The sequence below is a fragment of the Halyomorpha halys genome, unplaced genomic scaffold (assembly GCF_000696795.3).
Source record: "Halyomorpha halys isolate HHAL.00 unplaced genomic scaffold, Hhal_1.1 Scaffold2031.1, whole genome shotgun sequence".
In the NCBI taxonomy this organism is placed as follows: domain Eukaryota; kingdom Metazoa; phylum Arthropoda; class Insecta; order Hemiptera; family Pentatomidae; genus Halyomorpha; species Halyomorpha halys.
The window spans coordinates 77610-130933 of record NW_027110823.1 but is presented as its reverse complement, the minus strand read 5'-3'; the positions used below and the strand labels follow the sequence as shown (position 1 = coordinate 130933).

Below are 53324 nucleotides of genomic sequence, written 5' to 3'. Positions count from 1 at the left end.
ACATTCGTTTTTACGTAAATTGTTTTTTTTTTATTAATATAGTTTTATAAAACAAATTAATTAGTACACTCACGAAAGCTTTGATGTAAGACATGTTACTGGATTGTCTGATTGTGTAGACTGTACTGTCGATGGATTTAGGGTTCCCTTATATACCAACATGCCGCACCCATTTTGACTGCATTGCCCTCGTCCGGAGCAGCTGAAGAACAAAGACCTCTAAAGGTCATGTCAGGTAAATATTAAAATATTTTATAACACTATAAAATTTCTCCTCGATAAATCTCATAAGTTGGTTGTTTTTATTATATTGAATTTTTTATAGATTTATTTGTATTATATATTTCATGCATGGAAAACAATTATTTTTTTAGATTTTTCATCCATATACTGAATCATAGAACCATACATTTCTTAGAAAACATCAACCACCACTAAATGAAACAAGAGTAAATTTACTACATTTTTGTTTTCAATACTTTTGTTCCACGGATACCGTTTAGGAGCTGGTCTGAATCTTTTGAAGCCTAACCAAGACGGAAACCTAATCTGGAAACCGATAAAATTATTTTTGAGTTTTGAAAAAAAAAATTATTCATCCTTTTTAAGGTTGCTGATTACAAAATTATTATTATTATTTATTAAATTATAGTTTTAGGGGAATTCCAAACAAACCTTATGTTAATTAATTACTAAATATATTCAATTACCATCATTTTTATTGTAACAGCTTTTCTGATTTTCTGATCTACATTAGGATCACATTATGTAGAATATATTAGAAGGTTTTCAAGTTATGAGAAAAAAAAAGTTGTATATATTTTAGTTAGGATATTTTTTTATTATATATATATGTCATAAAAAGAATGGCAGATAAGATGAAATTCTTAAAATAATAATATGTTAAAAATGAAAGAAAAAAAAAACATTCTTTAAACTCGAAAATATTCCACCGAGATTAATTCCTAGTCCCCATTTGATTAAACACAGATAATTGCTCCTAAAAAATGGACGGGAAAAAAATTACATAGTACAAATTGTAAGAAATTTACTTGTGTTTACTTTAGATCAGGTTGATGTTTATAAAGAATAGGTTTTTATGTTATGGAAGGAAAACCGATATATTTTTTTTAAGTTTCTGGAAAAAAATTCAAAGTGGAAAACCTCAAATTAGTTTTCAGTACCCATAAAAAATGAAAGTGCAAAGTACGGACATTCCCTTAAAAGTTTTGAGGTAAAAATTCCCAATACCTCCCCGCAGTTTCCCCATAATGTGTTAACTTTGGGAATTATATGGAGATTTATGGAATTATTGACAGATGTATAGTATTCAATCGGTTTAAATAATTATCGCCCAGAGATATTAAATTTATATTGTGGCAAATACAATAATTTAAACAGATACCTGAATAAAAACGTAAAATTTAACATGATTGCCCATTTACGATATGAGTCAATAAGGTATTTCTGATTGGCATGTTTTTCTCATGTGGCACTAAGATTTATAACAAATAAATAAAAAAATATTATGTACGGTCTATCGTTATACAACGATTAAGAAGGGAGCGCGGTAGCAGGGGGTAGCTACTAACTCCAAGGAACCAAGTTCGAATCCGGCTGGGCAGAAAATTGTTTTCTGTTACACTGTAGCCGTGAGTCAACTCCTGTGGGTTCTGCGGTCCACCCAGCCTCATAAAATACATCCCTTAATTGGTTAAAAATCTAGCGGTCGATCGTGATTCTGACCAAACCACCTCTTTGCACAACCGTCGGTCTAGTAACAGTACTTATTACAAATTAATGAACCCCTGACCCTTCATTGGTTGTAGCGGTAAAGATTTAATTTTTAATTTAATTATTTCGTGCTCCACTATTTCATTATGTTAGTAACACAACTTTGAACAAGTTACAATATTTATACATTGGACCCAAGACAAAAAACAAAACTGAATTTATCATGAATCGAAAAGATTTAAGCTAAATGACATATATCACTTTTCGATACTCTAAATATTAGGTGATGCACTATTAAATAGTGTGAATGTACCTTCAAGTGTAGACCTAAGATATCTTGGTAATTAGGATTTAAAAAATCAGTGGATATTTTTATACGGCTTTTTACTTTTTATAAGGTTTAAAAATTACTATAAAATTAATCTTTCCGTATTATTCCAAAGTTAGTGATTAAAAAGAATAAACACAGTAATATAAATATATATCAATATATAAATAATGAAATGATAAAATAAATACAGCTTCTAATGTTTTTATAGTGCATATCGTATAACATATTGTTTAAAACTGGATCTTAATTTTATAGTTTGAAAAAGAAGAAAAAAACTTTCTTATAATTTTTCTTATATTGTCTAATATGACTGAATGTCCATTAATGTTTTAATTCTTTCTTTTGGGTTTATTTCTTTTGATTAGTTCAAGTTGGAAGGAGAGTTTCAATCGGCTTCATAAGATGAAATGATGCTACTATGCATAATCATGTTAGTGCAGCTATCGTTTGCTGCAATATATTTCCTATGTTTTTTTCTGAAACCCAGAGGAATATATAAAAAAAAATATTTTTTTTTTTTAAAGCAGCTATTAATTGAAACGAATTTTGTCACACAAGTTGCTTTTAAGTTACTGAATGTCTTTATTCTTCCTCATTAAGTTTAGATGTTATTTAGTTCTTTAAAAGTACTTATTCAATTATTTACTGCATCATGTGCTTGAAATAAGAATGTATTATCCAAATTCAACAAGGATTAAACTGGATGGCGAATTTGTGAATTAATATGAATGTACGAGATGCACACATATATTTTATTTAGTTCAATAAATATATAAGCTATTATGTTTTTGCATAAGTAACTTTCTATATTATCGTATATATTTATTTCATTGAAGATCCTTGTTCAGGAGTTCCTTTCTTGACAAGTTAAAAGGATAAGGGGATTACCATCTAACTTTGCAGTATAAACGTAAATACTGGTCCGATTTTTTTTCTTTTAGTTAATTTGACTGTCTATGATATTTTGCTGGCCTACTTTAATAAAAAACTCATTATGTTTTTCTTAATTTTTAGTTTATAAAATATCATTTGATAGAATCAGTAATATATTTTTCTTATCCTTCAGAAAGAGATAAACCGATTGGCATATAATAATCATGAAAAAATGTATACTTTTTGAGCTACGCGCTAAAAATGCTTAAAAATTCTTTTTTACATAAAAAATAGGGCCGCCTATATTCTTCTCCGGCAATTTAAACATTTAGCAAAAAGCCCCATCATAATTGGATCAACGGTATGGCGGCGCAAACAAACAAATATTGCTGTTTATATATGAAATATATTATTAAGCATAATATTTTTTTTTTATTTTACTCTTTACATATAGGAACCAAAAAGATTCTAATTTGTTTATTTTTACCTATTTTGGTACGTGATTAAAATTACCTTTCCCATTTTCCCCCGCCATCCTCTACGAACCACACCTGACAAACTGCTGTATTTACTTCTGTATTTTCTTTAGCCTATAAAAATTTTATCTACATAGATTTCACTCCAGGTATTTATGATCTTATGTAAGTTTATTCGATATTTTTGTATTTAATTTTATATCTTGTGTTATATAATTTTAAATAAACTTTTTATTTAAATTATCATCAGATATTCCGAAAAATCATATTTACCAATAAAATTTCGTTTTTAAGAGTAGGCCAAGTATATGACTGGTATTAAAATAAATTTCAGACATTAAGATGATCCTTACAAAAGTTAAAGTATATATCAAATTACGAAAATACATTAATATACCAAATTCCTCTTTTAATTTTCAATTTTATAATGTATGAGAAATCATATGCCTTTTACTTCTTGATATTTGTATTTATTTTGCATTACATTGAATTTGCAGACATACGTGAAATACATCGCTAAGGATTATAATATTTAAATACGTGATTAAAATAATCATTATATTTCTGTAAATTAAAGGATATGTTGAAGAAAGAATTTCCACTCTCTATAGACTATAATTAAAATAATTTTTCAACATGCCATGAGAGATCTAAAATTATGTTTTAGAAGATGGAAAAAATGAATTCATAACAAATAAAGATGTCTGTAATGGGGAAAAAATAACATTTTTGTGTTTAAATATGGTATATTTACAGGTATTTATAAAATGGATTGTCCGATGTTAGGTATTGCTGAACTATGACATGAATATTCATGTCACTATTGTGCAATTATGAGCTGACTGAGAAAACGACCTGTTGCTCTATTGTTCTTGTGACTGGAAGGCACTTAGTTGATCGTGGTGTCCCGATCTGGAGGAAACATCTTAGATGAGATAGGGGTAGTGGTAAGGGGCGGCGAGGGCTGGGATTGCGCCTGGAAGAGCAGCGGGAATGGCGGCGCGAACTGCGGCTACATCAGGAAGAGCTCCAAGAACTGGAGAGAGTTCCCTGACGTCATATTTGCCTGGCCAGTAGGAGCCGTCGTCGTAGGCACCGACAAGGATCTGCTTCTTCGTCCTGGCACCTTCTTCGGCGTAGGCAGCGACCACCACGACAGCAAGGAACAGCTGAAAGTTGAAATATCATTAATTTTTTTACTTATTTCATATTCTGAGGGAGATTCAAAAATATATTTCTATCTAGTTATTGTTTGTAAAACGATGTAAACAGATGAGGGATCTATATTGCCTACTTTTTTATTTTCTGTATTAATATATACATTTTTGTTTTCTCTGAGAGCAACATCTGTTACATTATTTAAACATAAGTTTCTCGTTATTCTTTGTAAGGTTTATGGTAAGACTTACAGGGTTTAGAATGATATGTCTGAACTGTTCTATTATTTAGTACATTTGCTAGATTGAATTTGACAGTAAGTTTCTCAAAGGTGTTTTAATTCTGCACTCGCAAACAGTACCCGATAGAAACTGGATGAGTAGTATTCTAATAAAATTTCTATACTAAATTTACCGAAACTTTGTAATACTTCAAACAACTAGAAATATTATCTGACAAATTTAAGCTCATTGATTATGATTATTTAAACTGAACAACCATAATGCGTATTTAAGCTCTGTAACGGCATGTGGAGTATTTTATTTATATAATATAATTATTTATTTATTATAATTATTCTATTTTATTAATTTGATAATTATAAATTTTTTTGCTACTAAAATTAACTTCTTTTTACTGAAAATTATTTTATTTTATAATAGCCTGATAGCACAAAAAATGTAATTACGGATATAATTTATTATTAGTTATATAAGAATTAAAATGAAATAAGAGCTGAGGGGATAAATAAATTAAAGTGGGGATAAACAAATTTGAAATTCTCTTTAATAAATTTTAAACTTTAAAAATTAATCTTCGAAACACAATCCGAATAAAGTACAACAAAATTAAATTTAAATATATTCCGTCTAAGAATTTTTATATTTCTACATAAATCTTATAAATAAACCTAACATAAAGGCCCATCATAGCTCTGTGTCATTGTTATATAAAGATAAACTTTTGTTCAAAAATAAAAAAAATATGGGTGTAGTTTAGAGAACAATGAAAATAAAATATTGTTTGGTTCCTTGTCGCATATATTGGTTTTATAAAACAAGATATTAAGTACACTCACGAAAGCTTTGATGTAAGACATGTTACTGGATTGTCTGCTTGTGTAGACTGTACTGTCGATGATTTTTGGGTTCCCTTATATACCAACAGGCCACACCCAATTTTAACTGCATTGCCTTCGTCCGGAGCAGCTGAAGAACAAAGACCTCCAAAGGTCATGAAATGTAAATATTAGGATATTTTATAACACTAAAATATTTTCTTTCGATAAATCTCAAAAGCTGATTACTTTTATTATACTGAATTAGTTACTTGATTCGGTAAATTCGTGCTTGCCTAATAAAATAAAATTCAGTATGCAAAGTTGACTAACTCCACTGAATCGTACTGTTTATGGTAAGATATAAAACAAAAAATTTTAATTAAACATAATTATTTCAGGATCTCACCAAATTGGACCCGTAGAAAATAAACAGTAACCATATCATAAAAATTGTCGATAATATTTTTTTCCAAACTTTCTTACGGACAGAAATATTTTTTTATTCTTTTCCAACAGGTACTGATTAAAATTTAATAATAAGCCATAAAAAATTTAATTTTTGTAGTTCTAATTTTAAACTGAGGCGAATTAACCCTAATCGGTCGTAAGTAACCTCTCACGTGACTAGAGTGCTTTGTCGGTGCAGTTGTAGGTCTCGTGGGAGGTGGACAAGGCAAACCATGTCGAAACTTGCTACAATTTTAAGTTTATATTAAAAGTTGCTTGTTTTTATTATATTGATTCTGTTCATGCTTTGCTAAATTAGAGCTATTTTAATAAAATTTAAATGCAGTGTAGAAAGGAGACTACTGAATCATGTTAACTATGATGATAATAAGATAGTTTACCGTGGATAATATATAAGAGGAGAAGATAGTTGGGGATGCGGTCAGAGAATAGAAAAAATCAGTTAAACAACATCTCGGCCAGAATTCCTAGCCTTCATCAGGGCTAAGAACAAAAAACAAGATAACGCCTTGTGAATAAAGAATATATAGGAATATTAAAGTAAATGTGTACAAAATGAATATAAATAAAATGAAAGATATGTAAAATAAAAGTCAAAAAAAGAAACAAATAAAGTTAAGTAATAAGCTTATTTTTCTTTCGACCCTTCATTAAAATAAAATTAGTACTTCATACATGTATAACTTATTTATTTTAATGAACAATACGAAAAAAATATATAATTACTTCTTTGTCTTACTTAAGAATTAATTAGAAAATATGACAATAAGAATATATATGGTGAACAAAACTAATAACGTGGGTAAGGAAGAATAACAAAAGATTAGAGAAAGAGAATGGGAAGGGGGTAACGGAAATAATGAAGAAAGGGAACAAAGAGAACAAATTTTGACATACATATTATCTATAGTAAAGAATAACGTTATTGGTTTTGCTTATGTGATCGCTCTAATTTTGAAAACTACCAACTTATTTGAAAAATTATTTTCTATCAGATATATCATCATGGCAGCAATGATAACTGAAAAATATTTATTTCTTCTTTTTTTTTTTAATCTTAAAATTCATTCATATTTTTTATTTATCGATTGCTTAAGACTGCTTACAATGAGAGATGGCTAATTATTTCAGATGCTTAATATTAAAATTAAAGGGAGATTTTTAAAAATAATTCGAAATATGAGCACTTCCAGATTATTCCAGTTAGGACAAGGATTTTATATTATTCCAGCTAGAACCTAGCTGATGCTTTGTATATACGGCTTGGTTGTTTATATTCAGGGAACCATAAAACATATATTAGTTAACAACTCATATTCTAATTTTTTCATTTCCTAATGTCTTTTCCATACTACATATTTGATATATTGCTTTTACATCTGTATAAAGATATACTATACATTTGATATATTGGTTATACATCTGTATAAAGATATGCTACATATTTGATGTATTGGTTATACCGATGTATAAAGATATACTACATATTTGATGTATTGGTTATACCGATGTATAAAGATATACTACATATTTGATATATTGGTTATACATCTGTATAAAGATATGCTACATATTTGATGTATTGGTTATACCGATGTATAAAGATATACTACATATTTGATGTATTGGTTATACCGATGTATAAAGATATACTACATATTTGATGTATTGGTTATGCATCTGTATAAAGATATACTACATATTGCAAACATGAAACTATAAGTAGAATTGTAACAAAAAAATAGAGAGAAATATGAAAAAAGTATTGTTTTATTTTTATTTTTCTTATTTAACATAAAGAGCAAGAATTTAAAAAGAAATTAAGCAAAAGTAAATCTTTGGCAATTTTGTGATCTTTAATTTTTTTTTCGGACCCTGTATTGTTTATGAACATTCGGTCTTAGTTCAGTGGGGTCTAGTCCGATCTGGACTCTATTCCTAACTAACCTGATTTCCAGTGGAATATTTTCGAGAAGTTCTGAAGATGGTTTAATTTGATTTTTTCCCATCGAATGCTAATTATAAATTTTTATTATTCGAATAACTTTGATCATATTGAATTAAAAAAAAAGAATAAATAACAAATATTGTTCTGTCCAGACAGCTTTTGTTGTCTACATTAGACTGCACTGCATTCTATCACATAAGTTCAACAAGACTTGAAAGTATTCAAATAACAGGTGAATTTTTTGTTATCAGCGAAAAAGAAGAAAGTATTACTTTTGGTTTTAATTTTCTTTTATTTATTTTAGAATACATTAGTGCGGGTCTGTTGAAAATTCTGATCAGCATCCTAAAAATATTTGTTTTTTATAGTTGTACATTGAAAATTACAACGGTATTAAAAGTGTATACAAGTGATTTTTATGTTATTTAAACATAGCATGATACACAAATGTGGAGAATCTTCCAATTGAGAGATTGTCCGTTAACATTTCCAGAGGAGATTAGATTACAGTTTCATTCAGGGCGATCAACATCTTGGTCATTGTGGGAAAGTCTGGTTCCCCCGTGTCAGGCCCAAACCCATAAAACAAAATTATATTTCTAAAAGAGATCTCGGGGCCTTCCTCTTTTCATACGCCAGTTAAAATTATCAGCTAATGGAGGAGAAGCCCGGTTAGAAACAAGTGAGTTTAGGAGGTTGGGAAGTTTATCATGGAAAGATTTCAATTTGGTTCTGGCCAAATTGGCAACTTATGGAACATTGAGGTCCTAATGGATGAATTGATCTATGAAAAAGTAAGGAGCGTTAAGGATTTTGGATTGTCAGGAATTGATACTAGTAGAATTCGATGGTTTAGTGGAGCCCCAAAGCTCAACTCCGTTCTAAAATCATAAATAAACACCGAGATCAATTTTGGTTTCCGTTTTAATTCACCCCCTTGGATTCAGTCCATTAGAAGTCAATTCTACACGAAGCAGTAACAACAAAATGTACTCCAAAAAAAAAAAAAAAATACAAAAATGTAGAGGTTTTACTCTTGTTTTATTTAGAATTGGTTGATTTAAATTTAAACATTTTTTTCATGTTTCTCTTTTGCATTTTTTTTTTTTATATTTCTGAAAAAGAAATGCAATTATTTTCCTTTTTTTTTTTTTACATTTCAGTAATGGGTTTTCTCTGCGTTCCTCCACAATCGTCAACGCAAAAACTTTAAACTGTACTTGCCTTGCCCCTCTGATTTCTTCTGACCGTTTTAAATTCGTTCTGTGTAAGCTTTACCTTTATGACGTAATGCAATCTCATTGCACTCCTCATTCCTGTATTCGATTTTATATATTGTTTATTACAAATTTTGACATAGATTAGAAATGATTTAGAAAACTATGTAACATAAAAGAGTATTTTTATTTTTAAAAATAAGGTAAGTCTATGACAAATATTTGCATAGATTTAAGTCATATGTACGTTACATTGTGTTATATATTTTAATTGCAAGTATACTTTTTTTTTTTAACACCTCTTTTTTATTAATTTTTTTTTATTTAGTAAGAATCCATCTAATATTTGATGATTTGCGGTTTCTATTCATTTACTATTATTTGTCATCCATCAATATTGGATTTATATGGATGGTAGTCTTTAAGGATATGGATTGTATACATCACTGTTAAAATATGAGCTTAAATAAACATTATAGAGAATAATCATTAAAAAAACAAGAATAATAATCATTTTTAAATTTCTTCTACATATTACAGGATATGCTAAAAAATAATTTTCACTATCATCTATCAAAATTCTTTTCAACATATGCCTAGAGAATTAAAAACGCGACTCAGTTAAATGAAGAGATGAACAAATGAATCAATAACAAACCAAGATAAAAAAAGTGAATTGGACTGTCTTAAATATTAATTAGTTTTTTAAGGAAGAAAATAAACATATTTGTGTTTAAATATTGTATATTTACAGAGAGTTATACAGTGAAATGTCTGTATCAACATATTGCTGATTTGTGGCATAAATATTCATGCCACTGTTGTGCAATGACTGGCTGACTGTGAAAACGACCTGTAGCACTATTGTTCTTGTGAGTGGAAGGCTCTTAAGTTGATCGTGGTGTTTCGATCTAGAGGAAACATCTTAGATGAGATAGGGGTAGTGGTAGGGGGCGGCGAGGGCTGGGATTGCGGCAGGAACAGCAGCTGGAATTGTGGCGCGAACTGCGACTCCGTCTGGGAGAGCTCCAAGAACTGGAGAGAGTTCCCTGACATCATATTTGCCTGGCCAGTAGGAGCCGTCGTCGTAGGCACCAACAAGGATCTGCTTCTTCGTCCTGGCACCTTCTTCGGCGTAAGCGGCGACCACCACAACGGCGAGGAAGAGCTGAAAGTTTGAATATAGAACGTCAATTAAAAGTGTTCATCAAAATTATCAATCTTTAATTTATTTGATATTCTGAGGAAAAGTCGTAAATCTATTTTTCTCTAGGTATTGTTTACAAAACGTTATAAAAAGATAAAGACTTACTTTTCGTTGGTGTATTAATACATTTTTTTAAAATAAAAAGCAGCATCCAGAGATCTGATTTATTAGGTCTCAATATGAAAACATTAATAGATACATGATGGGAGGGCAGTAGAAACAGGGAGATTATTTCGGAAAATTTACCCTAAGTTGGTAACACATCTTACAACATTAAATAATTGAAAAAAAATAAGCTATAAATTATTTAAGCTGTGTAACGACAGTTGGTGGCACTTATTTTTTTATTAGCTGTAAAATTAGTTTCTCTTTCTTTTTTCTAAACATTATTTCATTTTAAAATAGCATAATCACACATTAAAAAACTTTATTGGACATATAGATTAATATTAGTGATATAATAATTAATTAATTGAAAAATTAGAGCATAAGGATTAAAACATTAATCATTTTATTTAAAAATTGTGCCTTGAAAATTAATTAAACAGGATATATTTTGAGGCAGCTCAAAATGAATAGTCTTTCATTTTCATAATTAAAATTGCTTGTCTCTCATTAGTTTTTCTTTGCTTCTTGGTAATAAAAAAAATACAGTTAACTATATTGATTATTGACCTTTTTTTTTTTTTAATGAACCCATATTTGTAATAAGTAATCAACCGACCATTTTATAAAATTGTGTTTAGTACGTATAGAAATAAAAATAAAAAAGACTTTTTTTATTTTTTAACATAAATCGTATAAATACACACAATATAAAGATCTTTCTTCATCTATGTCGTTGTAAGATAAAGATAGACCCTTGTTGAGAAATTTTAAAAAATACGGATATACTGCACAGAGAATACCGCAAATAAAATGTTGCATGGATACTTGTTAAACAACAGTTTTATAAAAGAAGATAATAAGCACACTCACGAAAGCTTTGATGTAAGACATGTTGTTACTGGATTGTCTGCTTGTGTAGACTGTACTGTTGATGATTTTTGGGTTCCCCTATATACCAATAGGCCACACCCAATTTTAACTGTACCGCCCTCGGCCGCAGTAGCTGAAGAACAAAGATCTCTAAAGGTCATGAAAAGTAAATAACAAAATATTTATTACACTAAACAATTTTTTTTTAAGTTAAATTTCAGGAGTTGATTATTGTTATCACATTAAGTTTCTTTACATGCTTTGATACATTTGTGCTAGTCTAATAAAATAAAAATTCAGACTGCAAAGGTGACAAACTCTTTTTTAATGAACCGTACCAGCTATGGTAAGTTATAAAACTTAATTGTTTGTTTTATTATGCTAATTTCAAGTATTATCCGACGAAATCGGACCCATAGGAAATAAACAGTAACCGTATAGTTTTTTTTTTTGCAAATATACAATAACAATGTTATTTTTGATAATATTGATATGTTGTGACTGTTCACTATTAAGACTTATACATGTGACAGTTAAACGTTTCAGTTAATCGTACTTACAGTTCACTGACATGACTTGTTCTATTAGCGATCAAACTAGACCCAGGCGACATTGCTACTTCGGCAATAACGGAAACTGTACGATACTTCACTTTCAGGGCGTATAAATGCAATAGTTAACAGGATAGTTGGTTTACTAAGATTAATGTACTATCAACTATCGTAGCAGTAGCGTCATGAATGCAATTATAGTTCAATTACAGTTACAGGAATCATTATTCCCCAGGAGGAAGTAAGATGGTATTTTTTGTCTAGTTTACTACTAGTTTAGTGTCAGTAACTGAGCAATTGACATATCCAGTTATATACCACTGACTTTTCTAAAAAAATAGTTAAAATAATTAAATAAATTTCATCTCTGTGTAAAATAAATAATTTTTAACAAAAATATTACTCGTACAATACTGAATTTATTTTGCATATTTACCGGAACCAGCTATAAACTAGTGAAAATCAAGTATAAAAATCCAGCGACTGATGAGATTTAAATGTTTGCAGCTCTTGTGCACCCTAGGTCTGAGAGGACAAACTGAAATGCATACAGCTCTCGGCTGTCTAGCAGTGTTTGTCTTAGATAAATTGGTTGTCACAAAGGGGGTGAGCGAATATTAACGCTTGAATGTATTGTATTTATTGTATATTGTGTTATTATCAATACAATTGATGAAATTCATGGCTCTCAAGGGAGGCGTAGCAGTTCGGAAAATGATGATACTGTTCTCCATGGACGATTTTGACGAAAATTAATATTGAGGATATACTGAGTGTATATAGAAAAATATTAAAAATACATTCGATTCAGTACTATTTGCACTACGTTTACCATTAATACTCTGATAAATTAAAATAAATTACCTAAATACCTACTAAATTATTTTCATATAATAGAGTACTGTTGGTGAAGCTTGACTTCTCCATCTATACACAGTCTTGGTTCACAGGGTAGTCTACCTCAACAGTGCTCTAATAATAGAACAACTAGGAAACCAATTAATACTCGTTAAAATTTGTTCCAGAACATGATTTGCTGCAGTGCTTAGGCAATAAACCGTGCATTTACGAAACCGACTTTTAGGATAAGTTCTATCTCAAAGATTTGTTTCTGATAAATTATTGTAATGTATTATAATCACGCATTTAAAAAAATATATAAAATATATTATTTTATGGTTGTTGGGGCGAGGGGTGTTTCGTTAGTGAAAAACCGACCCCTTCCCCGGAATGAAATGTTCACTGGTCCGGGTTAAATAACACTGAGGACCTGAAATTAATATCGCACACAAAAAATAATAAAACAATAAAGGAAATGAAATAATAAAAAAATAACCTTCCAAGTGATACACAAATTTAAGCCAATTAAAAAATAAACAAAAAAAATGAACTGGTATGTTGTTACAAAAAAAAATTATTAAGTTTCAAGTAAAATAAAATATATTGATATATAGGTATTTACTAACAAAAAAAACAAAACAAATCTTTTAATGCACTTCTTTTTACATCTCACTTTGTACCTATATATATTTTTATTTTATTTTGTAAACTTTCACTTCAGATTTTTAAATTATCTTATTTCACTTTATATTGTTCATGTTACTCCTGTTATTTTTACTATTACTATTATCAGTTTAGATAAATCATTATTTTCACGATATATAAAAAACAACAGTTGTTATCATGGTCTTTTATTTTTTTATTATTTTTTTCAATTTTTTAAAATGTTTTTATTATTTTTTAATATATTTTTTTAATATTCTTTATTTACTTTTACTTATGATTTATTTACATTTTTATAATTATTGTTATTATATCCATTATTGCATTAAATACCTTAACTATGTTTTCTTTAGTATACTCATATTACTAGTAACGATATGTATCATTCTGTTTTTTCTTAGTTATTCCTAAATTAGAAAATTATTATATGAGTGTAGATAAATGATTATTTTCGCGATATATAAAAACTACTTATTATTAGTTACTTCTTTTACAATCATTGTTATTATATCCTTCCTATATTGTATTAACTATATTTCCTTGAGTATATACTCGTATTACTAGTAACGTTATGTATCATTCTAATTTTACTTAGTTATTTCTAAATTTGAAAATTATTATAGTTATTATTATTATCATATTTATGTATCTTTCTCATATTATTTTTCATTTTCGTCATATTTTAATGACTAGTTCCTGTATACGCGACTATTTGAAATAGACATAACGTTAAACGACTGACCACCTCCCCTGTACTCCTCCACGCTTCCGATTTCTTGTCACCTTCTGTTCAACCTTTCGCTTTGAACAGGTAGGTGGTCCTGATTTGTTCTTTGCTCATTTATTATCATTTAATATCATCATTATTATTTTTATTTATATTTATTCTTTCACGGCATAATTTCTAAATTTTTTATTTTTACCATTGTTACTTATTTTTTTATTCTTACCATTGGTTTTTCCAGTTTATTTTATATTAATACTATTTTATGTCTTCCTTCCTTTTATTTTAATTTAATTTTCTTATCAATTAATTTTTACCTGATATTTATCCTACCTTAATTTGCCTTATTGTATCTTATTATTTTAATGTTCTTAGTTGTTTTTTGTATATTTTTTAGTCCTTATGAAGCCCTATAAATGGGGGCGAAACGTCGGACATTAAATAGTTATAAACTATTTGTTCTTTTTTGACCGAAACGCTGACCATCTTCTTATATTAAAAACATTATTTACACGAATATTATAAGTTAATTAGAACTAAACACAAAAATAAATATGAAGCTCGATGAAAGAGAAGTAAAAGAACAATAGTCACCCACAGATGGTCTCGGGGAGGGAAGGTAAATATGATTATATCAATAGTAATAAGAGTCGGAATGACTGCCAGCGAGTTGGTGAGAAACAGCGCCAGGTAACCTGACAACTCCAACAAACGTCGACTGCACAGTGGTTAGAATGTCTGCCGGCGAGTGGGTGAGAAACAGCGCCAGGTAACCTGACAACTCCAACAAACGTTGACTGCACAGTGGTTGGAATGACTGCCGGCGAATCGGTGAAAGAGTACCAAAAACACACCAGCTCCAACACAAACTTGGCTCAACAAATAATGGCAGTGGAGCGTCCGTGAATCAGTGAATCCACGTCTCACACCGCGTCAATGCCACTTAAGATCGCTCCAGTGCCTCCTAAATATTCACTGTCCTGTGCCTTATCCGCGGTTAAGCAGGCACTGGCCCACTACCTTCAGTATCGTTGTGCACTTGCTTCATCTCAGCAATGTATTTATACATATGCACCACACTAAATCTCCTTATATCCCTTATTTTTATGTGACAAATTCAAATAAAAAATTACTTATTGTTAAAAAAATTAATAAATATGAATAAACTTATAACTAACAAAATTGAAAATCACTTTGAAATTAGACAGAAAAATTAAGCTAAAAAGAAACGAAACTTTTGAGCTTTAACATTCCGCCCACCGAAAATGAAAACTTTTACAAACTCCCCTCCTCAGGAAGTAACGGTAAAAGACGAGTAACAGTTCTTACGATTTTGGTCTTTCCATTCGCAGTTTGACCACTCTTACTACTCCATCCTTGTCAGGATATGCTTCCAGCACTCGAGCAGTGGGCCTTTGCAAAGGTGAAACGTTAGGGTCTCTAAGAAGGAGTAACGAACGAACGATGGAAGTGTGGGGTTTCGTCCATTGGACCATCTGCTGAAGCCAGTTGAGATAATCAATCCGCCACCGTTTCCAGAAATCGCCCATGCAACTTAGCAAGTGTAGCCAGTGAGATAGGCGGCTTCTTCGAATATCTAACAAATCCTGTTCTGGAGGTGCAACCAAAGGTGCATATATTGAAAAAAAGAAAAGATGAAAGGAATATATGGTACTCATATAACAGAAGAAAAATAAAATTAAAAAATTCATTTTTTTCAAATTTGTCTTATGCATTTTTTAAATATTTCTACAAAATAAATTCGATTATTTAATTTGTTTTTTTTTTATATATTTCGGTAAGTATTGTTCTCTATGTTTCTACACGTATCAACGCAAAAACTGTAAACTGTACTTGGCTCTATGATTTCCTCAGACCGTTTCATATTTGTTCTGTGTAAGCTTTACTTTTATGATGTAATGCAACCTCATTGATGTATTCGATTTTATATATTGTTTAATACAAATTTTGACATAGAATTGATTTATAAAACTATGTAACATAAAAGAGAATTTTTATTTTTAAAAATAAGGTACGTCTATGACAAATATTTGCATAGATTTAAGTCATATGCAGGATTCAATCTGTTAAATATTTTAATTGCAAGTATACTTTTTTTTTAAACACCTCTGTTTAATTAATTTTTTTTTTATTTTGTAAGAATCCAACTAATATTTGATGATTTGCGGTTTCTATTCATTTACTATTATTTGTCATCCATCAATAATGGTTTTATATGGATGTTAGTCTTTAAGCATATGGATTGTATACATCATTGTTGAAATAATAAGCTTAAATAAACATTACAGAGAATAATCATAAATAAAAAAAAAAGAATAATAATAATTTTTAAATGTCTTCTATATATTACAGGATAAACTATAAAATAATTTTCACTTCAAGTGGTTTGGAGTGTCTTAAATATTAATTGGTTTTTAAGGAAGAAAATTGACATATTTGTGTTTAAATATTGTATATTTACAAAGACTCATACAGTGAAATGTCTATAGCAACTTATTGCTAATCTATGGAATAAATATTCGTGGAACTGTTGTGCAATGAATGAGAAAACGACCTGTGCTCTATTGGTCTTGTGAGTGGAAGGCACTTAAGTTGATCGTGGTGTCCCGATCTAGAGGAAACATCTTAGATGAGATAGGGGTAGTGGTAGGGGGCGGCAAGGGCTGGGATTGCGGCTGGAACAGCAGCGGGAATTGCGCCGCGAACTGCAACACCGTCTGGGAGAGCTCCAAGAACTGGTGAGAGTTCCCTGACGTCGTATTTGCCTGGCCAGTAGGAGCCGTCGTCGTAGGCACCAACAAGGATCTGCTTCTTCGTCCTGGCACCTTCTTCGGCGTAAGCGGCGACCACCACAACGGCGAGGAAGAGCTGAACGTTTGAATATGGAACGTCAATTAAAAGTGTTCATAAAAATTATCAATCGTTAATTTATTATATATTCTGAGGAAGAGTCGTAAATCTATTTTTCCGTTTCTATTTCTAGCGAGGAAAAGCTGAAAGAGTAAACGCCATAAAAAAAGTGTTCAAGCTTGTAACCATTATAAATCTGTTACTTATTTGATATTCTGAGGAAGAGTCGTAAAGCTATTTTTCTCTAGGTATTATTTATAAAACGTTATTAAAAGACCAAGACTTGACTTATATTGGTGTATTAATACATTTTTTTTTAAACGAGAGCAATATCTTACAACATTAAATAATAATTGAAAAAAGTAAGCTATAAATTATTTAAGCTGTGTAACGACAGTTGGTGGCACTTATTTTTTTATTAGCTATAAAATTAGTTTCTCTATCTTTTTTCTAAAAATTATTTCATTTTAAAATAGCATAATCACACATTAAAAAACTTTATTGCACATATAGATTAATATTAGTGATATAATAACTAATTACTTGAAAAATTATAGCATAAGGATTAAAACATTGAAATGTTATGTAAAAATTGTGCCTAGAAAATTAATTAAACAGGATATATTTTGACGCAGCTCAAAATGAATATTCTTTGATTTTCATAATTGAAATTGCTTGTCTCTCATTAGTTTTTTTTGTTTCTTTGTAATAAATAATACAGTTAACTATTTTGATTATTGACCCTTTTTTCTTTCTTTTTAATGAACCCACATTTGTAATAAGTAATCAACCGACCATTTTGTAAAATCGTGTTTAGTATGTAAACACACAGTATAAAGGACCTTTCTTCTTCTATGTCATTGTAAGATAAAGATAGACGCTTGTTGAGAAATTTAAAAAAATACGGATATACTGCACAGAGAATACTGCAAATAAAATGTTGGATGGATACTTGTTAAACAACAATTTTATAAAACAAGATAAGTGCACTCACGAAAGCTTTGATGTAAGACATGTTGTTACTGTCTGCTTGTGTAGACTGTACTGTTGATGATTTTTGGGTTCCCCTATATACCTATAGGCCACACCCAATTTTAACTGTACCGCCCTCGGCCGCAGTAGCTGAAGAACAAAGATCTCTAAAGGTCATGAAATGTAAATAACAAAATATTTTATTACACTAAACAATTTTTTAAAAGATAAATTTCAGGAGTTGATTATTGTGATCACATTATATATCTTTAACTGCTTTGATAAATTGGTGCTAGTCTAATAAAATAAAAATTCAGACTACAAAGGTGACAAACTCTTTTTTAATGAACCGTACCAGCTATAGTAAGTTATAAAACTAAATTGTTTGTTTTATTATGCTAATTTCAAGAATTATCCGACGAAATCGGACCCATAGGAAATAAACAGTAACCGTATAGTTTTTTTTCGCAAATATACAATAACAATGTTATTTTTGATAATATTGATATGTTGTGACTGTTCACTATTAAGACTTATACATGTGACAGTTAAACGTGTCAGTTAATCGGACTTATAGTTCACTGACATTTTCTATTAGCGATTAAACTAGACCGTGGCGACATTGCTACTTCGGCAATAACGGAAACTACGATACTTCACTTTCAGGGGGTATACATGCGATAGTTAACAGGATAGTTGGTTCCCTAACATTACTTGTAATATCAACTATCGCAGTGCATCCTGCAGATTGCAAAGTGCAGAGGACAAACTGAAATGCTTACAGCTCTCGGCTGTCTAGCAGTGTGTGTTTTGGATAAATTGGTTGTCACAAAATGTGTGAGCGAATATTAATGCTTGAATGTATTGTATTTGTTGTATATTATGTTATTATTAATACAATTGATGAAATTCATGGCTCTAAAGGGAGGCGCAATGGTTCGGAAAATTATGATACTGTTCTTCAAGTACGATTTTGACGAAAATTAATATGGAGGATATACTGAGTGTATAGAGAAATATTAAAAATAAAAAAATACATTCGATTCAGTACTATTTGCACTACATTTACCATTGATACTCGAATAAATTAAAATAAATTCCTAATAAATTATTTTCATATAATAGAGTATAGTTGATGAAGGATGACTTCTCCATCTATACACAGACTTGGTTCGCAGGGAAGTCTAAATTAACAGTGCTCTAATTATAGAACAATTAGGAGACCAATTAATACATATTCAAATTCGTTCCAGAACATGATTTGTCGCAGTACTTTGGCTATAAACCGTACATTTACGAAACCAACCTTAAGGATCAGTTATATCTCAAAGATTTGTTTCTAATAAGATATTTTAATGTATTATAATCATGCATTAAAAAAAATAATCATTTTATGATCTTTAATTTAATTATGACTAATATTTCTCAATGTTAAAATAGTCTGCTGAATGAAAGCATGAATTGTCCTATCTAATGCCAGTTAATAAAAGTAGTTAATATTATATATTGTGAAATATCTTAGTTCCAAAAATCATTACCTGCAGTTCATTTTCACATTTTATATTTAAAAGAATCCACTGTTGACCGTAAATAAAAACCATTGATATTCTCTTATTTGCTTCGAGCATTGATCTTTTTCATTGCCAATCTTGGTTGATGCTGATATTTTATTTTTCTCTTCTTGCTCTTTAGACTTGTTAGGCATATTATTGGCCTGGCAGAAAACTGTAAAACATTAAATAAAAGTCATCATAAAAGATCAGACAGTAATCAATTTCTAATGTTGTAAGTGTAAACATAAAGGACAACTTTATTAAACTAAACAGAATGCCTAAAAGGGATTGATAATGATGAGTTGATTGTACACTGTGGATTATTTATGAGAAGATGATCCGGGGTGTGGCCAGTGAAGAACATAAATAAATAAAAACTTATTTACATTGGAACTAACGTTTCGGCCTTCATCAGGGCTATGAACAAAAACAGGATAATGACCATAATGATTAAATGGGAGTACAGAAAAACATGAAACATGAATATAACAGATAATGTAGCTACAGAAGAAGTATTGAAGAATACTTTAAACTTACTACGCATAGTGTAATATTATCTTGAAACTGTATATAATGGTTTACATGGAAAATAGTAATATTAAAGTGAAGAATAATAGGAGAAGATAATATATATGTAAAAATCAAATAAATTAATACATTTACAAAATTAGAGATTAGATTTAACTGAAGTAATATAAAAAAAATATAGAGATGTATATGTTATAAATTAAATATGTGAGTAGAATAACAAAATTTAAGAAGTTGATATAAAGTTATATAACCTAAATGTAATAAGTAATATTAATTACAGTAATTAGATGTGATGAGCATAACTAATAAAGTGGGCGAGGAAGAAACAATATGGGAGCTGAGGAAAGATGGAAGAAAAGAATAAAAGATATTAAAAGAAATATAGGGAATGGAAGCCGGCCCAACTCCAAGTACAACTACTGCGGTGAGCCTATCATTATTTTTATTTTTTTATTTATTTAATGTAATTTACAACTGTACAAAATAATACAATAGGTAAATATGTTTTATGTTTATATATAATTGAAAATCTTGGGAAGGAACCGGCGGGTATTGGCGGTACTTCAAACATTAATTTAAATTAGAAGGTCCCATGGCCATCTTCTTTTCAGACGCCTCGGAGGATTATCAGGGATTGTTAAGGATGAAAGATTAAGAGTTAATGGGTTAGGGTGGTTAAGGAGTTTGGAATGAAAAGACGCATATCTGTTTTGGGTCAAATCTGCAACGAATGGGATGTTAAGGTCTTTGTGAATGAGTTTATTTGTGACGTAATAAGGAGCATCAAGGATTTTACGTAGGATTTTTGATTGTAACGATTGGATGCGGGAAGAATTTGATGGTTTGGTGGAGCCCCAGAGCTCAATTCCATATGTCCAAATTGGTCTGATTATGAGCCAATCATGAATTCCAAAATATGTTACCGGAAATGTTTTAAGTGACGCATGGACGGAATTAATAAGGCAACTAACTATAAACTAAACTAACTGTTAATAAGAAAAAAAGATCTAAGTGAAACTGAATATTAAAAATTAGTAGATGATAAATATATTATACGGGAATCAGAATTGAACATCGATTTGTAGAGGAGCTTGTAAAGCGATTCGATAAATTAATTTAAACGCGTTAATAGCATAATTTAAAAAAAAATACATGAGCACATTTTTATAATTAATAATCTAAGGGGCTGTAACGAAAAAAAATCATTAAAGAGATTAAATAATTTAGTACACTGTTTATTATTCGAAACATATACTGAAGGTTTTGACGTTAACTTTAAATTTAAATATGTGGGGTGTTAAAATCCTGACATCACTTTTTTTAGTTTCGAAATGAATTTTGATAGACCTTAGTTATACTTGCGGTCATGAAGTAGAATTCGTAACATCTTCCGATTCTTCTTCAACTCACTTGACTCTGAAATTTCCCAAGGTAAAAATTTTATTCAATAATGGATTCTCACATAAAATCTAAATTTAAAACATTGATTTTTGTGATGCAACGTGTTCTGAAGGCTTAATTAACCAACAAGCGCAAGGAATATTATAATATCTCTAACGATATGCCCACAAACTGATTGATGAATATACTTTCTGTGCAAAACTTTCATCAGAATTTGTATATACCAGACCACCCGAGGAGACTTAAACGAATGCCTTGATGACAGAAACTTGAAGTTCTTACAGGGAAATAAACCTTCAAAAGATTTTGTTCAATTTATAAATTTTAGTTTTCTCAAAAATCATAAAAAAAAATGTTGACGATTTAGGCTTTCATTTTTGGTCGGAAAATTCATTGATATGCGTAAAATAGTTGTATTCATTTTTTTAGAAGTTAAATTTATTGAAATATCTCTTTTCGTTGAATATATAACTCCAGATACTTCAAGAAGCCCTCTTGTTGTCTAATAGACTTCAAAAAAGTGGGTAATCTTAATTGCGGAATAACCATTCGCTTAAGCGTAACCCAGGCGGAATCTCCATGCTCAACTGTAGAGGTATTACGTCCTTACTATGTACTGATCCAAGACCCTTCATTCATGGGTTTCTAGTAGTATAAGTAAAGACTTAATACTTAGATAAACTTCGATAAACTTAGATAAAGTCTAACCATTGTGCATATGCATATCCATATTACAGGACAAACATTATTGTTCATGCTGTTTACTATAGGAATATTAAAACCAATTCATGAGATTTTTGTCAATTATAAATTTTATAACAATGAAAATAAAAATGTTGAATTCTCTAAAATCGGATTTTGTTAAGTAAATCATAAACTGGAGGATTTATTTTTAATTTTTTGGAATACCCAAAGGACAAAGGACATTACACCCTCTTGAATATTCTTCCTTGCTTCAAATATCCGGCTAGCTCCCCATTAGGCGATGATGCTAATTTCTGAAAAAAACACTAATTAAGTTTCATCAGTTTTTATCAACAAAAGAAAGAGTAAACAGATCCCCACCCAACTACCTGAAGGTCGCTTCTGAGGCAACTGTATCGTCCTTCAGCAGGTTCAAGGATGTTGGGTTTACTTCTACTTTTATTTCTCGATTTTTAGTGGTAATCAGCGATATTTAATTAATTTTAATCAATGCCAATAACAGTGAATGGCCACTGACAACATCATGATCTCAAAAACAGAGCCTTAAAAGTTACTGTTAAGAGTTAATACTTCTCGAATTATAAAAACGTAACATTTATGTATGTACAAGGGTAAATTAAGTGAGAAAAAAAATGAAAAAAAAATTGCAGAATTTCATTGAACTATAATTCAATATATTCTCATATTATTCAATAAACGACCTCTTTAATCATATGTTTATTATATCACTGTTTTATTTGCTTGGCATTAATACATATAATTGATGGAAGCCAAGGATTGCTTTTTTTTTTTTTATAAATCAATTTAAATATATATATTTTTATAATTCTAAGTTCTTTATATATAAGGCTTTAATACACAATTATTTATTCTGTTACTGTAGCCGTGAGGGAGCCCTGTGGGTTCAGGAGCCCTCCAGGCACCCAGCCTCATAAAGTGAGTACCCTTAATTGGGAGAAAATATAGCGGTCGAGTGAGATTCTGATCCAATCGCCTCCTTGCACAACATTTGCTCTATTAACAGCACGTACTTCCTGAGTACTGGCACCTATGCCCTTCATGAGTTTTAGTGGTACAGATTTATTTTTTTAAATAATTTTTAGTTCATTGTATAATATACTTTCAGGTAATTGCTAAAGGGTTTGATTGAGTCTGAGTGATTCTTCAATTATCTGTTTAAAGACAAAAACAAAAAAAATAATATAATGTCATATACAGATGATTGACAGTTTCGATATTAGAATAAAATTGTACAAGTATACAACTATTCATTTGTAACGTTTTGGCCCACAATGCAAGTCCTTATTCTTGATCACCTTGTTGGTGAAAGAATTAAGCTTATTTTTAAGGTTAACTTTTCACTACGAAAAGTTTTAATTTTCTTTTGTTTATTCGACCCTTACATCTGCACCAATCACAACAGCTCTAATTAAAACACGCTGTGTAGATCGAAACGTTGGCTATTAATAACTAGTAAAAAATTTATTAATTAATTTTATTTCTCCACGCTCAACATATTAATAAAGCGCTAATATATGTGATTCCTCAGACTTCTCCTATCTCCCTTAAAATACCTTCTAGTAACACAAGGGTAATTGTATATTAATTATTTATTAGGAACAAAAACTTAATTTGCTATGTGATTACACTATTTAATCAGATTTAGATGTACACTTTTCTACATTCTTTTGGGAATTACTATTTAATTATTTATATAGGTTTAGGAATAACTATCTAATTATTTATATAGTATTAGTAATAACTATTCAATTATTTAGTAGAAATTTAATTCTATTTGTCATTAAATTATTAAATCACATTAAGATATACACTTATCTATATTGTTTTAGGTTTTAGAAATAATTATAAAATTATTTATTAGGAAAAAAAAATAATTCGTTGTATTATTAAATTATATTAAGATGTGCCAAAATCCATGGCTAAAAGATGTATATATTAGCAATAAACTATCTGTCTATCTATATTAGCTAATAAAATAAATATATAAGAGGGTACCCAAAAAAAAAATTGTTTTGTTGACTACGACCCATTCTAGTTTAAGATAATATTTTACAACTTGCATTAGATTCAATAAATAAATAAAAATTATTATTATTTATTTACCTGGAAAAAAATCTGGATGTCTAATTAGGCATTTCTTATTGGAACTGTAGTTTATAATAACAAAGTACGTGAGAGTTATATAGTGGATACCGGCCACTCCCTTTACTAACCTTCGCCAGGTGAACAGAGGAATATACCGTTGCAATAGATTATCTGTGGGTTGATTCTAGCAAGTTAATGTTTCTTTGACGCATTCTGAATAAGACGTTAACCTTCTCTTTCGGTTCTTTCCCTTATGCAATCAACTCCATTCTTGTTAAATCGTTATTTGGTGTACATAAAGAACTGTTTTCTAACAAAAAGTTTATATTTTATTTATTGTTTATATAAATTGTAATAAATTATTTCTTAACCATTTTACGATGTCATGTTGATATCACTACTTTGGGTTGCTGTCGAAAATCTTATGCTATCAACCTCTGAAAAATTGTTATATTTCTTTTCCGAAGAAAATAGTCTATGGAAGGACATTAGGAATAATCTGATGCTGCGAGGTTTGGACTTTATAGTGGATGTGGTACCTCTAGAATCTCACTATTTTCCACACTCTTAGTGGATTGCTGCAGCGCAATAGGAAACTGCCATTTTTGTGCGAAAGATATAACTACCATCATTCAGAGAAGTATAAAGATTAAAATAAATAATTGACTAACAAATTAGGTAATATACAAAACATTGAATTGAAAATAAAAAATAGTTGATTAATAACCATGGAATTAGACAGCAGTAGATTGATAATAATATGAGATGAAATATAATATTAAATAGGTTAGAATATATATATGTATATATAAGATAGGGTATGTAAATAGTAAAATACAATCTGAATCAGCATATTGAACTACATGAAAGAATTACAATAAATAACAAAATAACAAGAATAATTTTTGGTTTATTTGTGTTTTTTGCTGACTGCATCCCCTCCCCTCCCCCCTCAGACCATCTTCTGTACTTTAAATATTTCTCATTTTTTTAAAATAAACTTTACCACCTTGACCTATTTTAATCTGGTTTCTTGTTAAAATAGATAATAATTTATCACCTTTGTATAAAATGATAAGAATATAGTCCTTTATATAAGTAACAAATATTTGTTTGTCGAGGAGAGAAGGAAAAGAAGTACTGATTTGGGTCAAAAATGTTTGTCATATTGATATAGGATTGGCAATTTATAGTTCCATATCATTATTTAAACATGTTTAATTTTATTTTTACTAGCTCATACGTATATTTCTCAGATTTTATATAATCAGTGTTAAAGATAATTAAGGTGATTATGCTATATCATCAACTCTTTTTAAATTCATTATTGGAACATTTTACACAAATAATTCTTAGATTTTCCATATTCATCCACCACTAATTCCGCAGAACCTGATTGTCTCAATCAGTGTCAAACAGAATTGGTCAGGCTGCCAATACGTTGGGTTTAACTGCTTATTATATTATTCATACTTACTGGGAAAAAGGATTTCGACAACTTTGGAGTCACTGAATGAGCAAAGTTCACGTTTTTATTCAGATTATTTTTTTTTAATTTAGTTTTTTATTTTTATTTTTGTACAATCGCTGAACTGCATTTAACAATCGTCTATCTAAATAAAATCAATTTGTAATTTTCACAGAATTATGAGCTATTCTATATTCAATACATTAATTATGTAGATATTTTTATTGGAAATATTTTTAATTAAAAATAAGATTTTTTAAAAATCTAGAATTTGATTTAGCAGATTAACCTGAATGTATAGAGTACAATAATCAGTAAAGATGACGCCTTTGGAAACTTTATCCAATTTTAATCACCATAATTTAATTTAGTAGTCTTTTGATTAGCGTAACTAAATAATACATTTTCATAGATCTGAAATCTCTTTATATATACAGCAAATAAATAGATAAAAAGGTCATTTACTTAACTTGTTCTGGTGTGTTAAAGGATAAAGGAGTTGATATTCTGGCAAAGTTAAGCTGGAAAAATGAAGCCATCATTAGCTCTAGCCAATCTCTAGTAGCCTTCTGTTTCAGTTTATATTACAATAGTGTAACGTCCTTTTAACCTTAAATTAAATCCAAGCTCCTTTTTGGCTTCACTTTTGCATTGAAAAAGAGCAGGGTGATGCCACCCCTGATATAAATTGGTAAAACTCAGGAGGAGGTTATAGTGAGATTTTAGGTGCTTTTTACAAATCGTTCTACAACACTGTAAGCGTATTCATTTTTATTTATTTATTTTTTTGTTGTGTATATGAAATGAAATCGAACCAGTTCACAAATTCATAAAATTTGTTAAAGAAAATGAATGACCTTGCTATAGCAAATAACACTGTAGAACAACTTGTTTAAATAATCGTAATATAAGAGATTTTGTTCTATAATCTCAACCCGTCTTAAAAATAGAGAAAGCCAGAATGTAAGCCAATTTATATACATTGCATTCATCGTTTGTAAACATGAATAAATAATCATATTTGTTCAATGTTAACATAACATACACAGCCGGGATTTCCTATCGCACGAACATATCATTTAACAACATTAAGTTGTTTTCACAATTTCATACTATTAGTTGAAATTTCTGTGATAGGCACTTGTTTGTATAAATATTTACTTTGATACTGCCAGAATTCAAATAATCACTGATGACTGCAAAATAATAATTATCATACCAAATATATTACCAAAGTTAGATTTTAGTAAATATTTTAAAAATATAGATTTTTTCTAGCGGTAAAACGTTGATATTTTCCTTATTCATCACCATGTCATTTGATCCAATGCTTAGCTTGGTTAGCGTCTGTTTTAAAGAATTTTCAAATCTTAAATGCCAGCTTGAAAAAAATGGGTGCTATTAATTGTTTTCTGGTACTTTTCGGCATTCCTAATTTAAAATATATTCCACAAATAAAATTATTCTCACTTCCCCCCCCTCCATATTAGAATAAATTCAGCCTTGAATTGAAGTACTTAAAAGGTTATCTTTTCCGGAAAACCGTAGTATTATATTGCATTAGCCAAAGATATGGATATTGTTTGATTAAAAATGATTGCTATTATAAATGATTGATAAGGAATGAGAGCATTAACGACTTACAAATATAATCTAATATAGAAATAGCTCAAAGAATAAACAAGATCTTATGATTTCACACTTTCCTCAAGAAGTTTGTAAATAATACAAAAATGAAATTTGTTTCTTGAATACAATATTTTGCGTGTTTTTGAAAAATGTCTTATATCGCTTAATTGACAATGATAATCCCATGATTTTTTTCTTTTTATATAATCCCTATAATTCACCAACTACACATTAATATTCAATTTTTTTCCGCGTAAAAAAATCAAGCCACCTTTATTGTTTTAGCATCAATACAATCAATGACGTCATTGCGATATAAGTGTACGCTATATCTTATCTTCTCAGTGCGAGTGTTATTTTATTTTTTTTTTGTTACTTAAGCAATTATCTATAATTATCGTTCATGCGCTGTAAATAATTGCAAAAATTCTGCTATAATAATTCCACAAAAGTTGTTTATCCAAGTGCCAGAATAAGTCAAAACTAGAAGCAATAATAGATTATATATTGAATGAAGATCACTCTAATGCAAGTATAATGCAAGCATGTAACCTGTAAAAATAATAGGATCAAGCTCTATTTAACCCAAAACATTAAATAAGAACAATATTAACTATATAATGTAATAAATATAGTATTTTTAATAAATAAACGGCAATTTAGAATATTACACTGATGTTTTAACATTTCTAAACTCTGCAGATCAGAAATCTGAGTTTATTGCAAAAACATTTCGCTAACTTTAAAGCATCGATTCTAGTATCTGTTTTCATATTCGTATTCCATGGGTGTTTTTGGCAAAAAATAATAATATGTAATAATTTAATACCAGCAAAAAGTGTGGATCGCTAGATCAGTGTTATTTGTTTATGTCTAAATGACGTCACATACGAAACCATCATGGTGGCTAGCGTTAGTACACCTATTAAAAAATCTTAGTTTTTAAAATTAAAATTAAAAAATAATCCTGTATCTATATTAATTAAAGCATATATTATTGCGTTTCTGAATTGACTGACAATATGTAATATCACATTTTTTTTTTCTATTTTGCCAAATATCCTATTGCATTGTAAATTGCGCATCATTCAATGAAAATATTTTTTTTTTTTTTGTCGGGGGCAGAAATTTAATGCGCTGCACTGTGCTTCTGTAGAGTGAGACTTATATTTACAAATTAAATTGTATTGATTGTGCATTATTATCTTCAATAATGAACCTTTGTAATTGGTCAAGAAAAAAATTTAATACTCCCTTGGATTTTGAGATTCAAGATACGTAGAATACAAAAACCAAAAAAAACTTTCTGTCCGCTGCCATGGATCTTCATTGAAATTTGCTGGCCGATTTGTTTGAGATTTTAATATCTCTGCCATTGAAGAAGAGGGCAAATTCTCAAAGTTTCGGTATTGCTCGGTTAAATTATTGCTAATATTAAGAAAGATAATAAAAATTGCGAACATGCAGTGCAAAATTAATTATTATTACTAACCATGCAATCAACCTAGAAAACAAATTGAGGTTTTACGCTTCAATATATGTAGAATTCAAAAATACACAGATTGTTTATTTTTAAAGATTAATTGCTGAGAAATTTTAGATTCCTTTTTTTTTCGATTGTATAGGTCAGTTGTTCTCAACCTTTTTTTTGGCGGCGAAACCCTTTTGGTAGAAGTTGGTAAATAGAGGAACCCCTATATTATCATTTGATACAAACAGAATGCCAAATAACACCTTTTCAGCAAAAGTTAGTAAGCCTAGGTTACCTACACTAAACCTGAGAAAAAATATAGAAAATGACGTTAAGGTTCAAATCTGTGTTGAGTTGACGTGGAATGACCCAATCATAAGTTGTTTCATGGATCCCCTCAAAGGGACTCTGATTGGGAACAGCTAGTATAGAGGAACGTGTATCCTATGACGTACGAACTCTCTGGTCGTGTTGTTCGAAACATACTAACGCCTGGAAATGGCCTCCTGAAGTTTTTCTAGAGCTTTCGGATTCTCATGGACTGTCATTTACTCTCTTTTTTTCTTGCTCACCTTCATACTCCACGGCGGTTCTGTTCTTCCATCTCCTTTTTTGTATATTTTTCCATCAGTCGCTATCATCAATTGGTTTGTTATATCTTCAGCGTTTAGGTTGAACAAAAGTAGAGATTAGGGAAATATTCACTCGAATCCTTCAACGTATAGATGTAATTGGTCTGTAAGTCAACTTGTGAGTCTATCCACGTTCTGACACCATTTTGCAAGTTTTTGGTGGCTATTATATGAGAGTCACTGTGGGATGAATCTTTATGGATTCCCTTATCATTGACTTTTTTTCAGATCTATGATTATCATATGCACTCTAATTATTAAATAGGAATTATTTGAGAAAATTAACTAAAAAAATTATTGCTAATGAGTAATATTAACTTTCTCCAGAAAAAGTGAATAGTTACCATTTACATTCTACACAAGGTTCTTGCGTTCCTGAATAGGATGCAGAAAATGTTTTGTTGGCTTTTGATGTTCATAGGACTATTTCTGGTTAAGTTTTGAGCCATCGATATGAATACCATTGATGTAACTTTAATTTAATAACAAGAGTTTATTTTAGTCAAAATTAAAATAGTTTACGTAAATAAATCAATATATATTTTGAGTTTATTTAAATATTTCTAAATGTTAAAGGATATATGAAAAATAAAACTTAATATGCTGTATTGGTCCGTGTGGGTTAGCAGCTGTTCCCCCGTCAGCTGAAATTGCTTGTTCCTTTCCTTTCCCTTATATACACGGTTCATTTAATTGCCAACATCTAAATAATACAAAAACTTTTCAAAAATTATTGTTTGCAAGAGATAACAGTTCAGTACGATGAGGTAGTTTGGTCAGGATAATGCCCAACTTCCTGATTTTTCCTTGTGAGACACCTAATATATACTAACCGAGATTGATTATGTAATTTTTAAAATTTTAAAATAGTTATTCGTCTTGCCCTACAGTATCTTATAATAATACCCCACTCATTCCTGTCGAACAGATCCGTTACTTAGGACTACATCTCGACAAACGACTGACATGGAATCCTCATACAAGACTAAAAAGACAAGAAACTGCTCGTAGATTCCGACTATTGCAACATTTACTAGACAAACGGTCTAAATTGCCAATCCATTACAAAAGACTGATCTACATGACTATTATAAGGCCTATCTGGACATACGGAGTTGAGCTTTGGGGCTCCACTAAACCATCAAATTCCTCCAGAATCCAATCCTTACAGTCCAAAATCCTTCGTAAAATCCTTAATGCTCCTTACTTTGTCACAAATCAAGTCATCCATCAGGACCTCAATATTCCATATGTTGCCGATTTGGCCAGAACCAGATACCGTTCCTTCCATAATAAACTTCTCAACCACCTAAATCCACTTGTTTCTAGCCTGGCTTCTCCTTCATTACCTAATAATCCTCCTAGGCGTCTGAAAAGAAGATGGCCTCGAGATCTTCTCCTCTAGAAATGTTATTGGAGTTCTATCAGTGGGTAGATTCTCCACATGTTTTTATCATGTCACTATGTCACCTACAGCAAATTTACTTGTTGTATATATGTGTATACAGTTGTAAATATCAATAAATAAATTATTAAAAAAAAAAAAAAAAAAAAAAAAATAGTTAAACTATGAAAAACATGTATTAGTGTATTGAGATAGTCGTTTTATGGTGAATCTATATCGCAGTTTTATATAAATACGCTGCTTTCCTAATTATTTTATTTACTCACACACACACATTTATACTTTTTAAAACTTATGAACTTCTTGTACAATTTATTATTTTTTATGTTTATTTACATTTATATACTGCTTTATAGAACTTACTGTACAATCCATAATCTTTTTCTGCTGAATCGCTATTTCATTTGATAAGGTACACAAGATGCAGCAGTCCACTGTCAAAAATATACTAATCGAGATAAATTGTGTAATTTTTAAAATCGTCCAATAGTTGAACTATTTGCATGTTATACTAGTGTATTAAGATAGTCCTTTTTCAGTGAATTTATATCGCAGTTTTACATTTATATACTGCTTTCTTAATTATTTTATTTACGTTTATGTCTATTTACATTTATATATTGCTTTTTAATTTTCTTATATACTGCTTTTTAATTAATTTATTTACCCACTCACACATATGTACTTTTTAAAACTTATTGTCCAATTTATTATTTTATATGTTTATTTACATTACATACTGCTTTTTAGAAATTATTGTAAAATTCATAATCTTTTTCTGCTGAATCGCCATTTTATTTCATGATTCAGCTTAATCCCTCTTTTTTAAAAATCTTTTTCATAAGCTTATCCCACGATATGTACCTTCAGCTATTCACCCAAACGTATTGTGAGAGACTGTGAAGACAGTAAATGCCATCATTACGACAACTAACATAGTTTAAACTGTGGCTGCGAATGCTCCTGCAATATAAATTTATTCCATACTACTATAGGTATGGAGTTAAACTTAATGTAAACAGTTTTATAACATACTGAGTTCCCTGGTGAAATCGGTGATGAATTATGGAACAGTTTTTATGAATTAATTAATGTTTTTGTTTATAAAAACTGACATTTTTTTTATCTTATAAAAAATGATATATTAATCTCTCTGACTTGAGTATTTAAGATGCTAATATTTCCTATGATTCTTCCTGTTGTAACTTTTTTCCACTGTTAATTCATTTTGTCTTCGAATATAGATTCAAATGTTTTATTTACTTTTACACCTGATCTTCCTACTTAAATTCCTCTTCCTTTCAGCTTGTAATGTATCCATATGAATCAGCCCAACATTCCTCATGTATCAGTTTTAATCCATTTTTATTCATTCTTTTCTATTATATCTACTCAATTCTTATTAATCTCATTAAACAACCATTATCATTATACTCATCCTAATGAGTACGAAGGATGTATATTTTAATAATAAAGAATATAATTTTATGAACAATTTATTATAAAAGAACTATTGTAGGTAACTGAAATAAATATTCGTTAATTCAAAAATAAGGCATAGACGGATCTTCAACCCAAGTGAGCGTTATAAGCTTGAGCGTACGGGTAGGCCCAGATTCCTCCACGAACTGATGGAAGTGCTGGGTGGAATTCTCTCAGGTCGTATTTCCCGCGCCAGTAAGAACCATCCTCTTCTCCTACGATATATGGTGAGATGATAGTGGCAGAGGCCACGGCCAAGCAGGCAGCGAGGAAGAACTGCAAAAGAAAATGGATAGTGAACATAATGGGAAAAAAAACTAAAAATAATAAAAAACTATTATTAGGATCTCATTTTTACTGATTATCTATCAACAGTTCCGTTACTTTCTTACTAAAAATAAATTATATAAAGCTTCAAGTATGAAATAAAGTGTCTAAAATTTATTATTTAATAATAATAAAATCCACTTTAAGACATAATAAGTAGTTTCAAAGCTCACACTTTTAAAAACGAAATTATGGAAAAACATTTATAAAATTTCGGCTTGACCATTCTTAGAATATAAGACAAATTGATTTTGTTTGATTGATTTAAGTAAAGGAACGAGAGAAAAGATCCTAGACGATGGGAAAAAAAGTAGATGAAAGTATGGCCGGACATGGATTGACGGAAAAGAAAATAGATGACTGAGAGGAATGGTGGAAGGAACTGAAAAGAAGATTTCTCTTGGAAAAGAGTTCATATGAAATCTGAAATAATAAGAAAAAAATTGTATTCATCGTGTTTAAAAGTAATAAAAAATCTAATAATTTGAAGTATTTCGATTATCTTGTATGAAATATTAGAGATAAATGGAATCTACTCTTTCAGATTTTAAAAGTTTTCATTTTTCCTGAAATTTAAGCTGTTATATGTAATATAATTATTTTATATACAACATAAATCATCATTGTCTGGAGCGTTTCTATTTTTTGTTTACTGCATTAACTAATGATAAACACAATATGTTACTATTTTGACAAAGCTGCAGTCCAAGATGTTTAATGACATGAATGGATGAAGGCATTATGCTGCAAATTTAAAGTTTTGGTTCACTTAATTAATTACTATTATGATTTTCAAAGTAATCTATTACAACGATATATTATCTATTAAATGAAATATAATCTATTACTATTAATATGAAAATATAATTTTCAAAGTAATTTTTCATGAGTACAATCTATCTAAACCACTCTATGAATGAATAATCTTGAATTAATGTTACAAATCAAATATTTGTATGGAACATTCTTATGAAAAAAATCAATTTTCAAAAAGAAATTCTTTTCATCTATTAATTGCATTTGATGTGAAAATGCATAGTTTTAATTTACGGAATATAATTTATAAAACTAATTTGTATAAATTATAAATTATAATATTTTTATTAAATTATGCTTACAAGAGCCTTGAAGGTCATTGCTGGAGTAGCCTAGGTCTTGTGAACTGACTGTTACCTTAGGAACAGTTTAACGTGCTTATATATCCTTTTACTGGAACCACACCCTTCGCTAGGCGACTTGCTATTGGTAGGTTATTATTATAGGAAGGGACATGCGGTGACTCGTGTGTACAAACACACAATAATTATCTAAGCGGTGAAATAACAAATACTTAATTGACCTCTAAAATGGAAATAGAGAATAGGAAATGCGTGTGTAGATACAGTAGAAGTTAATTATTCCTAAAAATAAACCCAAAGTTATAGTTTTTATTTAATTAATAACTAGAGTTATTATAACGATGAGTAGATTGTTGGCCGTGGAAAGTATATATTGAGATGCAGATGGTTGGAGTGAGGTCAGTGAGAAATACAAATAAGTAAAACCTTATTTATTAGTGCCAACGTTTCGGCCAGAATTTCAGGCCTTCATCTGAGTTTAGAACAAAAAACAATATAAGAACGACATAATGAATGAGCAAAATTACAGAATGATAAAAAATAAAAACTAACATTGAGTAAAAAAAACAACGTTAAAATAGATGACGGTTTTTAACGGAAAAGTCAAGAATACGTATACAATAATAATATAAATACAATAATAGCAATATAGCAATAGTTTTTTAATTTATATATTGATATTTACAACTGCACATGATAATACATCTAGTGAATTTGATGGATCATCATAATGGTATGATACAAGCATGAAAAAAAACTACCCATTAGCACTCTAAAAACATTTTTACATTAGAAGGTCTCGAAGCCATCTTCTTTTCAGGCGCCTCAGAGGATTGTCAGGAAATTGAAAGTTAGAAACAAGTAGGTTTGAGTGGTTAGGGAGATTATAATGGAAGGAATACTATTTGGTTCTGGTTTGATCGGTTACATTTTGAACATCAAGGCCATTATGGATAATTTTATTTGTGACCAAGTAACGAGAATTGAGGATTTTACGAAGGATTTTGTATTGTAAGGATTGGATACGAGAGGAATTCGAAGGTTTAGTGGAGCCCCAAAACTCAACTCCATATGTCCAGATTGGTCTTATTATAGTTATGTAGATCAGTCTTTTGTAGTGGACTAGAAGTTTTGACCGTTTGTCCAGTAAGTGCTGTAATAGTCGGAATCGACGTGCAGTTTCCTGTCTTTTCAGTCATGATTCTAGGCTAGTCGTTTGTCCAGATGTAGTCCAAGGTAGCGGATTTGTTCAACAGGAGTAAGAGGAACATTATTAAAGGATAGTGTAGGGCAGTCGGTAGGTTTACGACGTAGCTGTATATACTGTGTGAAGGATGGGTATAAAAATATCAAAAGGGTACTACAATGGTATATCTGGTTTGTGTAGTAATACAACAAAAGTAATATGACTTGTATGCGTATTTTTGACTTTTCCTTTAGACACGTTTATTATCATATTTAAGAATTACTCATTTTGTCTTGTATTACTTTATATTTTATTCTAGTATTTTACTTACATATTTCATTAGTTACTTATATTTTATTTTCCCATAACTTTAATATTAAATAATTATTATTAAATTAAAATATTCATATTTCTTTAACCCTGTTATTTTACTTACATTTAATTTATTTAATTACCTACATATATGTTTTATTTCCCACTACTTTCATTATTTTATTTTAAATTATTCTGTACATATACTTACTAACTAGATTTTCATACTTATTTTATTATTTGTTCTTATCTCTTGCTTAATTTTATTATTATCACTTTTCTCATGCAGCCTTTATCTTATAATTCTTAGACTACATTTCTTTCAATACTATTTTGTAACTATAATGTAAGTTTTTTTAAAACAATTTCTAATCAATTTGTAATTTCTTGTTCATTAAGGTTCTTGTCTTATTTTTTGTTACTAGCCCTGTTTTTGGCCTGAAATTCTGACCGGAACGTTGGCCTTATAATTAATAATAATAATTAATAAGTTTTTATTTATTTGTGTTCTTCACTGACCGCATAACTAACTATCTGCTCATATATAGTTATTATAACTAATAAAATAATAACGCGATCTTTATATAAATTTGATGAGAATAAAATTAAAAAAAAAAAAACTCTCCCGAATGGTACAGAAAAATAGTGAAGTATTTTTGAATAAGAAGTAGAAAAGGGCATTGGATGAATGCTTGCTGAAGGGCAGGAGGTAGTCATGGTACACCAAAGAAGCTTATTATATAAGGTAAAGAAGCACTGATAAAACCTCCTAGTATCATTTTCTACAAAATAATCAATGAAAAGCCAGTGTCATGGGAGTGGAAAGTTTAAAAGATTATCGTTTTACATAAAAATAAAAAAGTGATAATCTAGAGAACTTCAGCCCTGTCTCATTAATACTAGGTCTCTAAAAACTTTTCGAAATATATTGAAAAACAGAATCGAATAGATTATATATCAGGATCACGGCATAGACCAAGCTGGAGTGACCTACATTTAGTACAATAGATCAACTCCAATGTATTAATAAAGTCACTGGGAAAAAAATATAAAATAAGGCAGGTAATGTTTTATCGACTGTCCGTATGCATTTGATTTGATGAGGCGTAAATATCGAGGCGTTTCGTATGAAATGTTACTTTCCACAGCAAAGATTATCTAGTAAAATAATTGTATGAAATCAAAAAAATTTTATTCAAAATATTTACCTTACGTTTCTAAACATTTTATTTAACGTGTTATCAACTTATCAATCCCAGAACTCAATATTTTTATCTAATATTTTTTGCGTATGATCTTCTTCTGTAAGATTGTGATATGTATTACATTGACCAATATACTCGCTATAAATGTCTGTTTCAAAGGTATAATAAACAAGCCTACCATGGAGGAAGAATGGTTTTCCACCTGCACATAGCGGATCCTATAACCTACCTTAAAATGGCCTTCAGGCAAAGAAAGGACATTCATATTTTTCTATGTACGCATATGAATTTGTTTGAAATAATAAAATTAAAAGAAGAGTGAAAGAAAAAAAAGGAATGGTGGGTTCATGCTGTTTTTTTTTTAATATTACCCACTTTTTAAATGTTTCTGGATTTACCTATCATAAGTCTCCTCCCGTTTTAAGTAAATGTTTCAAAACTGATATATGACCGTCGCCAAATGGGTGCTCCCTCTCCCCACCAAGGCGGTTTCACATTGGTAACATACTAATGTTACCAATGTGAAACCGCCTTTAGCGGACCCTGTAACTCATCTTATACTGCCATACGGCAAACAAAGTCAGTATGTAATCTGTATATATACTATATATTATATTATATATTTTTAATTGTAATTATATATAAATAAAGAGGATTTGAAAATAAATAAAAAGGAGTTTTGATTTTAATTTTACCAGCAGGACGGTTCCTTGATATTTCCTTAATTCCATGGCGTAGCCTTTGGCCATAGCTAGACTAACCTGACTGATATCAACATCTTAAATTGCCAAAAGGCAATCAAAGGGAGAATACTTGGTGAAAGCATATATAATACTTTCATTTCGTGTGTTATGTAAGTATGGTGTACTAATTTATCTTAAAGAAGGGTACGAAAAAAAATAAAAGGGGGTTTTAATGGTGCGGATGTACCGGTATCCCTTCTAGTATTTTTGTGTTATGATATCCTTCAAGAGATTGTGACACGTCATACATCGACCAACATACTATAAGTGTCTGTTTCAAAGGTAAGATAACTAAAGTACCATATCGACTACACGTGTTTATCCTACGATTCTCTATGCGGCAAAAACTTGGATATAAACAAAAAATATGTACTCAGGTTTCATACTATACAGATGAACCTTTTAGGGAGTGTAATGTCAATTAAGAAGAGAGAGAGACTAAAAACAAAGATTTTCTTCCTAAAGTAAATAATAAAGATTTATTTTTTATTATTATAGTTGTTTGAGAGTGGTTTAGTTTCTTTTTAAACAATTTTGATCTCTTTTCTCTCAACTTTATTCTTTTTAACATCCGACGTTTCGACCTCTCAGGTCATTCTCAAGGATTCCTTATTCTGTCTGTATTCCTTTTTTTTCCTTAAAATTCATTAATGCCGGCTAATTGCCTTTGTCCCAATAATTTCTTCTATTAAATTATTTCCTAATTTAATAGAAGAAATTATTGGGACAAAGGCAATTAGCCGGCATTAATGAATTTTAAGGAAAAAAAAGGAATACAGACAGAATAAGGAATCCTTGAGAATGACCTGAGAGGTCGAAACGTCGGATGTTAAAAAGAATAAAGTTGAGAGAAAAGAGATCAAAATTGTTTAAAAAGTAAATAATAAAATTTGAGGGTTGAAGTTCATCGGTTAAAATGGAATAGCACTTTGGAATAAACACATGGCGAGGATGAAGGACGGAAGATCATTCAATATATGCACCGTATGGATTCCAAGAATAGATAACAAGGAAAGGAGTCGACTGCATCTTAGATAATGAAACGAAATGACTCGATATGTGGTCGATAATTGGTGGCTTGTTACTTAGGATAGGACCTGATAGGAAAACGTTATGAACAATATTAAGTTTGTTTTTGTGCTTTAATGGTGGCTCTATTTTGTTTGCAGTGCGGTTTATGTTTTTATTGTCTGTCTCGTTCAGCAGTTTAGCCAGAATCTCCCTATGTTCCCTTGTGATCGCAGCAACAAACACCATTAAAATTTTTTCCTATGGGAAAGGCTTTTATAAAATTATTGATACCAATACAGCTTAATGCTATTATTATTATTGAGAACGTGATAGTCGAGTACGATGGAGTGCCATTTATGAGTACGATTCTCACATGGGTCAGTCAATTTTTGTTTCACGTTGAAACAAGGAAATGAATCATGATTTTACCTCTCTTGGGCTGTATAGGTCTTCGATGTAAGACTTAAACTTTAAAAAAAAATAATATTAAAAACTGTTATGTTAATTACTTTAGCAACGCGTTGCTAAAGTAATTAACATACTATCTTCTGTATGTTAATTACTTTAGCAATTGAAGCGTCCAAGCATTTTTCAAACCACTAACATAAATAATTAACATATTAAGTGAAATAAATAGAAAAAAACAGTTTTAAAATCATATCTCAGTTACAACACAACAAATCGGCGTCCTGGAGTTCTTACTGATGGAATGTATAGTTAGGCTAGCAAAAAAGTTGGCAGGTGACTAGCGATCAGGAAGGGAGAGGACCTCTTAGAACAGTTTTCGACCAATGAGATTTGGCTTGGACCAGGGTGTGGTCGCTGTACGGGAGTATATAACGCCTCAAGGTGGCCCTAGCAAACATAGTCAGTTCGCAAGACCCAGACTAATCTAACAATGGCACTCAAGGCTCTTGTAAGTTTATAATCTGATATTTCTCTTTATAGGAAAAATTTCAATTTTTGTTTTATCAAGTTCAATTTTAATTTTAATTTTATATTAATTTTTTAGGGATTCATATAAATATACTTTTTTTTTGCCATATCATACACAAAGTTGCACCTCTTGTTGCTTATCTTAATCCAACTTTCCAAGTGACGATCAAGCCCAGTTTCACTGACTAAAGTTTTTATTAATTTATTCATTAATTATAATACTCATTCTACTGAAATAATACTTAGTAAGTACTGAAGAATAATAAGATGGGAATGATGAATTTTTTTTTTTTTATTCAAAACGAAGATTACTAGTCTAGCCTCTTTTTATTTAACTATTTTATTTTTTGTAAATAAATTTCACTTATTTTCATAAAGAATAGATATAATTTTATATATATAATATTTTTTTTAAAGCTTAATTTTCAGAATCGTCAAAAATATTGCAAGAAAATTCAGTGCTTATGGTCTTATGGTGCATGTTATAAGGCAATTAAGCAGAAATATTTTTGTGAGATTGGTTGTCGAAGGGGATGGTAGTGTGATAAAGTACCAGGAGAGTACTCTAATATTTTTCAGGGAGTGATTTGTTAGAGTATTGTTCAAAATAAATATGCATAACTTAAAAAGCACAATAAATACATAAGTACATGAAATACCATAAAGCTGATGGATATAATCTCCCTTTGCATCATGGGGAATAGTATGCCGTTCAAGGGCCTCAGTGTCACCCAAATCAAAGGAGCTGTGACTTGCTCAGCATTATCTGCGCCTGGTACTTTCTGATATTTCTCGTTATCAGCTTTAAGTTTTTTTTTTTTTCAAATTTTTAAAGCATATGGCCGTCATTTAAAAAAAAAATCATCAAATGCTTTACTCCTATATTACATACCTTGTTCTTTACATTCTTCTTTACCACTATCTTATTTTGCAGTTCTTCCTTGCCGCCTGCTTGGCCGTGGCTTCTGCCGCAATCATCGCCCCATACGCCATCGCCGGAGATGACGGTTCATACTGGCCCGGCAAATACGACCTCAGGGAACTCCACCCAGCTCTTCCATCCGTCCGTAGTGCTTGGGCTCACCCATACGCCCGTAGCTACTGGCTTTAAGTTCAACATCCACTTCTATAACCCATCAAATAGCCCAAATCCTACAGTTATTCCACTATCATAATTGTTATACCTACAATCAATCCACTATAATAAACAGTTTATTAAAATCCAATATTATTTTGTTTCTATTTTTTCATCTTCCATTTCCTGTATACCTTAAAATATCATTACTAGTGATGATGTACATATTATATGCTACGATATATATAAATACAATCTAAGTAAGCTTCTTAAGTTAATTTAAGCGTAATTACTCTTTTATAAACTTCATAAAATCCCGACCCTTCAGACTATTTCCATTTTCATGCTCACCTCCACCTCCTTTATCCTAAAGTATCCTTTATCCTAAAATATTTTTTGAAAGTGAGCGCCAGAATTATCAAGCTTATGTATAAGATAATTAATATTGTGTGGATAATTAAAACTTGTAAAAATGGTAAAGATGAAATGTTGTAGAAAACAAGAATAATTAAAAGTTAAAAATTATACTAAGATACAGAGAATGAATGGTAAAGATGAACTGTTGTAGTAAAGAAGTAGGATATTTTTATTTATAAATAAAGGTAGCTAACATTTATTTTATATTATTTGTATAATAACCATATACCGCTATACACTCACATTTTCTCTCAAAATAAATTCGGTATTTTCTATAAATGTCCCACACAATATACAAAACTTAAGCGAGTTTTCATATCACAACAGGCTCGAAACTCTCTTAAACATAAAGTCGTATAGGAGCCGCTGAAATAGATATTCATACTTAATGAAAACAAAATTACAGCATTGATAAGTCTCAATTGGGGTGTTGGAGTGTTTTGTATTTCATTTGTGAACAATACCGAACTTCAAGCTAATCAACTTCAAGTTGCTCATTGTTATATTCAAATAAATCTAATTATTTTATTCATACATATCTAGGAGGGAAATATTGTCATTAGGTCTGAGCTAAATATTTACAAAGAATATTGCAGTTAATTTTTTTGTAATGAAGTCAGTGGGATATTTCAAACTATGTCTCTGAAAAATGAAAAAAATCAATGTTTTCTTGGGCATAATAAACGTCTGACTATAGACAGAATCGCATTTTTTTTTTAAACTGTCAGTATCGTTATGACATTAGGCTTTAGAATTAATAATTAGATAGCAATTCAATGTCAAATTATTAAGTTCGGTTCAGATTTGTCTGGGGTGTTTAGAACTCCAAACAATTTTCTTTCTACAAAAATGATTACAAAAATTGCAATTAAAATCAAATTTGTAAAATATGCTTTTGAGCTTTATTTGAAATAGTGATATCAATGGCCTTAGAGCATACGAATTTATTGGATTTTTATTTTTGCTTGGTTTTTGCTTTGGGAAAGTTGGAATTGATTTTGTAATTTGGACCTGAAAGTTCCATTTTATTTATTATTCATCACACATTATGTTCGCTTATTACAAAATAGTTACTTCCCAACTTCCAAACAATATTAACGCACTGAATGAGATTTGGTATGGTATGAAGGTATTTTATTGTTTGTAATTCATAAACAACTTCCTTTTTACTCATTTACAGCTCACATAGGTAACTTAAACAAGTCGCCAAATAACTCTAATTTTCGACGAAAAAAGATTGCATTTGTGAACTGAAAATGATCATGGAGTTTAAATCATTACCGAGTGCACTAAGTAACGTTTTGGTATGTTCAGTTTCTGAGATGAAATTCTAAAACAACTTCGATACCCTGGAAACAGAACAGGATTATTATTATCATTTTTTAAAAATATGTCAAGGTCATGTGAAATATTCTATACTTGAAAATCCATATCGCAATTACACTGTGCAATTAATTGTTCAATAACACTCAAAAAAGGCAATCCTTCTCGGTAGGACCCGCCCCACTAAAACCCCCAGCGAGCGACGTTCCTATATCAGTTTTGAAATGTTTTATTAAAATGGTAAGACGGACCTTAAAATAGTCAACTGCGAGCAGTATTTGAAAAGTACCTAAAATTGAAGAAGCGATTATTGCACACAAAAAAAAAACAAACCATGCAATGAATAATGTAGAAGATATTAGCAAGTATAAAATATGAAAAAACTACAGGAAAAATAATAAATGGTAAAATACTTGATAGAACAGAAAAAAAAACATCTTTAAGAAATAAATTGAGAAGAAAATGTAACAGAAAAAGTGATAGAAATGAAAATTAAGAAGATACTTATTGGATATAGTCTTAATTAGCATTAATACTAGTTAATTATTATTACTATTACAATGTGGTCTAAAGAAACAGAATAGTATAAATGTAGAAAAAGTGAAATACTTGCAGAGGTAAATATGAACAGACATGAAAAAGATAGATATGTAGGTGGATAAAATTGATGAATATAATAGATAGAGATGGTTAAGATTAAGGTGAAATATAACTGAAGATAGGTAGGTAAAGAAAAATAAATACAATGGTAATCCTCACTCCTAATAGGTAACAGTCTTAGCGTCTCTTATTAACAATTAAAAGATTTCCAGTGCTGGTGATAGCAATTACCTCTGCTAACAATAAATTGTTTTAAGATTTTATATTATTATATATGTTACAATATATTTACAAGAAAGTCAACAATCCATGATTTAAGGTTTCAAGGAGTATAATTAATGGTTAAATAAAGATAATTGAAGAGAGGAAAGTGAGTTTCATTCCTCATCATCATTCCCGGCTACCACGGAGAGCGGGTATGGCGGGTTTCACGCCGTTTTCGAATTTCAGGCGCTTTTATAAAATTGCTCGATTCAAGTATCTTAAGTCTGCTCTTCCCAGTTGAAATGGATATTTCAAAATATTGCTATAGCTCTGTCGCTCCCTAGAATTTTTAGTGCGGCGGGTGCGGCCAGAAAGGATTGCCTTTTTTTGTGTTATTATGTCTTCTTGTGAGATTGTTACTAGTCGCATATCAACCAACATACTCTCTACAATTGTCTGTTTTAAATGTAATATAAGTAAGGCTACAACAGCGTGGCGGGTTTCTTGTCGTTTTCCGATTTCAGGCGCTTTTTAAAAAATTCTCGATACAACAATCTCTCAAGCCTTCTCTTCCCGTTTAAATTAAATATTTGAAAAGTGGTACAGTTCCGTCGCCCGCTGGTCGTTTTAGTGAGGCGGTTACTTAAAAGATGATATTAGTTCAATATATGCTAGTTTAATTGCAAAGAATAACGGGACAAGTAAAAATGATTTCTATTCTGTAAATGGTTACAGACATTATGTTTTTTAACAATAAGGATAATTATCAATTTGAAAGGGTTATTTTCGAAAAACTGTCGATGTGAAAAAGGATTTAAAACATTTCTATAGATATTTTCTATGTATAGAATCCGTACGAAACATTTCCCAATAAATTAAGACGAGTATAGAAATTTTGATTGGTGACAATTCTTCTAGAAATTACTAGATTTTATTGTTATTATACCCTTTGAAAATATTTTAAAAGAGTAATTTTTAACAAATATTGCCAAGATAATCTTAACATGAAATATTTACGTAGTTTTATAACTATAAGAAAGTTATCTTATTTTATTTTTTCTCTTGTGTACTACTTCTGTAACACGAAAGATGTTTTCACATGTTCCGACATATGTCAGAGCCGGAACCAATTCTAAAAGTTTGGTTTTTTTTTTTTTTCACATGTGTAACAATTATCGGATTCTGGTCCGACAACTTCATTATTGTTATTAGTTATAATTTCTTATATTTATTTATTATTTTTATGTTTTTAGAAGTTATTTATAAGTTTTTGATTACCAATACTCTTTATTAGATTATCAAAAATTATTTATCAGTTCTTAGTTATTTATTAGTTTTTTTTTTAATTTTTAGTATTTATTAGTTTTTAGTTATTTATTAATTTGTCATTTTTAGAAAAATAACTGTTATGAGTTTTTATGTATCCTGTCATTTGACGTCTCTTATCTAATCTTCAGATTTACCAGCATTTCAATTTTAATTCAATTTGGTTGCCAAATATAATTTGCATTTAAAATAAAATGCATGTGCTTAATCGATTTGTTAATGGTGGTATTACGGAACTTTGTGAAGTGGTGACATATTTATTTGTGTTGATTGGTTTCTCTTCTTCAAAAACCATCTCTCTCCTTCCTCAAAGGATACTTTTTTAATTAAGGTATTCAGGTCTGTCATGAAGTATAATATACAAAAAAAAATTGGATTTTTATTAACTGTTTATTATAACGGATTGATTGCAGATGTAATAATAATGATTGTGGTATAACTGTAGGATTTGAACTGTTTGATGGGTTCCAGTAGTTGATGATTAACTTAAAGCCAGTAGCTACGGGCGTATGGGTGAGCCCAAGCACTACGGACGGATGGAAGAGCTGGGTGGAGTTCCCTCAGGTCGTATTTGCCAGGCCAGTAGGAACCGTCATCTCCGGCGATGGCGTATGGGGCGATGATTGCAGCAGAAGCCACGGCCAAGCAGGCGGCGAGGAAGAACTGCAGAAAAAAAAATTCGTTAAGATCTGCGTAAACAACATGGAATATAAAAAGGAATTGGATTATTTGCCAGGAAAAGGTTCAAGAATTACCAGGTATATGATAAAATCATAAAAAGGATTAGGTATATGAAATAAAGATAAAAAATTAGATAGCAACTAAGAAATATTAGTTAAATATTAAGCCGAATGCACATAGGTATGCCGTTGATGCTGGGTTATGCAGTACAGCATCGAACACACTAAGTCTGTTCCAAGAACCACTTCTGACGGTCCGAAATATGTCCCAAGCAAGCGCAGTACAATTTTGCCTCCCAAAACTTGCACTGCACATGCTGCTTACAGTTTGCGGACTGGCAGAAGTGGTTCTTTGAACAGATGTACAGAGGGCACTAAGGTTTCGGACGGCACAGTGCTGCGTCTCAACTTCAAATTATACCCTTCTGACCCGTTTCCTAGAAACTTCGCTACTTTTCTCTGCTTTAACCCGTCGACTTGCACATATTATCATCTTTTTAAAACGATTTTTGATTAATATATATCTAACCTATTTATGAATTTATTTTTGTACCTAGTTCTAGTGCAGCTTTTATAGTTATATTTCCTTCATCATTATTATTATTTCTTTTATATATTTTATAAAGAAAATATTTTTGTGTTTTTTCTGTATACTTATTTTAATATTATATCACTTATTACAATTTTCGTATCTCGTTTTCATTTAGCCCTGACGAAGCCCTGAAAAGTGGGACGAATTGTTGATTTCCTTTGGGCTCGTATAAATTCCTTAAGAAATATACAGAATGAATCAGGGTTAAGTGTCCTAACTGAAAATATGAATTGAACTTTCTTCATCTCAAAAAAAAAAGAAAAAATTTCCTTTGAAGTTTTGTCAACTCTGTGGTTAGGAGTTATCCACGTCTAAAGATTTAAATATTATAGAATAATTTTCGTTATAATAAATAAATTAATATTGATATTAGCTGCTTTATAATGAGATTTAAACATATTTAATTTTGTTCAATGCGATTCCTCTGAGGCTCGACATCTCTCGTGCACCGCTGCAGCGGCTGAACTGCACTGGATAAGTGTTAAAAATCGAGCCTGATCAATAATTTTAATTCTCACCACGAAGGATAATTTGATGTTAGAAAACTAAAGACTTATTTATGGAATTATGCCGAGTCTATCTCAATACTCAATGTAATCACTTCCAACAACATTTAATATGAATGTAGGTTTTTATATTTCATTAATTAAGAACTTTTAACACATATTAATTTATTTATTATTACATAAATATTTTATAAGAATGAAAACCGTTGGACGTGAATATCGTCTAAGCAAATCTTTAACAGATATACCTTCATAAGGAATTATTTACTTGTTTTGAGAACCTTTATTTTCATTTTCAGCTAAGGCACAAACCTGAAATATCCTGTATGTATAATAAATTATAATATATGTATAATTTTCAGTAATAATAAACATAAATGTTTAGTGTGTAGTTTAGTTATAGAAGAAAAATATTTGTTTAAATACTTACAAGAGCCTTGAGTGCCATTGCTAGATTAGTCTGGGTCTTGCGAACTGACTATGTTTGCTAGGGCCACCTTGAGGCGTTATATACTCCCGTACAGCGACCACACCCTGGTCCAGGCCAAATCTCATTGGTCGAAAACTGTTCTAAGTAGGTAGGGAGGACCTGATCGCTCGTTACCGTCTTTTTATTGGAAGATGTAATTATATCTTCCATTGGAAAGAAGTCCAGGTGACCTGCAATAAAAACTAATTCTAATTGATGCGCCCTTTACATTCCCATTCTTTATCACGAAACAATGATAAAGTGGAGCAAATCTGTTTTTGTTTTTTTAGACAAGTATTCTTTTTACTATTCATTTAAATTATTAGTTTATGAAAGATTCCAATATAATTTTTATATATTCAGGAAGTGCGTTAAGTTATTTTAGAACATTTAGAAATTCTGGCTTCAAATTCCTTCTTTGATCTTCTAATATACTCCGACAGTCTGATGTTCTCATTGAACTATCAGAATATAAGAATCAAAACTATGAATTGAAAATATTCTACTGCTCTTAAAATACATTACCTATTTCAACCATTTTTTTCACTTGTATATACCTTTCCTTGATATGTATGCATGCACCAAAACTGATTTTGAATTGATTTGGAAAATGTTAATAGAGGCTTTACATTCCGAATTCAGTCATAACCATTTTACAGTTCTTAGCACTTTTTTTATTCACATTACAATGAAGTAATGGAAAGAGGAATAATGAATATAAGTAAATAGATGTTAATGGTAATTTGACATTCAAAAACAATTAGTAGCTTTAAAATTTCATATCTCAAAATGACAAATGAGGTGAAAATACTTAAGGTTAAGAAAAAAAATTGGTTGAATTTTTTTTTTTATAAGGCATAGGCTCCTTTGCTTGAAAAGTGGAACATAAGACAAAAACCATTTTTGTTTTAATTTTGAAATGGACATGATAAAAATATATTACCCTAACCATGGGTTTCTTTTGCTACTACGAATCCTCTACATACAATCCCAAAGCAAGTATGGTAGTAAAAAAGTAAGGGCGTCATCATTTATAGAAATAATCAAATACAAAATAAAGTAATTTTGTTTTTTTTCAGATGTGCCACTTATCAATCAAAGCTACGAAATGATCATGATATAATTAAGATAAAAAAAAAATAAGTACCTTTAAACTTTTTGGACCTATTCTCAATTTTTAAGTTATTCTATAATCATAAAATTCGTTGTGTAAATAATATTTAAAGGATTTAATATAACTTTATATTCATACCATTTAAAATAACTTATTACTAATTTTAATTTAAATTAGGTACAATTTTAGAACTCTTGATTGTGCATTATTTCATTTATAGATCAATGCATTTGATTTTTGGCAAACTGCCCGAAACGTTGTTTAAATGATGAAGTAATGAACCTAAGTAATTTCTTCCAGAAAAAATAATGTTAATTATATTTAAAGGATAATAATTGAGACATTGCATTCAAAACCAGCCACATCCATTTAAAAGTTCTTAATATTTTATTTATTTATTTTTTGTATCGGTTTTTATTCGAAATAATCGGGAAGTGAAAGGATTGTAACCAGAAGCTGTTACTAACATGTGATTTATATGACATTGGACGAAATAATTTCAGTTATTGATAATATAGCAAACAAATATGTTTAAAAAAAAATAAGAATTCAATATTCAAAGAAAGACGTTCCTCATTCCATAACCAGCCAAGTTATTTTGTAATAAGGAATGATCCAAACAATTTAAAATAAAAAATAGTTACAAACAAGATACGTTCTGTCAGGTGTGATCTATTTTGAAAGAATGGTGTGATTTTGAGAAATGGACGAAAATTTTATAAAATACATTAACTAGTTTTTATAAACTTAACTATATCATTCTCATTCAACAAAATTCTAAAACTAATATTTTCATCGATTTTAATAAATCGGTTTACTTTTTGAGAAGGAGAAAATAAAATAGATTTGTAATCGAAAAATTATGGCTTTTAACTAAGATTTTTAATATGTTTGCTACAACAATGTACTGCATACACGTCCTCAAACTTTAACCACTTTTGGACTTGAAACCGGCCATTTTGCGATACATATTAACAAGAAACATAAAAAGAAAATTAACATTATTAACTTGCTTGGATGCAACCATTTATACCTAACAGTATAAATAAATTAGTGTTTTTATTTAATTGCTATTTTAGTTCGAAATTTAATTTCGAATTAATTTAACATTTCAAATCAAGGATTATTATCATGCAGTTGAATTAACTGGAGAGGGCTGGTTGATAATGGACAGGGCCGTGACGAGACATTGAAAGAATATTCTAGACAGTTTATTATCTTGTTAAAACATTTTCCCAAAAATTATTAGAAGTTGGTTTGAATTCTCACTTTAAAAATAAGGCTATGAACTTGTTTGGAGGTTGTTTTATTAACGTCACAACAGATTTTCACACTCACCTATATATCCAGATTGACTGATAAGAGAAATTAGTTGGTGTTTCAGACAGCTGAAAGGAACCTGATAAATAGTGAAAAAAAAATTTGAACAAAAGATCTTTTACCCTGAAAATATGAAAAACAAAAAGGGACAGGACTGTGATGGAATGTTCTAAACGCTCAGATTTCCTTTAGGAATGAGGACAATCAATTTTAATTACATAGAAGTATTTTGAATTATGCTCGAAAAATTGTTTTTTTAATTTTCGGTTAGAAAAGGCCTTCCACTAAATCCTGAAACTTAGGATATGAGTAGAACAGATAATAATAAATTATTAACAAATTTGATTAACTTTCTTTAAAATTTTTATTACAATTAAAATTTTTTAAAACTTTAAATTTATGAATGGGCTGCCACAAATGGTCGGCATCACTTTTACTATCTTCTGTGATTCCAGATAGCTCAAATTATAACAAATTAACCTATAGTATTGCCGGTTCCACTTTCCGCGAAATATATTTGATGACCTGCAATTTACAAAAACAAAAACAAAAAAGAAGAAAAGATGATTACAAATCAAAAACTTTTTTTCGTACTTATTATAAGTAAAAATAAATCGGTCGCTGTACACCCCTCATGATTTTATCAACCAAAGTATTCACACATATCTAATTCATCATTTATGTGCCTGGTTTTAACCGGCACTCTCCACGATAATCTCCATATTCTCAAAAATATGCTCAGGCAGATATCTTGTGACCCACAATTTTATCTTGTCATTTATATCTTAGCCACAGTTATATATTTTATTTAGCAGATATCTTCTGAACCACAAACTTATCTCGCAGCTTGTGGATATTTTACGGGATGTCTGTAGCGTAGTTTAGGCTTAGGTCTCCCACAACCTGGAAACTGCAACAGCGCCAGTTTGAATCGGGCCTGGGGATCCGACTTTTATTTCAGTAGCGGTCTCACAAAATGAAAACTTGACCCCTCCCCTGTTAGAATAGGGCGGTACCCTTTAGATAATACCCTGTAGATTAGATTAGAATAGAATTTTATTCAGAGCGATCAACATCTAGGTTATTACACCAATCCCCTGTATGTCAGAAATCACCAGGAAGGGGGACATAAAAAAAGTATTGTTGTGGATATAGTTTTATTTTAATTTTTTAATAAGGGTTTTACTTTCTCCATATAACGGTAGGGAAGACTGGTTATACTAAGAAAATAGAGATTTATTGAGAAAGTCCGCCGCGAAATATAAATCACTTTGTCCAAGTTTCGAACAGACACCACATCTGACAGGAGAATGTAAAGTTTGTGGCACTACACGGCATCCAAGGCCTGGGTGGACATTATTTAGATTTTGGTAAGTTCAAAACCATATTCTATACACCATTATTTACCAATTTGTCCCTAAACAATGTATCACTAAATCCTAGAATGAATGAGTGTGCATTTATTTTGTATTTACTTAAATTTAATCGTCTTTGTTTTGTACATAAATTATTCTTTTTCTTATTTTTATTATTTGATCAGTTTTATTTAATTATATTTTTATTGTAGATTCTGTGTGAATACTTTAATTTATAACAATCCTATAATTTTTTTTTCTTCAATTTCCGTAATTACATTGTATGAATAAATATTTGAACACCAGTACTTAATGCCTTTAATTTGTGGCATATTGTATTAATGCTATTTCATGAATATTATAAAATCCTTGGATACCATATAAAGTTGTCTATTGTTTTCATTTAAAACTTTGTTATTAAAATTCCTACTTCTTTATTTTGTCTTCTTTCGGATAGTTTATGGCTTACACTATCAACAATTAAAATTATTGTTATATATAATTCATAATATACATAACATAGCAATTAAGAAATAAGTTTTTATATTGACTGTGATCGATTCAGAATTCGAAGAAGTGTGTGAAGTATGTTCTCTTGACTTTCAATCATTCAGCTTTAGTAATTTGTATAAATTATATATAATATCTGATTAGTAATTTTTTGTTAATAATAATGTTGGATTTATGTAAAGGACTTCTAACATACCAACACTAGCTGTAACTAATTATATCCAGGTGATCTATTTTTGGCAATCTATCTTCCTGGTTCATTCGCGACCCGAACTGGACCCGGATTGGGCGTGGTCGCTGTACGTTTAGTATATAATACTTCAAGGTGGCTCAATGGGACATAGTCAGTTCGTAAGACTCAGGCTACTCTAACTATGGCATTTAAGGCTCTTGTATGTATAATTAAATATTTACAATTAAAAATTATAATATATTTATTGATACTTTATTTATTATTTACTTTAAACTATTAATGTTTTATGTTAATCTTCATATAATTACTATTAAAAATTAATATTTTCTATGCATTTTAAAAAATTCATACAAAGCTGTTATTTTATTAAATGTCATGAATAAGGTCAAAATTTGAAAAATTTACAATGATTTTTGTTTTGTTTTTGATGATAGTTTCAAGTTCCATACTTTTACCTTGAGGTTAAAAAAAATGTAATTATTTGATCGAAATTAATTTTGTAGAAACTGTCCCAGAATACTTTATTTTAATTTCTCAGTGGATAGGTTGGCTACATATCATGATTAGTATTTTCCATTTTGTTTCAATAAAAATTTAGCTGAAATATAAGTTCGCTTGTTTTTGTCAACGCCGTTTATATTTTATTTAATTTTGCTTATATTCGTAAAATTTTATTTATTTTTTAATTTGATTATTTATTATTTTATTTATTTATTGTATTGTTATTATTTTTTTCTTCTGTTCAATGTTATATTTTTACCAGTAAATGTTGTGATTTTAAAAACGGAAACACTAACTCTATCGTCTTATCATCGTCTCCAAGGGTTTTTGAGATATCTTGGTTTAGGTGTGGTGTGAAATATGGAAATATGGCTTATTGTTTGATTGTTGTTACAATACTGGAAGTTCGGAGGCGTTTCCTTTTGAAATAAGGTATGAGTGGATGAGCCTCGTGTGACCTATATAAGCCTTCTCAGCCTGGTCAGTACAATCTCTTCTCTACGGCATTTGCGACTGGAGGTACCCCAGTATTAAATATAAGTTTAAGCTAAACATTTATATCTTTATATTTATAATTTCGTAAAAGAAAAATATTAAAAATTCGTAGAACTAACTGAAATTTGCAGTGAATATGTCAATGGAATGGCTCATTTCGCAAATTAGTAGAGGAAACTATTTCCACAATGAATAATACAGCAATATCTGTTCTGAAACGAGCGAGGAAATATTTTAACTCAAAAAATGGCAGTGATTAAAAGCTCTTTAATGCGCACCCATTTTATTTGGACCTTATAAGAACAATGTTAGTTATCATTTATTATATTATCCATTTCATTTTCTTCGGATTTTATCGCGCAAACCTTTTTGATGATACACCTTAACAATATGCAAATCGTCAAATGCCGTACAGGTTTTTTTTTTCTGATTTTAATCATTGGCACCCAATGATTAGGAAAATGAAACAAATCATTATACTAAAATCGTTTTAGAACACTCATCGTGAACGGTAATGGTGGGCCTCCTCGGCCGGTCAAATAACTCAATTCTTGATGACAAGGGTTCACACCTCGTGCGGGCTGAGTCGAATACCGTTAAAAATCGTTGGTGGTTTCCACCTTAGGGACGCTCAGGATGGAAGATCATGAATTAGTCCTAAAATTTAATTCTCTATGTATTCATTAAAAATTAAACTCATTCCGAAGTTAGATGAGCTCGAGAAGGTTAGTAAATCAGGAATACTAAAATATTGAGAATATGCAACTGTTATTATCTAGCGAATTTCAAATAAAAATTCCGAACAAATTTTTAGGCAAGGGGTCACATAAAGTATTATTATTTCTTGATTTATTATTATTTCTACTGATTATTTATTTATTATTATGTATTGTATAAATATATATCATAAATTTATTTCTCAGTTCTTCTTCGCCGCCTGCTTGGCTGTGGCTTCTGCCGCAATCATCGCACCCTATGCCCTTGGAGGTGATGACGGTTCCTACTGGCCCGGCAAGTACGACTTGAGAGAACTCCACCCAGATCTTCCATCTGTTCCTGGAGCTGTTCCTTATCCATTAGTTCGTTCCTATTGGCTGTAAGAAGTCATCTACAGGCGCCAACAAGTTACCTGGAAATTGCTGATATTCAGCCTTCTTTTATCTAAAAATACTATGAAATTCTTCTTTTCTGTATATAATCCATACTTGCCAGTCCAATTTTAATAAATAGTTCTTTACAATTATTTCCTTTTTTTTTTCCTTAAAAATATTTCTTACATAAATCTTGTAAGAATGGATCTATTCAGAGTGGTATTTTTTCTTTAAACCAACGATAATAATAACAAATATATA

General features: G+C 30.0%; 2 protein-coding genes and 4 long non-coding RNA genes across 7 annotated transcripts; 2 read left to right on the top strand and 4 right to left on the bottom strand.

Annotated features, from left to right (window-relative positions):
* Positions 1 to 4140: 4140 nt before the first annotated feature.
* On the bottom strand, positions 4141 to 5735 carry LOC112209995 (uncharacterized). The gene is made up of 2 exons (XM_014436647.3): positions 5651 to 5735; positions 4141 to 4583 (listed from the first exon to the last, which is right to left on the bottom strand). Exons 1-2 carry the CDS (start codon positions 5669 to 5671, stop codon positions 4341 to 4343), a joined length of 264 nt encoding a protein of 87 aa, XP_014292133.1. The 5' UTR covers positions 5672 to 5735; the 3' UTR covers positions 4141 to 4340.
* A 10949-nt stretch (positions 5736 to 16684) lies between these two features.
* On the bottom strand, positions 16685 to 19627 carry LOC112211256 (uncharacterized). Of its 2 annotated transcripts, XM_024362645.2 has the most exons (3): positions 19610 to 19627; positions 18094 to 18221; positions 16685 to 17117 (listed from the first exon to the last, which is right to left on the bottom strand). In XM_024362645.2, the coding sequence occupies exons 2-3, from the start codon at positions 18112 to 18114 to the stop codon at positions 16875 to 16877; spliced, it is 264 nt and encodes an 87-aa protein (XP_024218413.2). In that variant the 5' UTR covers positions 18115 to 18221; positions 19610 to 19627; the 3' UTR covers positions 16685 to 16874. The 2 variants fall into 2 exon arrangements, with proteins under 2 accessions (XP_024218413.2, XP_024218414.1); XM_024362646.2 differs by lacking the exon at positions 19610 to 19627 and having other exon boundaries at positions 18094 to 18238.
* A 12825-nt stretch (positions 19628 to 32452) lies between these two features.
* On the bottom strand, positions 32453 to 34001 carry LOC106691017 (uncharacterized). The gene is made up of 2 exons (XR_001344710.2): positions 33900 to 34001; positions 32453 to 32730 (listed from the first exon to the last, which is right to left on the bottom strand). It is a non-coding gene; the product is annotated as an uncharacterized lncRNA (long non-coding RNA).
* Positions 34002 to 39023: 5022 nt separating this feature from the next.
* LOC106691016 (uncharacterized) lies at positions 39024 to 40518 on the top strand. Its single transcript, XR_001344709.2, has 2 exons — positions 39024 to 39272; positions 40227 to 40518. It is a non-coding gene; the product is annotated as an uncharacterized lncRNA (long non-coding RNA).
* Positions 40519 to 44608: 4090 nt separating this feature from the next.
* Positions 44609 to 46847, bottom strand: LOC106691009 (uncharacterized). Its single transcript, XR_001344706.2, has 2 exons — positions 46446 to 46847; positions 44609 to 44900 (listed from the first exon to the last, which is right to left on the bottom strand). It is a non-coding gene; the product is annotated as an uncharacterized lncRNA (long non-coding RNA).
* A 4227-nt stretch (positions 46848 to 51074) lies between these two features.
* LOC106691010 (uncharacterized) lies at positions 51075 to 53212 on the top strand. The gene is made up of 2 exons (XR_001344707.2): positions 51075 to 51175; positions 52896 to 53212. It is a non-coding gene; the product is annotated as an uncharacterized lncRNA (long non-coding RNA).
* The last annotated feature ends 112 nt before the right edge of the window (positions 53213 to 53324 follow it).

Coding starts and splice junctions, on each gene's coding strand:
- LOC112209995 (XM_014436647.3), bottom strand. CDS start 5,671: ATGTCTTACATCAAAGCTTTC. Junction 4,584..5,650: donor TGTCTTACATCAAAGCTTTC/GTGAGTGTACTT, acceptor TTCAACTTTCAG/CTGTTCCTTGCTGTCGTGGT.
- LOC112211256 (XM_024362645.2), bottom strand. CDS start 18,114: ATGTCTTACATCAAAGCTTTC. Junction 17,118..18,093: donor TGTCTTACATCAAAGCTTTC/GTGAGTGCACTT, acceptor TCAAACGTTCAG/CTCTTCCTCGCCGTTGTGGT.